Source organism: Pinus tabuliformis, chromosome X (assembly GCF_031772625.1).
Source record: "Pinus tabuliformis cultivar Carrire ecotype Pingquan chromosome X, CPIR1, whole genome shotgun sequence".
NCBI lineage: Eukaryota > Viridiplantae > Streptophyta > Pinopsida > Pinales > Pinaceae > Pinus > Pinus tabuliformis.
In genome coordinates, this window is record NC_142308.1 from 517,271,055 (window position 1) to 517,343,143 (window position 72,089).

A 72,089-nucleotide genomic window follows, 5' to 3' on the forward strand; every position below is an offset into this window, starting at 1 on the left:
ATCTTCCCCAAGTCATTTTGGCGCAGGATATGGATAGCGTTGCCAAAGTTTGTTTGCTGGCAACTGTGGTTAACCAGAAATCAGCAGATCTTTAAAGAAACGCAGTATTCCCCGCATCAGGTTGCAGCAAAAGCTAAGGCCCTTCTGTTGGAAGCGGCTCAACAGCAATACAACAAAGAAGACCCCCTTCTCAGGCCAGAAGAAAAAAGGTGGCTTGCTATAGATCCGCTGCCACGAAATTATAGAACCTCACCACTGATAGCAGACCTGGAATGGAGAAAAAGAGAGACTGATGACATCTTTCAAAGTTGGTGGAGGGCGCAAAATGTAACTACCATCTTCTTCGATGGAGCGTCCAAAGGGAACCCTGGAGCAGCAGGTGCAGGCGGTATTATCTACTTTGTGGAAGGGCTCCCCACTGTATCCTTTGCATGGGGTCTCGGAGAGAAAACAAACAACCAAGCGGAGATTCTAGGGCTGCTAAAGGCATGTCACATTGCAAGAGAGAAAGGTGCCAAAGATATTCAAGTCTTCGGAGATTCATAAATTTTAATCAAAAAACTAATCAGAGAGGAATACTTTAACAATGTAGGGCTCAACAAAATATTGGATAGACTGAAGACGGTTCTTCAGAGTTTTGACTCATGCAAATTTTATCATATACTCAGAAACTCCAACAAGGAAGTAGATTGTATGGCAAACTTGGGCAGCACTCTCAACAAAGGAATCTTAAATGTAAATGGGGAAATTCTATATCATCATTTGTGAACAGCTCCTTTCTAAAGGAAGCAAAAGCAGGATTTCAATCATGTAAGCAGGGCTGCCTAGGCAAAGTCCCTTTCTATTTCTAACATATCAATAAAATATACAACCGTTTCAGTTAAAATATATATATATATATATATATCATGCACCTTTGTAAAATATTGTGCGATGGGTACACGAGAGAAATACCTATTTTTTTTTATTCAAACAGTTATTCAGTGGCAACATGCCACACAAATTAACAAATTTATCATCGGAACACAGAAAATATTTAATTATGTATTAAGCACCCGCCGAAATTATTCCATGTTTTTAGTCCAAGTGGATATTATTTCCTTTATAAAGAATATGTATTTAGAATTGTAAAATAGAACTTCACATAAACACTTTCAATCTATTATATTTGTATTAATTTTCCCAAACCCTCGAGCATTAAAAATATAAAACCCTTGAAGTTAAAACCCTTGATTTAAATAAAGAAAGTTAAATTATTTTATTTATTTTTCAAAAAAAAATGGATTAAATTTTGTTTTTACCATTTTTTTACATAAAATTATTGATTAATTTAATTGACTATTTTTTTTCTTAATTTTACCTAGAAGTCCCATAAAGTTGAATCACGCTCTGATACTATATATAACAACCCCGAAATTAAAACATGCAACTAATTAGATCAATTATGTGATTTACAATCAACACACCTCTATTCAACTAATTAGCATAGAATTTTTTAGAAATAGGAGCAAAGGCAACTTACCTGTAGCGATGATATTCCTTACTTGTAATTTTGGAGTTGAACGCTATTTGAATCCTCTAACCACAACAAAGTTTTGGGGACGACTCTCCACCCAACCGTAGGCTCAGCTGCATATAATCTTTCTACAATTGGCCACCCCCGAGCCCTCAATCAACGTACTACTGCTAGGGAATCATTTGTCTCACAACATTTTTCTCCCAAGAGAATGGATGATGGAATGATCTCTTATCTTCCTCACCGTCTATTAAATAGAGAAAACATTGGAAGGGGAACCGCATGTACACATTCCATGTGTCAACATGGAACTTTTATTTTTTTATTTTGAGATTTACTTGAGTTAAATTTTCTCCTAATTTATTTATTTCTTATTTTATTCATTTTTACTTTTTGATAACTTTACTTATTTTTACTATTTTTTATAGTTCTTTTGGTTAACTCTTTCTTATTTTATTTTACTTCTTGTTAACTTTACTTTTTATTACTATTTTATAGTTTTACTTTATTTACTATTGTTATTATTTGTTATTATTATATTTCTTTATTATTTATTATCTATTTACTATTATTATATTTTCTTTATTGTTTATTATTTATTTGCTTAATAAATAATATTATATTATATTATATGATTTATTATTATTATATCTTTATTATTATTATTACTCAAATCCATCTCCACACAAATGCGAGCATAGGTTGTTTTACAATAATACTCAGTATTTGGACACGGATGACAAAATTTTCCAAGAATGTTCCCAATAGATGTTAACGTCTGAATGTTCCACAAATGCAATGGGAGATTCAGAAGTCTTGCCCACACTGGAGTCGTGGAGATTTAAACCATAACTAGATTGAAAGTGGGAGACCATGGTTGCATGAATAAACCAGCACTACCCCAAAACCACAAACCAAATTTGCAGATAACCTCTTTATCCTCGATGTTGTCAAAGACAACTGCGAAAAAGCCCCGAGCCATGGGGTAAATATTTAAATCATCTGATATATGGGGCTTCCAAGATTTCGATATCCATTTATGCAGATCCATCAGCAACAACCAATAGACATTGAACCGACAAACCAATCCTTTCTCTGGGGAAAAAAATTGTTGTTGAAGGCTTCCTTGTCCAGATCCATATCAAGAGAAGAAATTTCTTAAACTGTTGGGAGGGCAGAGCCTAACTTCAAAATGGAGCTATAAGAGGTAGAAGATGAACCTTCCTTTCCAGCCAACATACCAACAATAGGAGTCATCTTCATCACATAGTCACAAGTTTTGCCATTGTTCCAAATGCCACAAAAATCTGCAAAGAACCACTCGATCTAGGCATAGATCAACTGATTAGGGTGAAACTTTAGCCGCCACGAGGGTTTTTAGAACTCCTCTTCATCTTTGTATCCCCTTTAACAAACTTCGTCATATTTTAAGATTAATAAAAAATATTGATTAAATAATGTAAATATTAAAGGTAGTTATGTGGTGTGAACAATCTCTAAGATATCTAAATTTAATATTTAAATGATGTAAATATTTTTTTTTGTTTCGTTTGATCTACAGGGGATTCGAACCTTGAATCTCCTGACTTACATAATACTTCATAACATGGTGATTGAAAATTAAAATGTCCCTATAAACTTAAATGATATAAATATTTAAACTTAATATACAAATTCATAACTTTAAATTATATCCCTTTATTGTATATTGAATTAATTTATTTATTTTTAATGTAATTGTTTTATATTTAATATTTTAAAAATAAAACTAAAATATATTTTAGTTATTTTTTAATCTAAATAAATATTAAAATAATTTTAATCATATTTCATTACTATTAATTACCATTATCTAAAATTATATTAAATCTTATTTTTAATAGTTACAATCATCTAAAATTATACTAAACCTTATGTTATGTTTTTTAACTTCAAAAATATATAAGTAAAATAAAGTTTCATGTATTTTTATGGAGTTGTCTTTAGTGTGACTTTTTGGACTTTCCGATGTCAGAATCCGGTGGAAAAATTTGAGGTGAAATCTTGATTTGTGTTATTTAAACTAGTTTTTTCACTGTATATATGGATTCAGCACCCTGGAAAACCCTTAGGGCACTTCAATTGCACAAGATTACCCATCAAATTTGTGATTTCAATAAATTCCTGCCGGATTTTAGAGAAATTTGACCAGAAAAACCCACCGTAAAAACTTCCAAAAAGTCACAATAAAAACAACTCCTATCTTTATTTTAACCTTTCACTTAAACACAATTAATATATCAAAATCAAAATTTAACCATGCTATTTTAAGAAATCAATTATACAAACCCAGTTTATTAAATAGCTATTTAATATATAAAAATCAAAATTTAACAATATAATTTTCAAAAATCAATTATATAAACTATTATTTATACAGAATTTCATCTTAAAAATGAGATTTATTTAAATAAATAAATAATTTAATATTAAAATTTATATATAAATGAAAGCGATTAAATCACCAAATTAGTATTAATATTTTTTTATAACTATTTTAATATATTTTTTTTCCAAATTTACCCATAAAAATATTTTAAATTACTTAAATCAACTTCTCATAACATAAATTAAAAACATGTTAACATTGAATTCCAAATGATATAAAGATCAAGATTCCAAAAGCGCATATAGGGTCACGCACCTTTATGCAAGTCTAGCATTGGAATCACTAGAGTCATCATTACCATTGTTAGGTTTTGTGAAAAAACAATAGAGTCATCATTACCATTGTTAGGTTTTGTGAAAAAACAATAGAGTCATCATTACCATTGTTAGGTTTTGTGAAAAAACAATAGAGACTATTGTAATCATGGTTTGTTGGTTTTTAATTAGTTTAGTTTGTAATTTTATGTATTTATTATACCTGTATTTAGTTTTGCTTTGATTTGTATATTAGTTTGTTTTTGACTAAAAATTTTTGTCACTTATCCATAGTTTAATATTAGGAATTCGGTTTTTTTTTTTTATTTAAATTTATTTATTTGTAAAATGATTGGTTGAGGTATTAATATAGGTTCTTTAGTAACTTCAATTTATATTAGTTACTAATTTTCGGTTTTTAAATTTATTTCCTTTTTATTTAATTTTTTTATTTTGATTTTTTTCATTTTTCTGTTATTTCTATTTTCATGAATTACATTTTTTTCTTAAGATAGCTTATATATATAAGCATAAATACTAAAGTGTATATATGTTAATATAAACAATATTAGTTAATCATATTTCTTAACTTTTGGTGATGGCATACAACAATACAACATTTTATAAAGTATTGAGGGGTTTTCGCAGTGCATTATATTAGATATCATATTTTTGGGATTCAATTGCATTAAGTAAGTCATTCATCTATGACCATATCCATGAGATATTTTTGAATAGTCCACTTAGCACTCATTGCATTGAGTGATGCTCACAGGGGTGAAGAAGTGATTGAAACTAGTGAAAGGAATCACATAGCGTCAATCATCACTTCTGGGGCTTGCACCCAATAACCAGAACTTCCCGGGAGGTCACCTATCACGCCCCTACCCTAGCAGTGATCTTTCAACCGCACGATCGGGGGTGCGGCACTACCGACCACTTTCTTTTTAACAATACTTGCAATCGTAGACTACGCCTTACTTCTATACTTAGTTTATTTTCAGCAGCTAAGTACAATTCTTCTTTAAACACAGCGGAAACATTCACATGAATATCATTAACACATTATCATCATTATCATTCAAATGCACAGCGGATTAACTTAGGAGGGGCAACTCCCTGTAAATATGAGTCTGCTCGTATAACAATGATAATATTCAGTTTTACACATAAATCTTACAATGGAGAGAAACCCCCAGTTTCATCTCATACTTGTAAAATTTCACTTTCTTGCACTGTCGTGCAGCCTCGCCCAACCACCGGGCAGAGTCGCACAAGTTGTTGCCCAACTCGTGCACCCGTCACACTTGTCGCACAAACTTCTTCACCAGCGCCCCGGCTCGCCGTGTCGCACCACTCGCGCCCACCATTCGATTGAACAACTCGTCGAATGCTTCATCGTTCAGCGCGCCCCCTACCCACAATGTCGCTAACTCGGCGCCCGACTCATCGTTCGCACCTACCACGGCGCCCGCTCACCCAACTTGTCGTTTGGCTAAGTATCCAACCGCGCGCCCTTTCGTCGTTTCGTCGTGCCCACCAACTCGCCCATCGGCACGTTCACCCGGACGCGTTCACCACAACTGCCCATTTCACTATTCCTTCGTTTCATTCGGGCGCACCCACCGCGACCACCCAACTCACCATTCACCGGCGTCCACACCCGTTTCGTTCACCCGGCGCCCTCGTTCGGACTCGTGCGCCCGCGCCCTCTGCCCGTTCACACTCACCCATTTGCTCGTCTGATGATACGACTCGACCTTAGCCCGGCGCTCCGTGTGCGCCCACCTAACCTGCCAACCGACTCGCGCCCTCTGCCCGTTCACACTCACCCGTTTGCTCGTCCGATTATATAACCGGACCTTCGCCCGGCGCTCTGTCTGCGCCCACCCAACCTTCCAAGCAACCCGCGCCCAAACTCGACCTGCCCATGTCCTGCGCCCTACGATTTGCACGCCCTGCAGCCACCCACCAAACTGTTTGCGGCTAAGGTGTGCTTCGGCCCTTAGATCTGCCTGCAACACTTCACCAAGATTTCAAAACCCAAGTGTTAGCTCGCACTTCGCCTATGAGAAGACTCTTGCTCGCACTTTCTTAGATGCCTTCTCCACCAATCATCTCCGCCTATATATACACTTCTTCACCCAGTTTACTGCATGTCGACCCAAGCCAGGCGACCCCAACTCGTGGCTCTTCAGTTAACTTTTCATGTCAGCCATGGTGAGGGTGCCCACACCCGGGACCGTCTCTCCATATAATTCTGCCATCCAACTTTTCCACACTTAGCCATTTTCGCACAAATGACCTTCATGCTTCTTCTTCGTTTCCACTGGCTCGTCGCACCGTGCGGGTGCACCAGCTCGCCGGTTACTCCAACTCGCCACTTTGCCCGTCGTACGCCCATCAGCAATCTCGGTTCCAACTCGAGGGCGTTACATCACCCATCCCAGATCACCTCTGGCTCATTGTGCATCATGGACAATTCAAGTATAGCTCCCTTCACTCTTTTGTATTTAAGGATTGAGGGGTTTTCGCGGTGCATTATATTAGATATCATTTTTTGGATTCAACGTGTTAAGTAAGTCATTCATCTATGACCATGTCCATGAGAGTTAGTCGTAATTGACTATTTTCTCATGATTTTTGAATAGTCCACTTAGCACTCATTGCATCGGTGATGCTCACAGGGGTGAAGAAGTGGGATTGAAACTAGTGAAATGAATCACATAGCGTCAATCATCACTTTTGGTGCTTGCACCCGGTAACCAAAACTTCCCGAGTCCCAGATCGCCTCTGGCTCAAGCGCGCTTAACTGTGGAGTTTTCCCCGCAATCAAGCCCACTTAGCTTGTTACCCATTTGCAAAACCTTAGCAAGTATTGTGCCTCATGAGCAATTCAAGTAGAGCTCCCTTCACTCTTTTTTATTTAAGCATTGAGGGGTTTTCGTAGTGCATTATATTAGATATCATTTTTTGGGATTCAACTACATTAAGTAAGTCATTCATTTATGACCATATCCATAAGAGATAGTCATAACTGACTATTTTCTCATGATTTTTGAATATTCTACTTAGCACTCATTGCATCGAGTGATGCTCACAGGGGTGAGGAAGTGGGATTGAAACTAGTGAAATGAATCACATAGCGTCAATCATCACTTCTGGTGCACCTGGTAACCAGAACTTCTGGGGAGGTCACCCATCCTAGATCGCCTCTATCTCAAGCGCACTTAACTTCCTGAGAGGTCACCCATCCCAGATCGCCTCTCGCTCAAGCGTGCTTAACTTCTTCACCCTTGTGAGCATCACCCGATGCAATGAGTGCTAAGTGGACTATTCAAAAATCATGAGAAAATAGTCAGTTACGACTATCTCTCATGGATATGGTCATAGATGAATGACTTACTTAACGCATTTAAATCCCAAAAAATGATACCTAATATAATGCACTACGAAAACCCCTCAACACTTAAATACAAAAGAGTGAAACTCTACTTGAATTGTTCATGAGGCACAATACTTGCTAAGGTTTTGCAAATGAGGTAGCAAGCCAAGTGGGCTTAATTGTGGGGAGAACTCCACAATTAAGCATGCTTGAGCCAAAGGTGATCTGGGATGGGTGACCTCACATGTAGTTCTGGGTACTGGGTGCAAGCCTTGGAAGTGATGGTTGACGTTATGTGATTCATTTCACTAGTTTCAATCCCACTTCTTCACCCCTATGAGCATCACCTGATGCAATGAGTGCTAAGTGGACTATTCAAAAATCATGAGACAATAGTCAGTTACGACTATCTCTCATGGATATGGTCATAGATGAATGACTTACTTAACGCAGTTGAATCTGAAAAAATGATATCTAATATAATGCACTGTGAAAACCCCTCAATACTTAAATACAAAAGAGTGAAGGGAGCTCTACTTGAATTGTTCATGAGGCACAATACTTGCAAAGGTTTTGCAAATGGGGTAGCAAGCTAAGTGAGCTTGATTGTGGGGAAAACTCCATAGTTAAGCGTGCTTGAGCCAAAGGCGATCTAGGATGGGTGACCTCCCGGGAAGTTCGGGTTATCGGGTGCAAGCCCCGGAAGTGATGATTGACGCTATGTGATTCATTTCACTAGTTTCAATCCAAGTTCTTCACCCTTGTGAGCATCACCCGATGCAATGAGTGCTAAGTGGACTATTCAAAAATATCTCATGGATAAGGTCATAAATGAATGACTTACTTAACGCAGATGAATCCCAAAAAATGATATCTAACCTTTTATTAGTTGTTTTATTTTTTTGATGAATTCTTTCTTTTATTATCTTTTAGTTTAATTAAACTATATTTAAGCTAAGCGACAGGTACTAGCTACTATGTAGCCCTCGTTTTTTTTGTATTATTTAAAAGGTTTAGTTTTTTATATTTTATTTATTATTTTTAATATATTAAATATTTATAATATTGTTATTTAAATATTTGTTAATTAGGTTTATAGGATTTTGAATCAATGACTTTCACATAAAGAAGTTGTTGGCGACTCCAAATCAATTATTGAGTGGGTACAGGGGCGCTTTATTTTTGGTCATGTATGTTGATATTATTGGAGGCAACATTCACATAAAGAGGTTGTTGGCTACTCCAAATCAACTATTGAGTGAGTACAAGGGCACTCTATTTGTGTTCCTCTCTCTTGATATTATTGGAAGAAACAAATCAAATATCTGAAGGCATCTTTTAAGAACATCTCTTTCTCCCACATATACAGAGAATAGAATAGGGTGGTCAATCACTAGTCAAAAGGTGGGTGCTCTGTTATGCAAGGTGTTATCTATTATAAGACCTTCATCGACAGTATTTTGCACAACTCGGGTTTCTTCTTCCTATAATGGTCAATGTTTATGGTTTCTCCTTTGCTACTTCGTTTGCAAATCAACCCATTCTACTCATTTCTCGATTGCAGGGATACATCTGAGCTTTTTTCCACCGATGAGGACCCATCCCAAGGTATCTTATGAAGGAAAATGTGCATATCTCAGGATATTTATCCCTTTTTTTGGTTAGTTTATCGTTTTTAGCTAATATTGGGTCATAGCAATTATCTCAGATACTGTATGGAGACACTCTATTTGTCTCAGGATTTGTATGGGGACCCTATGTTTTGATTGCCAATTTGAGTAGATTTTAGATTGGATGGGTGCTTTTTTGTACTTCAATGTTTAGCAATACATATCTAGATTCTAGATTCAAAAGGAAAATGTGCTCCAGGCAGAATATGATACAATCAAATGATAAGAGATACAAACTTATGGAATTGTAAACTATTTTTTTCTATAAAAAATAGTTAGTTTTTCTATTTGAAAATAAAAATAAAGAGTGACTTAATATTATATTATCTTAATAATACACTTCATCATCGATTATTTTATTTTTTATGGGCTTACATTTTAAAGGACATGGGGTGGGCTTTGATTCACTTATTTATGCATAATAAAACTATTAATATAGTGCAACCACGTGTTCAACCACTAACCTCCATGGCTTCAAGGCTAGGCCATAATAATAATATTGTCTTAATAATATAATCCATATAGGTTATATATTGTCTTAATAATACACTTCATCATCGATTATTTTACTTTTTATGGGTTTACATTAAAGTACATGGGGTTGGCTCTGATTAACTTCTATATGCACACATTATAAAACTATTAATATAGACTCTCTGAGTGCAATCACACATTCAACACTACATCAAGGTACCTCCATGCCTTCAAGGCTAGGCCCTCATGGGAATGAACATTGTCCAACAATGAAAAACTCCTTACTTTCCACCATTGGATCCAACCTATTTGAGCCTCTTTTAAAGGACATGACATATGTTTTGATTTGCTTATGTCTGCACAAGTCACAAGACCAATTTTAATATATCTTTTCTAACTACACCACATATTTGATCACTGTCTAAAAAATGGTCTGGGCTAGACTCGCACGACTTTAAAGCTAAACCCTTAAGAAAACAAACTTGCATAAAAATTAATACAAATCATCAAATTAAATATTATTTTTAATTTAATACATAAATTATATTATATAATTAATATTAATATTTAAATTATAAAAGATTGTTATTCTACTCATTGAACAACATGGTGCATAGTCATGATAATGCTTTGACTCACTATTAATTCCCTTGACTTTTTTTTATATCAAATGCTTTAACTAAATTTTTTGAAAAATATATATATATTTAAAATTGTCTAAACAATTTCATTGGCTTTTCATTGGCCATACACGTTTGGGGTCTTATTGTGAGCTTCTCTCTTCCTAATGTATATTTCTCATAAGAAATTTTATATTAAGCAAAGCCTTATCTCTCATGAAATATTGCATACCATATGCATTTCTAATATTACAAGCCTCTCATGAAATATTTCATGCCATATGCCTTCTATTACAAGTCTATATTGGAACATGACTTTGATGGTAAAAGCTTCTATCTAATCCATTGGTTCAGTCAAATCATTGTTGCACCGCTTCTGTCTAATCTGCCATTTGGACACTCCACCGCTTTTGCCTACTATTCTAGGCACCGGTTCAATGTTGTGCCATGCTCAATGCATGCTCAACGTGGTCACAATTTCACCACGCTTCATCATGACTCGAAGAGCCACTTAGTTTCCCTGAGGCACCAAGTTCTGATAGTAGAAGCAAAGGGAGCAAAAAGGGAGAAAGCAGAGTAGTGAAAGAGGTATTATAGGGAGGTTTTGAAAGGAGAGAAAATCCACCCCCTCTAAGTTCAATGCCAGAGTTCCCTTTTGACTAGCTTTCTTCTATGGTTCCAGCGCCCCTTCTTGACCAACTTTCTGCTATGGTACCCCCTCTTGACATAGCTCTCTCTCTTGGCAAGTTTTCCACGTTGCAGCTTTATACATAGAACTGAGATATACCTGAGGCTAGTAAGTAAAATATACATGTTTCCAATATTGAATTTAAATTTCCAAATTTGTAAAAATAGTATTGAATTTGCAAATTTGCATTTACAATTTAACATTCATCGACATAAACACATAAGAAAATGCATGCATTAACACATAAAACAAAACAAGAAGAAAATACTTGTAATAACACATAAAACAAAACAAGAAACAAATACTTGTATTAACAAATAAAACAGAGCATAGAGGTAAGCAAGAAAAAAAGTGTGCATATGAACAAACATCTTTGGATTATGCCTATATGACATTGATAAACTCTGTAGCTTAGTGTAAAGCTTAAAGATGACACAATATTACACTATCCCATTTAACCTAAGTGGAGATGTTTTCTAAAGAACATATTGAAGAACATATCCCATCACAATAAGAGGATGGACGCAAATGCTAAACAAAACTTTAGACTTTTCAGTAAATTCCCCAAATACCTGGAAGAAAAAACATGATACGAGAAAGGGAAATATAAACTAGCCTTTCTAGGGCCTATCACAACTGAAATTAATCCATGTAAGTCCAACATACTACTTTTACCCTCTCACTTTTGTGTTGTTGGCAGTACTTTGGTAGTCATGGCCTATATCACAACGTAAATTAATCTATGTAAAGTTGACATAGTATTTATGTTGCTCTATCCTCTTGCTTTTGTGCTGTTAGCAACACTTTCGCCCATGGGGCCTATCAAAGCTAAAATTATTTCATGTAAAGCTAGCATAGTACCTACACTGCTTTACCCTCCCACTTTTGTGGTGTTGGCAACACTTGTGCGCAGCAAGTAGTTGTAAATTTAGCCACACAACATTATTTTCTTCCACAATTTACTAAGCAAGTGTTGAAACTATTAATAAAACCCCACCATATGATCTTGTGAAGTCTATATATTAACAATGTAGGGAAAATGTGTAAATATTGATGACAAAATAAGAAAAATAGAACTGAATAGACATTACAAGACTTTCCTTTCTATATTCCACTATCCACATCTCATTTACTTCACACACATCGCCTCATTATTTGCTTGTAATTCCATAACTATAAAGAGAACTTATGCAAAAGTGGTACTCTCTACTGGTATTTGATGGTCATGGAGGAGGTGATGCAGCATGATTTATTCATAATGATCTTCTAAATTTCAATGTTGAAGATTCAATTTTTCTAGATGCAATTTGAAAGGTTGTAAGGAATGCATTTGTGAAGGTTGATCATGCTTTTGCATATGCTTGTTCCCTTGGCAGCACCTCTGGAACAACAACACTGCCAGCTTTTATATTTGGAAGGCAAGTATTTGCAACTTGGTTAATGTGAACCAATTGTATAGATTATGGTCTGCATGGAAGAAATGGCCTTTTGTTTTGTGAAAAATTTTATTTCTTGGTTGATGTTTTTTGTGATTGAAAGCTTGTTTGTGATGGTTTGCAGGAAGATGATTGTTGCTAATGAAGGGGATTGCAGTGCAGTGTTGGGTAAGAGAGGGAAAGCAATTGAGATGTCCAGAGATCACAAACCAAATTGTAGCATTGAAAGGGTGCGAATTGAATATCTTGGGTATGATGGGTATTTGAATGGTCGACTATCAGTTGCAAGGGCATTGGGAGACTAGCACATGAAAGGACCAAGAGGCTTGAAATGTCCTCTCAGTGCAGAACTTGAATTGAAGGAGACTATAATCACAAAGGAAGATAAGTTTTTAATGATTGGTTGTGAGGATCCCCGGGATGTCATGACTAGTCAATGTGCAGTCACAATTGTATAGAGGGGGTTTATGTTACATAATGATATAGCGTGTTGCTCCAAGGAGTTGGATTATTATTATTATTATCCAATTTTAAGGTCGCGGCTAAGCCAGACACCAAATTGGTGTATGAGACCCCCTTGTTTGTGGGACAAGGGACCCACCTCAACGTAGCGATTTTACCATTAATTCCACGAAGGCATACATACTCTACCCCCCTCTAGTTTTGAAATTATGACCTCTTAGGAGGAAACACATGCCCTTAACCATTAGGCCCACTCAAGTTATGGGCCTAACTAAATCACCACACTCGTTACAATTTGACAGTTGTTGTTGTATGTTTTCTACCAATCCTCCTTCACACCTAGAATATCCTGTTGAAAATGCAACAAGATGATGGAGCTTAGTGAAAAGAAGTCACCTTCACTAAGTGGGCCCGCAGGCTATTTTTGGCACAAAGTCTATTTTTAGACTATGTCTATTTTTAGACATATGGATCATGGTCTATGAGTTGCAGGATGCTATTTGTGGATGATTGGTCATGTTGGTAAAAATAGATGGACTTCTATTTTTAGACATATGGGCGGAGTCTATTTTTAGACTACCAGGCTAAAAATAGAACAATCGAATATTATTAGCTCTTAATAATATTTGTACTATAAACATTATCTTATCCTCTTGGAGCACTTCAGTTCGAGCTACGGATGTGGCACATGTAGCTGCTAGAAGGAAATACACTTTTCTTATGGGTCAGTTGAGCTATTGCATGATGGAATTCAGTTAGAACTCAAGTGATTGAGTTTGGTGGAGTTGATTGAGGAGTTGATGGAGTTGTGTTCAGTTTGACTTAGTTGAACTAGTTGTATTTAGTCTAACTGTAGAATACACTAGTGATGAGTGATGTGAATTAATTATTAATTAATTCACTAATTATTAACTCATAAATCAACTAAAGAATACATCAGTTAACTCAGTGCATGGACAGTTCAGTGGAGACAAGTGTTAGAGGTGAGTGAAAGGGCAAGACAGCTGTCAGTTGTGACTATAGTTGTGCATGAGATTTGCACAATCAATGGATTGAGTATTGCCAATGAGGATTGCTTCGTTCAACCAAGGCAAGTACGAGTTTGGATCAGCCATTCTCATCTATTCTCATGCAGGATTGCGCAGTGGAGGCAGGCAAGCAGCGGAGGAGATTTGAACCTGTGATTGATTCAGATCTGAGCTAGTTTGTGTGTAACAGGTGGAGATAGTACTGAGTACTTGTGAGGAGTATTGTACTATGTATTGTTACATGTTCTCAATCAATATAATATATAGATAGTTGGGGGTTTTCAGCTGTATGCTTTCCCCGGGTTACATACTGTGTTAATGTGCGCATGTGATTGATGTTTCATTGTTTTTAATTCCGCAAAATTGATGATCAACGTAGAGGAGGTTATGTATTATGCATGCATTCCGCAATAGTGTATAATCAGGATAATCTCTATGAATAAGTGTCATATTATTCAAAATTTCTACATGGTATCAGAGCTGTTGATCATCAGATCTATTATTCAGAAAGTGTTTACATTTTATTTCTTCAGGCAGAGTCTGTAATCGGGCCAGGTAGCCTCTGGATTCATCCTTCTTTTGGAAGGTGAGATATCCGGTGAATGCCCATACAGTCAATCTTTGTACAAGAAATACTTTGTTCTCACGAATTTTAGATCAGAAGTAGTTGAGTTTTGAGCTGGTGGAATGGCGCTCAAGGATAAACTTAGAAACATCTAAGTGTGAGAATGGAGACAGTATGCCCCAGTATCTCACGAAGTTCACCCAGTGCCGGGATGAGCTGGGAAGTGTGGGGGTGACTGTCGATGATGAGGACTTGGTGAGCTTGGCTCTCCTTGGTCTTCTGAAGAGTTGGCATTCCTATCAGGACTCTGTCAATGGTTGGGAGAAATTGCCAGGATGGGAGAGACTTTGGTCGGATCCTGTGCAAGGAGGAGATCAAACGGAGCACCAGAGACAATTCTTCATGCATGCATGATGAGGAGAACTATGCCTTAGCAAGTAAGGTGAAGAAGGGGAAGGAGAAGGGTTCTCTTTCCGAATCCAGTTCTTCCAATGATGGGAAGAAGGTTGACAAGTCGAAGGTGAGATGCTTTCGTTGTCGTGAGTTGGGCCATTATGCTACTAATTGCCCAAAGAAGAAATCCAAGAAGGGATCCGGGGAAGGATATGAAGGTGAGGCACTTGCTTCACAATTTGAGTTGGATTTCACACTCTTCGCATGCATGGTTTCATCCATGGTGGGAAGTGGTTGGTTTCTTGACAGTGGAGCTTCTTTCCACATGACCGGTGACAAGACTTTGTTCAGTACTTTGGAGGAGAAAGATCTCCAGATACTCATAGCGATGGGTAATGATGAGAAGTATAGTGTCTCAGGTGTAGGCACGGTTATTTTTCAGAGGGAGCATGGAGCTCGCCTTACCTTGACCGATGTCAAGTATATACCAGGAGTGAAGAGAAAATTGGTGTCGATCGCGATGCTAGAAGACAGAGGCTGTGATGTAGTCTTCAGTAAGGGAAAGGTTTTCCTTAGACACATCATCACTAGACAGGTGAAGCAGATTGCTTCACGGTTCAAGAACCTGTATGCTCTTGAGGTTCAAGATGCATGCAAAGCCTTGAGCAGCGAGGCAACTGATGGAGACTTGGTGGTTGAGAGGGAGCGTATATTACCTCTCAACATGCAGAGCCAGAAGAAGTCTCAGACGATTGTGGAGGAGCCATGATTGGTGTAGTAGCTTCAGGAGGTTGTGAAGTAGCCACAACAAGGGAAGCTGAGAGGAGATTGAGTAGAGACATATACTCATGCAGAGACCTCCAGTAGGGGGAAACTTCGAGCCAGGTGGGCAAAGGGATCACATGCAGCCATACCTCCAGGTAGGAGGTGGGGTGATGTGGATTGATCGTCCCAAGGAGGAGGGGCAGGATCCTTGAGGTACCCAACCTCTTGGATGAGACCTTGCTACGGGAGCCTCGATGTGGAGTAGCAGGAACTGACTGATTGGGTAGAGATAGATGCGGATGGAGCAACAGAGAGAGCGGCAGTGTAGGGAATCCCAGGACAGCGCATAGCTAGCAAGCTGCAGCAATGCGAGAGGCATAAGTGTTTTGCACAGTGCTAGGTGTTACAGAGAAGTGTGCAATGGTGTGAGATGCATGGAGATGTTGCAGTAGTGCAGATGTCAGAGAGGGACTACTTGTCAGCAACAGGTAGAGCTTCAACATCAGAGTGTTCCTAGCCCAACAGAGTGGTCAATTGGGAGTGTTTTTGTTCCAAGTGTTGTTGGAGCAAGTGGACCGGGCAAATGTGTTGCATGCAGAACATTCCAGAGTTGCAGGATAGGGGTTGCAGATAATCCATATCTTGTTGAGAGGGAGTGTTTAAAATGCAACAAGATGATGGAGCTTAGTGAAAAGAAGTCGCCTTCACTAAGTGGGCTCGCAGGCTATTTTTGGCGCAAAGTCTATTTTTAGACATATGGATCATGGTCTATGAGTTGCAGGATGCTATTTGTGGATGATTGGTCATGTTGGTAAAAATAGATGGACTTCTATTTTTAGACATATGGGCGGAGTCTATTTTTAGACTGTCAGGCTAAAAATAGAACAGTCGAATATTATTAGCTCTTAATAATATTTGGACTATAAACATTATCTTATCCTCTTGGAGCACTTCAGTTCGAGCTACGGATGTGGAACATGCAACTGCTAGAAGGAAATACGCTTTTCTTATGGGTCAGTTGAGCTATTGCATGATGGACTTCAGTTAGAACTCAAGTGATTGAGTTTGGTGGAGTTGATTGAGGAGTTGATGGAGTTATGTTCAGTTTGACTTAGTTAAACTAGTTGTATTTAGTCTAACTGCAGAATACACTAGTGATGAGTGATGTGAATTAATTATTAATTAATTCACTAATTATTAACTCATAAATCAACTAAAGAATACATCAGTTAACTCAGTGCATGGACAGTTCAGTGGAGACAAGTGTTAGAGGTGAGTGAAAGGGCAAGACAGCTGTCAGTTGTGACTATAGTTGTGCATGAGATTTGCACAATCAATGGATTGAGTATTGCCAATGAGGATTGCATGGTTCAGCCAAGGGAAATACGAGTTTGGATCAGCCATTCTCATCTATTCTCATGCAGGATTGCGCAGTGGAGGCAGGCAAGCAGCGGAGGAGATTTGAACCTGTGATTGATTCAGATCTGAGCTAGTTTGTGTGTAACAGGTGGAGATAGTACTGAGTACTTGTGAGGAGTATTGTACTATGTATTGTTACATGTTCTCAATCAATATAATATACAAATAGTTGGGGGTTTTCAGCTGTATGCTTTCCCCGGGTTACATACTGTGTTAATGTGCGCATGCGATTGATGTTTCATTGTTTTTAATTCCGCAAAATTGATGATCAACGTAGAGGAGGTTATGTATTATGCATGCATTCTGCAATAGTGTATAATCGGGATAATATCTGTGAATAAGTGTCATATTATTCAAAATTACTACATATCCTAGATCAAAATTCAGGAGGAGCATTTATGCCTGTGAATCATGGGTTTGTGAACCCATCCTGGGTTCTTGCCCCATGAACTTGTTGCTGGATCAGATACTTCCCAGACAAACCCAAGCAAACCTGGTACTTCCCATAAGAACCTGGTACTCAGTATCTTTGAGCTGGATTCTTTTTCGTAAATGGGTTCGGCAAACCCCAAAAATGGGTGCGTGAACCCCGAAAACAGGTGCGTGAGGTTTTCCTGACGACGTTTTTTTGCTTTGACCATAAATCCTTTTCTTCTCACATTCCACGTAATGGCTTGTCGTTGTGTTGAATAAGTTCATGGAAGTTCAAAATTCTATTATCAAATAAAAATAGAGAAATGATTTGGGTATCGGATATCCATATGATATATCAGATGGAAGATAATCTCCTCCTGCCCAAGAGTAGATTACAAATAACTTCATAAGTTTAATGCATCCTTAATTGACCAGTTCACTATAATTACGTTTTTACAGTTGACTTTGGGTTTTTAATATTGTCAGGTTAATGCAGACAGATCGTTGTAACGTACTTTGATCTGAATATGGTAGAATCTTACTAGAAACGTTGTTATGTTATTTCAGTGCAAACCCTATTCTTAGCCTTCATAGTTGACTGGGATGTAGTTAGTAGGTCCACTAAATATATAAGCTAAAGTGTTGTTCATGAAAGGATTAGTAGAATGATGACATTATGTTATTTGAAAACATTCTCTAAGGGACTGATAATAATGAATTTCGTGGAGGTCAGCTTCGTCTATAGGTATTCTACTATTCTTTGACTAGTAGGCATTAATCATCTTTTCTAGCATGAATATGGTGTCATTGTCATTAACTTTATTATAGACCTTAACAACATTTTGTTTCAACTTAATAATGAAATGTATGTATGTTTTAAAACGATTTTACTTTGCCAACTAATGTCATAGATGAGTATCAGATTGTTAGGTTTCGACTTAAATAATTGTTAATATGCATATTGTTAGGTTTCAACTTAAACAATTGTTAACATGTAAGTTCAAAGATTTCAAAATTCATATATATTATAAGTTATAAAATATATAATATATATATAAATTGTAATATACCCCCATTAAACCCACGTACCATGTTTCAAAAAGTGATGCACCCGTCCCCACACCTATCCCCGAACCCACGTTTCCTAGCAACATAGATTTCCCCTAAAGGCCTAAATTGTCTAAAAAGTCATTCAGAATGTCCATAAAGGAACCAATAGAAGAAATTAGTTTTATTATTGAGTTGATTTGATGAATACCTACTTCACATGAAAGGAGACATGCAACAAAGTGAACATTTAACCATTTACCCCCTTGTTTATTTATTGTGAAAGTTAGTTCAATAATTTAAAAGCTTATTATTGATATGGAGGTGGAACTTGGAAGTACTTTGCAAATCTATATTATTGGACAACAAAAAAGAAGAGAGATTATTAGTAAACATCACATCGGGAGTCTATACCTTGTCCTCCTCTCTGTAAACAAAACCAAGGGATTTGAACCCTGGATCTCTCAACTTTCACATATTTCAAATTACTACAATCACCAATTAAGCTGCCCCAAAACAATTGATACCAATATATTATCTAAAAAAATTTAACCTAAAATCACAAAGTCAGAGCAACATATCTTGCTCTTGACACTAGATAGCCTCATAAATATTGGCAATCTTGCAAACATGGTTCAAAGTGGAGTGTGACATCTATCCTCCAACGCATGGGAAAGATTAGTCTAATTGCTCCAGGAAAGGTATATTGGCTACCAGTTTGGTGTGGTGGTGTATATAACAGGATTGCAAACATTATTGAAAATTTGATTGGCAACAATGCAGTAGTACAGATAGGATATTTGATAGCCACTCATCATTATCGCTTCTTCTTTTTTACCTCTTTGATATTAGATAGGTCTAATTTACCCGCCCAGTCAATTCTATTTCTCGGGGCCTGAACCAAAGCAAATTGAATTGATACCTCATGAGAGAGGACCAATAACTTAATAGATACTTTAACCAACTAAGTTACCCATCAAAGCTTTGATAGCCATTTGTTACCAATATGCATTACGATTATTTGATTTTCTAGGAGGATAACAAACCTTCTTTGTAATATCTCATTTCTTTTTTTGGGTGTTGTCCCTTGCCTTTGACCCATTCATTGTACCTTATTATAGGATATTGAACATTGTGCAACAAAGGCAATAAGAAGAAATTTGATGAGTCCAGAAATGTCTGGTGATCTGTAAATCTTTTTCTGGCATTCTTATATAATTAAAAGAAAGCTTAAATCTTTCCTACAACTTCATTTTCAATGTGTCCTGTGACAATTTATGATCATTTTTCTGGACCAATTTCAAAGTTATGTTAAGTGCTTCCCTTTTTGTCTTAATATGTTTTCTGCCTACCCTTTGTTTCTTTCGTTCTTTAAGAGTGCTTCATAAGACCATAAATATTCAATGAATTCTTCTTGTTAAACACATTAAGTTCTACATGAAAGTATTGGCTTGACTTATTACATTATATAGAACTCCAATCAATAGATGAGAACAACCCATCACTCAGTACTAAGTAAATTTGGTAGTGTGTTAAAGAGTTACTGTTCGATGAACACAATCCATAATTAGTTCTAGAATATTAAGCAGAGTTTGAATGGATTGTAGTTTAGTCCTAGTTTTTTGTTACTTAAGAGTCTTGAGTATGCCCTAAATTTAGTCTATATTCTCTAAGAGTTCTTCACAGGATCAAAAGCATTCAAGGGTTTTGAAGTTCAGAAAGCAACTTCTCATTAATGATTAATAGACCAAGTGTAGCCAGCAGTGTTCAGAGTTTTTGGAAACCTAGATAAAGTTGAAATAAAGTTTATGTGTGAGACACATTTATATTGTATATTAAACTTAAATTGTCAACGGATGCTTCATGGTTATTTATTCTACAGCCCAACCATTTGCATCGTAGCCTTGTTTTATTATGCCAAATATTTATATTCAAAATTATTTTTTAAATTGGAAAATTTTGTTTATAGACATAGTTTTTAGAATTTGAGTGAAGGAAAATTGTTATTACATTATGGCGATCTTTGTATCCAAAATTCATTTTAGAATGTAAAATTATATTTAAATAAATGGTCTTTTAAAATTATATTATTTTTTTATAATTTTAATTATAAAGTTAATATTTTTAGAAATTTTCTCAGGTCGAGTGTCTATGTTAAGCATTAATGCCTTTGTTATGTAGAGTGTGGAGGCTTAGATGTATAGTTTTCTCCTTGATCGTCCATTTGAGTAAGTTACATTGCAATTCAATGGTGATCTTGGCTAGGCTAGGGTGGTGAAAGGATAATCAAATAACAATGATGAAGGTTTTGGTTCAAGTTATGTGAAATAATGATGCTCATTGTAATGATGCCAACGACATTGGGGTGAACCCTCTCGAGCAAGTATACTATTGTTTGATGATTATGGTGGGTGGATAGAGCCCTCTTAGTATGTAGCGCTTCATTGCACTCCCTGCAAGCCCAATCCCCCTTACATTGTGTTTTGCTAAACATTGATATGGCTCGGTTTTCTCTTGAAGTTGTTGATCTTCCCCTCCATTTCTAATTCCCCTATTCATATGAGTGTGGGTTTAATACTAGTCAACCCCTCTATTATTCTTAGGCCGTAGACATTTTTATCAATATTTTTTATCCACAATAAAACTTTTAAAATTTCTTGGTTGCCACATCCTTTATACATATGTTTGAAAAACCTAGCATTACTTTGCTTTTATTTGGTCCCTAGTGTCTAATATCTCTCTTGAAAAAACATCTATACTTAGTCATTTTTCACTTAGTTAAGATGGCAAGATGGAAGCATGACTTATTATTCTACTTGCATATCTCGATCCCCACACCTCAATTACATACTTAGCCACTATTCTAAAATGCAAGATGGAGAGATGACCCAAACTATACTCAACCCTTACACCCATCTCGACTCCTGACATCCTGACTCCCATATATCCATCCATCCCAATTCATCCCGTCCCAACTCTCGATTATCTTGATTCCTATGTATCCCCGTATTTAGGTGTACTTACATCCTGACTTACATACATCTTGATACAACAAATTTCAATTTCCTAACTTTCATGCATTTTCATACTTACCAAATTTCCAATAGAGCATCATTTCCAAGGTGAATTAAAGACTTACTACTATGACTTCATCCACGCATTTGAGTTGATCTTGCCATTCAATACAAAAATTTTCTTGATAAGGTGGTCACATGGTTGTTACATTCAGAAAACAATTATCATTGGTTCACTATTATGTAATGCTATCACAATTAGTTGATGGGTTCATTAATATTCAATGTAACTTTCCTCATCAACTAAACATTAAGAGTTCATTATATCAAGTACCTAGAGGCTATTGAAAGAAAAGATGGTGAGTAGAAAGAAGGATCCTTATTGCAGAGATACTCTTGATACACTTGGAAGTGAGAACCATGACTTTGTATGGTCTTTTGCATAAAAATGGTATTCTGAATTACCAAAAGAGAAATAAGGCACCAACCAAGCTTGGGTGTGTTATCAACAATCTGCCTTAAAAATTATAAGAAGTGAATAATTACAGTCATGACTTTGAGGGGAAACCCACTTTTGCAATGAATATAATGTATAAGACAATATTTAATAATACTAAGACTAGGTACCCTAAGTGTATATATAGGTGACAAAGGGTACAATTATAATGAAATGGTACAATGAAAAGTTCTAGCTTGCATAATTGTATAATAATAGAAATGTAATAGCTCACTATCTAGGGATTAATAAGGAGTTTTAGGGTTAACATGGGGCTTATATAGGGCTTACCATGTCCCTCCCCTTCAAACAAGTGTTGTCCTTGACACTTGACTAATTGTGGGTGTTTCTCCATAAATAACTCATCTTTCCATGTCACCTCTTCCATTAGTACGTTCTTCCATTTGATCAGGTACTAACTAATTGCTTGATTTCTTAGTTGCGTAATCCTTGTTTCCAAGATTGTTTTTGGTTCTAACATGATTTTCCCTTCTTCATTAATCTATGGTAAAATAGTTTGGATTGGGATCTTGTCATCAATTACCTTCTTTAAGCAAGAAACATGGAAGACTAGATGTACACGTGAAGATGGAGGAAACTCCAATTTGTAATCTATAGTTCCACTCCATTGCAACACTTTATAGGGGACATAATATCTTGATGATTATTTGTTTTCCTTCTTTTGTTACTTGATGTACATATGTTTATATGGTTGTAGTCTCACAAATGCCCAATATCCCACTACAAATTCCCTTTCACTACAATGTTGATCTAATGTTGTTTCATCCTATTTTACGTTACAACCAAGTTGTCCTTCAATAGTTAGAGAACATATTATTGGTGTCATGTGTGGTCCTCTAGTGCTCGAGCCTTTACAATCCCTTTCAAGGGTGATACAATGGATGGATGATGATATCCATAAAGTTTCATAAATATGGATGTTTTTTATAATTATAGAGGGATGTTTTGTACCAATATTCTGCCAAGGGAAACCACTTGACCAAGTGTGTATGTTTATCAAATGCAAAGAAATGTATATATCCTGCTAAATATTTATTCACAATCTCAATTTTTCCATCGTATTGAGAATGTTAAGATGAGTTGTAAGCCAATTGAGTTCCCAAAAAGAAAATAATACAGTCCAAAAATATTTGGTGAAAATTGGATTTGTGTCACTTACAATAATCATCGTTATTCCATGTAGCTTTTGGATTGTTTCCATGAATGTTTTTTTCCATTGTACTTGATTTAAAAGGATGAGAAGGGAGAAAAAATGGGCATGCTTCATCATTCAATCTACCACTACCATAATGAAATTCTTTCCTTCAAATTTGGGTAAACCTGTAATAAAATCCATTGAAAATTATTCCCAACACTAGCTTAGTATGGCTAATGGTTGTATGATCCCGAGGGTCTAGATTATCTTTCCCTTTTTTGTTGGCATACCACTTGCTCAGCCATGAAATTTTGCACATATGCTTTAAGACCTTCCCAAAAAAATTATTTATTCATCATATGATATGTTTTTAATAACCCTAAATGTCCTCCTATAAGAGAAGTGTGTAATTACAAAAGACCTTATATTTGAATTGAGAATTCTTACATAAGTATAAGCGAACTTGATACCACAATAAATCATTCTTCCACATTTTTTTCTATTGCACCAAGGTACTCCTGTATTTGTTGAATGATCTTGCATAACTTCCCATCTTTATTCTATTATATCATTGCTTCTTCCACCCAATCAGATTGTGGAATGGAAAAAGCACATAGTAAACCCTCTGCGTGTTCCTCTTTTCTTAAGAGTGCATCTGCCACAATATTTTGTTTTCCCTTTTGGTAGATAATTTCAAAGTCATAACATAGTACCTTTGTAACCCATATTTGTTGCTCTTTTGAAGATAATCTTTCTCTCAAGAAGTACTTCAAACTATCAAGATCTATTTTTACCTTGAAGTGTCTTCTAATTAGGTATGAACACCATTTCTTAATCACATGTATTATGGCCAACATTTCTTTTTCATAGATGGGTTTTAGTGAGTTATTTCCTTTAAATTTGCTACCTTAAAAGGCAAGGGGCCTTCCTTCTTGCATCAAAGATGCACCAATGTTATGGCTTGACACATCACACTCCACAATGAAGGATTTTGTGAAGTCAAGTGTGGCTGGAGTGGGAATTGTACACATAGCCTCTTTAAGTTTTTAAAAGGCATTAGTTGCGTCTTTACTCCAAGGAAATGCTTCCTTTATTAATATTTTTGTTAGGGGTGCTGTTATTTTATCATAATTCTTGAGAAACTTGCGATAATATCCTATCAATCCTAAGAATCCTTTGAGGTTCTTCAAGGTCTTGGGGATTGGTCATTTGGTCATAGCTTTTATTTTTTAGGGTCCAATTTGATTGACGCCTTGATGGGATACAATATGACCCAAATATTCAACTTCTTGAACCCCAAAGGAACTCTTGGAAGGTTTTGCATATAGTTGTTGCTCTTCCAGTAGTGTTAAGACCCTATCAACATTTTGCACATTCTCTTCCTAAGATTTGTTGAAGATTATTATGTCAAAAAAAAAATAACAGAAATTTTCTAAGGAAGGGTTTGAAAATAGAATTCATCGAGCTTTGAAATGTTGAAGGTGCATTAGTAAGTCCTAATGGCATAATCCTAAACTCATAATAACATTGATGCGTTTTAAAGGTTGTTTTCATAATGTCTTCTTGCCTCATCCTAATTTGATGATATCCAAAACAAAGATAAAATTTAGTAAGGAGATTGTTCCATGCAATTTGTCTAATAATTCATCAATGGTAGGAATAATAAGTGTATCTTTTATTGCCTTTTTGTTGAGTTGTCTGTAATCTAGACATATACAGCATGAACCATCTTTTTTATAACCATCACCATTGGTGAAGAGAAAACACTTTGGCTAGGTTGAATGATGCTAGCACCTAACATTTCTTGGACCATACACTCAATCTGACTCTTCTATGAATACAGATATTTGTAAGGCCTAATATTTAGTGGTACACTTCCAAGGTAAAAATGAGTCATGATCTGAAGTAGGTGGAAGACCCTTAGACATATCTATGAACACAATTGTGCAATTACACCATGGCACCCCCATTTTAGCAAATTTTGCATGCTATTAGAACTTATCACTTTAGAGGGTTTCCCTTGGACCTCTAAGATCAATTTTATTTTCTTCTATGGAAAATATTGTGAAAATATCTTGAAAATTAAGCGTCGTTGTTCGTAATGATTTTAACCATTGGACCCCTTATATAACATTAACACCACCCATTTAGATTGCAATCATGGGAATACCCAATAAAAACTCTTCCATGTCCATCTTAATACTATGGCGTTTCCTTGGGCAATTTATGGTACCTCCATATGCAAACATTACTTGAAATTCTAGTTTTGGATATACAAAGTAGTTAACAAGTTTTTCCAATTTGTAATTGATGTAGTTATTAGTAATAATTGAATCAACAAACATTGTTACCTTTTTCTTTTTAATATATCCTTCTCTTGAGGGTTTGTGGAGTATCGATGCTTGCAAATACATGACAAGATATTGTTGGAATAGTGCCTTCTAGCTATGGATCTTGTGATGATGTCAATGCTTGATCTTCTTCATCTTCATAATCTACAGTAGAATAATTGATTCTCGCTGCATTTACGCCCTTGTTCTACCCACTTTCATAGTCAAAACATAGTCCATTTTGATTCAAATTGAATCATTATATTGTTTTTCATCTACCTTAATGATTTCAAGGTGAAAAAATAAGATAAATCAACTTATAAGAGCAGTTTTAGTGACGGGGCCAAGTTGGAGAAATGGGATCAAAAACTTTCCAGTGCCAGTTTGAAGCCTTAAATGACAATATTTTGGGGTAATTTTCCTTCCAAGCATTGCACCTTATGATATTATCCTAAACTCTAAGACCTATTCAACAGTGCAAGAATTGTGCCATTTGGAGTTCAAATGGAAAAGTTATGCCCCCAGAAGTTGATCTATCATGATTGACCACCATAATTTGAGAGGATGCCACATTAGTTCTCATTACTCATGGAAAATGAGCTAGCCATGTGAGAAATATGAAGAATAATCTAGAAGGGTTGACTTTTAACTCATGTTGAGGGTTGAATGGATTAAATTTAGTGCCTAATTAAATATCAAGTTGTGTTATAATTGAAAATATCCTAGCAACCAATGTAACATTAATGGTCACACAGAGGAGAAGTGTTGGAAATTACATCCATAACTCAACTCCATAGCCATAGATTTGAAAAATCAAGTGGAAAGAAGCTCATACCTATATGAGAAGATTGTCTACACATCAATGTAGAAGGAGGTGAATTTAGGGAGCCTTCAACAATAAGAAAAGAAGGAGGTGACCAAACTCTTCCACATAAACATGAAAGTCAAGAAAATAAAAATTGGTGGTTTGATTGACTCAAGATCGTAGGTGAATCTCAATGCAACATAGTTGGTCAACAAAATAGGATTGGAGTTTCTAGATCATCCTAACCCATATCCATTGGGATGGGTAATAAGAATGTATAAATCAAGGTAACAAAACAATGTAAAATTGAAATTTGTTATCAATGTTGATTTTATTGATGAAGTAGAAATGGATGTGGTTACACATGATGTATGTGGGGTTGTGTTTGCGAGTCCCTATATGTACACATTGGATGTAATATTCACGTGGAGAGACAACTAGTATGACCTCATCAAGGATGGAAAATTCTTCAACATCAATGTGCACAAGGACAATTCTAAAATTTCATCGAAAACTACCAACCAAGCTAAGAAACTAAATAGTTCTAGTAAGAACACTACTTTACTATTTTTAAAAGGAACATGATCTATAGAAAGTGGAAGAGTTTCTAGAGGCATACAAGGGAGTTTTTTAGGAGCCTAAAGGGCTACCACCTAAGAGGGAAGTGGAGCATGAGATTTAACTATTGTTGGACTCTCCATTGGAAAAAAGTTGGGTTGTAGAGGAAAATCCATTATAGAAGAAAATGAGGTGAATAATAAATTTCTACAATTGCCAGAGTGAAGTGTCTGCTCAAGGATAGGTATCCCATGTCTAGGATTGATGACCTATTATACAAATTGCAGCAAGAAAAATATTTCACCAAATTGGATTTAAAATCAGGGTATCGCTAAGTTTAAGTCAAAGAACAAGATACTTAGAATACCACCTTCAAAAGCAAACAAGATTTGTATGAGTGATTGGTTGTGCCATTTGGTCTATGTAATGCACTAGATATAGTCATGAGATTAAAGAATGATATATTGTGCCGATATTCATATTCATTTGATATTATTTATTTTAGATGATATACTAGCATACAATTTTACCTAGGAAGAGCACATCTCACATTAGATGCAAGTGCTAGAGACATTGAAGAAGCACTAGTTGCTAATAAATCTCAAGAAGTGTGAGTTTGCACAACAATATTTGGTGTACTTAGCCTATGTCATTAGTGGAGGGGAGCTCAAGATAGACCTCGCCAAGATGGAGGCGATCATGAAGTGGTTGACGCCTGCCAATGTTTTTGAGTTCAAATATTTTGTTGGGGAAACACAACACCTGAGGAAATTCATATTCTCATTTTCAATAGTAGCTCTACCACTCCCATAACTATAAGTGGCAAGAGTTTCCATTAGGGGAAGGGTTAGTAGAAGTCCTTTGAGAAGTTGAAGAAGAAAATTAGTTGGGTATTGGTTCTTTCATTTCCAAACTTACAACAACCCTTTGAAGTGGAGACAAATGCAAGTGGGTATGTTGTGGGAGAAGTCTTGACATATGAAGGAAGGCTTGTATGCTATCATTTTGAATTGTTTCATGGGGGATTCTTAACTACCCTACCTATGATAAGAAGGTCTATGCCCTGATACAAGTTGTCAAGAAGTGGAAACACTATTTGATGGGAAAGAAAATATTCATCCACACATATCACCAACTGCTATAATACTTGTGGGCCAATAATAAGTTACAAAAAACTAAACATTACAAGTGGTTTGCATTTTTTTAGCAGTTTCATTTAGTGATCAAGTACTAGAAGGAACATACAAACAAGTTTGCCAACATGCTTTAAAGGCTGCCCACATTGAAATTCACAACTTTGGGAACTCTACAAGCTAGATAGGATACGCATTCCTAAAGGTGAGAAACTATAACTAATCAGATAGGCTTACACCTCTAAGTTTGCAGGGCATTTTGGTGTAGGGATGACAATTTCCAATTTGCAAAGTTATGTGTATTAACCCAATATGTAGGAAGATGCATCTAGGTTCATAAGAGGATGTATGATTTGTTGTACCAATAAGCCTTGTAAAAGAAAACAAGGTATATAACATCCTTACCTGTAACCATTCATGTTTTGGAAAACATTTCCTTGGAATTTGTGGGAGGTTTACCACCAACAAGGAAGGGGCGTGACTACATGTTCATGGTACCTGACAGGTGCAACAACACGTGCATTCTCATGCCATATAAATAAACCATTACCGAGTAGAAAACAACAAACTTGTTCTTTAGACAGGTCTGGTGCACTTTGGGATACCAAGGAACATCATTTTAGACAATGACACTAGATTTTGCAATGCATTTTGGACAACATTGTGGGAGAAGATGGGCATAAATTTGAAGAGGTCTACAACATTGCATCCACATACATATGGGAAAATCGAAGCAGTTATGAATACTTTTCCAAAAATTATGAGGGGTTACAATCGGAAGCATCCAATACTTGGGATTATAACACTCTTATAACAGATCAATGCGCACTTCTACTAGTAAGTCCCCATTTGAAACTTGGTTTTTATATTTCCCACCTTCACCTTTGGATATTGTATATGGATAGCAAGGAGTGAGGGAGGATATCACAAGGGATGCTTTAAGGGTAGAGAAATTTATTGAAAAGATCGGGTTGATCCATATACAAGTCTAGGAGACAATGAAGAAGTCACAAGAAAAATACAAGGCTAGGTATAATCAACACCAAAAAGAGAAGTTATTTAGAGTGGGGAGTTGAACAAGGAGAGGAAACAAGGTCTGAGTAATAAAATCAAGGCTCTAGGATATGTTCCTTTCAAGATACAAGAAAATGAGAGAGATTATTCCTAAACACTCATTCAACCCCCACACATGCACATTTACTCAATGGTGAATGTGGAAAATCTCAAACTCTATGATCCTTCCATGTTGGATCAGGAAGAGTAGAATGTCATACCTTCCATAGAGGATTTAGCAGCGAGTTTGTAGATAGATTTGACAAAGGATACAATTTTTCATAAGAGGTTTAGAACTCCAATACAGGGGCAATATGACCTTTGGTAGATTGTGTTGAAAGGACAACTTCTAGGCAAGGATGAATGGTACTCAAGGGAGAAGGTAGAGAAAAAATTCCTCACCTCATTTAGTAAAATATTTTGGGGACGAAAAACCTCCAAAATGGGGAGGTATGATCCAAATTGGATCATTATTTTATTTTTCATCCATCTCAATGCATTCAAGGTGGGAAAATCAGTGAAATAAGCTTATAGGAGTAGTTCTAATGATGAGACCCAATTTGGAGAATTATGGTCATAAACCCTATGGGGCCAATTTGAGGTCTTAAATGACATTTTTTGGGGGGTAAAAATTTACTACCCAAGTGCCACACTTTGTGACTAATTTACACTCAATGACATTTCCAACAGTCTAAGAATCACACCAATTGGAGTTTAGATGCAAAAGTTATGCCTCTTGGAAGTTGATCTATCCTGATTACCCATCGTAATTGTAAAGGACCCCACATTAATCCCTATTACTCATGGAAAAGGGGACAACCTCGTGGCGACTATAAAGGAGACTCCATAAGTTTCAAGTAACTTTGACATTTTTTTCCTTCATCCTTTCTTCCATATGTGACAAATAATGTTCTGACTTGGATACTTAGTACTAAACATATTTTATTTCTTCATGAGTCATGGATGAGCTTTTTGGAGGTTTAAAAGGTGAAGTAACTTTTGAAGCACCCTTGGGAGCCATGTGAGTAAATAACAATGCTCCTCTTTTTCCTCTTTATCACAAATTTTGGATCACTAGAAACATATCTTGTAATCAAAATTTATGCCAATTTTAAGTTAGCTACCTTTCAAAACCCTAATTTGTATGTTATCTGGATGACTGAAATTTTTCCTTAAATATCTTTGAAATTTGATTCCTTATAAATATGAAGTTTCGTCCAACAATTCCTTAATATGACTTCTCTGTAATTCTACTGTCTTGACCAAAATTTGACATGCCAAGGTAAAGCTATAGTAATGTTCATGAAACTTATTGATTTTTTGCCTCTTCCCAAGAGAAAAAAATATATATAACATGCCACATGTCCAATTCTTCAAATCTAGTTATGAAATTCTTACATAAGGTGCTTAAGTATGTATCTCAAATCTCTAAAACTTTCACAATATGAAGTGTCCTAGACAAAATTTATAGCACAAATCCCATGATCACTCATTTGAATATGATTTCAGAACCATTCACAAACCCTAACTTCCACATGGTACATCTATGAAATTATAGTGAGCTAGAATATAAAAAATTTACTAGATGTACCATGAGATGTTTTTATAATATGCTCAAAGTTTTATGGTATGAATCTTCCTAGAAAAAAAGAATTAAAGAAAAAATTTGAAGATTGCTTGTTTGAAACTGATTTTAGGACCATTCACAAACCCTAAATTTCATGGTGTATATCTTGCAAAATACAGTGAACTAGAATCTAAAAATTTTATCGAACATACATTTGATATGTCTTCTCATTCTACTCAAAATTTTGTGGTCTTAAATGTCCCAAAAAAAAGTTATAGTGAAAACGTTGAGATGGCTCGTTTGAAGTAGCAAAACCTCAAGATCATAACTCTGATACCAAAAGTTATGAACCATGTTAAAAATGTTAAATAGCCAATAATTATATCCAATTCTATATGGAAACCTCGCAATGAATACAATGTATAAAACAATACTTGATGATCTTATGAATAGGTTTCCTTAGTGCGTGTGTGCGTGTGTAGAGGAGACAAATGATACAATTATAATGAAATTGTACCATGAAATGTTCTAGCCAACATAACAATATAAATGTAATAACTCAATATTTAGGGCATAATAAGGGGATTTAGAGTTAACATGGGGCTTATATAGAGCTTAACAAAGTGACTAGAGTAGTAAAATTAAGTTGCATGCTTAAATTCTTTGACTTCGCAGATGTTCTTTCATGGTGCACACCAAAGTTTGACAGGAAGAAAATCATGGTTAACCTTAAAGAAGCTAGTAGAAATCATATACAATTAATGTCGAATAGTTTTAGAAGAATTTTTCAACTACCCACTCCACACAAATTTTTCAGAGTTGGTGAATAAAATAAGTTCATCAAGAGTCAAGGAGGATGTAGTGATATTATAAAAGGTTTCCTAGAGAAGCCTTCTCCTAATTCAATGGACACTACTCAAATTCAGGTAGATACAAAGGTCGACCCTCACAAATATTTTGCATTGCTTATGGTAAGAATGATTGGTCGAGAATCCGTTAAACATGTACCAATTTTCTTTATATTCTCCACTATTTAGTCAATGAGGGAGTTATATTTAATTATGGTAGTATTATGTCCAAAGAGATTTCCTATCAAATTACAAAAGTACAAAGAGGTTTTTTATGGCTTCTTGTTTGATTTGCACCATCGTTTATGTAAATATATTTAAAGACCTACCTGCTACTCAAAATGTGAATATAGATGAAGAGCTTGATCAATGTTAGTATCCAATATTGTGGAAGCACAAGGCTCCCTTTCACTTCTACCAAAGTCAAAACTATTTTGTCACACAATTTAAGAAGGTGGTTCTTGGTCCTGGTACAAGTAGACTTTATGATCAAGCTCAAGCTTTTGTTTCAAGAAAGGGCATTTTTTAATGCCAATAAAAGTTTTCTTACATTAGGCTCTTTGGTTTTGAAAGAAATCTTATGCACCTTCCTTATTATGTTTATAATATTCATTGGTGAAGTATGTCGACAATAGAAATTTTGAGCACATTTTATCAATCAAAAGAGGAAAAATTAGTTCATCCCTACTCCTTCCAAAATTGGGGATTTCAAAATTGAAATCTATTGTTCATTTAGATGAAATTACTTCATATTTGACACCTTAAAGATGAGGCAAGTTCACCCTTGTAGAGTATTTGACCCATATGGAATCTTCTCTGCACATATGACTGGTACTATGTGTTCTTCAAGTTTTCGTAAGCATTTAGAAGAAGCAGCTAGAGACAATTAGAGTTTAGAAGAAGAGCATGAAGATACTCGTCTACATGATTATATTAATACTTTAATTAGTACAAATTAAAAACAAAATCCCCGGGGTCAACCTACGGTTAGTACTGACTACAATTCCCAAAATAATTCTTGTAAAACCTCTTCAATTTCTAAAATTAAAGGATAAGCAAACACATCTCAAAAAGAGGACTATTGTAGAAAGTGCTAGTGGCAGTGGAGGTGGAGACCCTCCAAGGAGATTGACTAAAATATCTCTTTCAATTGCTATGGGTATAAGGAGAAATAGAAAATAAAAAGGGGAAAGCTAAAAAATAATCCCAAGAGGAACACAATGACTCCCAAAATATGGAGATTGTTGGTATCGTTGAAGTCCCTAGTTAGGATACCAGTAGATTCTGGGAAAGAAAATGCTTCTTGAAGCACTTGTTACTTTGGACCCTATTATTTTTTAAGAGGAATCATTGACACCAAACGAAACCAAATTTGATGAAATAAGTTACAAATTGGGAGGCCTAATGTAAAAAAAAATGGCACAACAATGGAATTCTAACATTGATTGAAAAAATCAAATCTTTTGAAGTTCTGAAGTTTCACCAAACAATAGGGGATGCTCTTCAGTATTGCATTGATGAATAAGAGAGGGAAATTATTACCTTAAAGAAAAGAATTAATGAATTTGAAATTGTTCTATGTGTAGGGGCATTATTTGCTAAACCATTAAGTACATTAATACCCAATAAATAATTATCTAAACCAAATGGAAAAATGAAGGGAGCATCAAGTCTACTAGCATAAATTAGAGATTGTGCTGTTGAAAATATTAACAAGATACTTCCTATAATCTTGTAGTCATGGGAGACCTAAAAGGTAGCTCACCTGGCAGAGCATGTAAATATGTTATGTAAAATATTATGAGATCCTTGGTTCAATCCCCCAATTAAATTATGTGCACATTAGGGGCAGGCATGGTGCACCTAGTGGTCATATAGGTAGTGGATGGAATTGACCTTATGTCATGCAAGTACGAGACCCCCCAATTGTCGACTCCCCTACTCACAAAAAAAAAAAAAAAAAATCTTGTAGTCATGGGAACTAGCACTAGGTTCAGTTACTATTGCTTCTAAAATTACCTCATTTGAAGAAATTTTACAAAAATATCAGGAAATTGATGGGTATTTTTTTTTAATTCTAGAAGTGTTCTCATTGCTAGAGCCTTAAATATGAATGATATGTAAAGGAAAGAAAAAAGCGTACCTTTAAAGGCATGTCTCAAACACTTGAAAGCTTGATAGTATGAGAGAATTCATTCACTCAAATAATGTATTATTGGTTGTGAAAATGTTGCTATAGAAAGGGAAAATGTATTCTTTTAGACTTGTTGACATAGTAAAGGAATTAGATGGCCCACACATGGTAGTGGAAACCATACTAACCAAAGAAAGAATTAAAGAAAAATTAGATGAAATGCACATATCTTAGGCCCAAACCTTTGAAACAACTAATTTTTTTTAAACGAAGATATTAAAAAATCAGTTTATGTCAACCAGAATGATGACCAAAAAAATATGATACTTAGTTATCTTCATAATTAAATGAAGTTGAAGATAATTTTACTAATCTTTGAGTCAAGCATGAAGCAACTGTAGCACTATTGAATAGTGGTTAAAAGGTGGCCTACAAAAAATAGCAGCGAAGGATCACTGATTTCAGTAGTATAAAGACAATTGAAGTAGTTAGGTTTTCTTCTAGAGGTGCAACATTAAATAGATACTTCATCGAGTGGAGAAGGAGAGAGGTTTTGTTTTCTAGCATTGTAAGTAATAGTTCCCTATATTGAGTTTTCCAAACTTTCTTCTCAGTCAACATTCATTTGCCTTTTTGTTTTAAAGTCATTCTAAACCTAAAGGTTAATATTTCATTTGTTAAGAAATTTACAGCAGAGAGATAAATTATTACTAAGATTTACCGAGATTTACAGAGAGGAATAATAAAACAACCAGCAACAATACACATAAATATTATACACATATTATTTATCCAGGAAAACCCCAAATTTGGGGAAAAGCCCAACCCAATTAGATCTTATTATCATTGGCCAAAACCCTAGCCAATCCGGCCAAGTGATTCTTCACCACTCACCTCTAGGCCTTTATTACAATGAAGTATTCCCAGCCTTTTATAGGCTCCATTACATGCAATACCACAGACCATAATACCATGGGTACACTATACCATGTGCCCAAAACCACTACTATTTAACCAGGTCAACCTTGACTCAAACCCCAAGTCAATTTTACCTAACAATTCCCCCCTTAAACTTGACTTGGGGTTCCTTAACTAAATCCAGCCAAAACCTGCTAAGTGAGACAATATGCCCTTATCCCCTTCAAAGTTTTTACCTGGGATTTGTTAACTCGACATCCCCCTATTACTTAGGTCTAACCCATACTTTACCGGTAATTACCCAGGGGTACGCATGCCTTACTAGGTCTTACAGCAGTATGCCCATTTACATGCAAATTAAAAATTTCACTCCATTATAATAAAAAAAAAAAAGTGTTTACCCTTGTTGTTATCTTTGTACATATGACATCAATGTCCATATAAAAAGAACCCATCTATTGAATTACATGGGTCACTAGCCGCTGTAACTGTTAATTATCTAGGCGTTATTTTCAGGTACATGGTTCATCAATTAATTAATCCACGTGCACATATCCTCCTCATCCACTAAATCTCTCATGACCCAATAGTGTGCAGCTTTGCTTCACAATCTATGGCTTTTGATCCAGATCTGCAAGAAAAACTTAATTATCTCTCTATCTATCAGGCCAATACAAACCCTTGGCAACAAAAAACGTCCTTCTAAAGCCAACTTAGCTCTGATACCAGTTGTTAAGAAATTTATGATAGAGAGATAAATTATTACTAAGATTTACCGAGATTTACAGAGAGGAATAATAAAATAACCAGCAACAATACACAAAAATATTATACACATAATATTTATCCAGGAAAACCCCAAGTCTGGGGACAAACCCAACCCAATGAGATCTCATTAGCATTGGCCAAAACCCTGGCCAATCTGGCCAAGTGAGTCTTCACCACTCACCTCCAAGCCTTATTATAGTGAAGTATTCCCAGCCTTTTATAGGCTCCATTACATGCAATACCACGGACCATAATACCATGGGCACACTATACCATGTGCCCAAAACCACTACTATTTAACTAGGTCAACCTTGACTCAAACCCTGAGTCAATTTTACCTAACATTATTGTCTTCTCCTTTCTTTCCAAGTATTTTCATTTACATGGTCGATGGGAGCCCCATTCTAGTCCATTTAGACAAACACATTTTCATTTCCTGAACATCTATAAAGCTATTTTTTTTAATATATCGCAGGTTCCATAGAGGACTCCTAGGAATTCATATCTATTGCAATCTTAAGACTTCAATTTAAAGAAAAAGGTTTCTAATGTGATTCCTTTTTATCCCATTGATATCAATGAAAATATCATGTTGAGTTCTCTATGAATGTGTTATGTTTTCTTTCATCTTTCTCAATGTTATGGTGTGTTCTATTTGTTACTATGCTTAAAACAAACATCTTGATTTCACTTCACTTATTTCTTTACTGCAATATTTTGTAAATATCATTGTGAATATCACCTCTTCTTGTATACAATATTTTGCTTCATGTATCATTTTGAGTTTTTATTCTCTTTGATAACAGGAGTACCGCCTCTATAAAAATGAGAAGGAAAGTCTTTCCCTTAAATGTTATCTTTGTGACTTTGGATAATCTCTATGATCAATACTCTTAATGGTGATTATGTTTCGGGGTGACAGAATCATAGGCTCTCATTATTGGGATCGAAAACATTGGTTGGGCTTGAAACTACCTAATCCCACCAATCATCCTTCTTGGCCCTTCTAGTATCATGTGCAAACCATCTTTCATTAGCTCTCAACCACAATGGAAATCTAGTGGTACTTGTTTGCATGATTTGTTGGTGGCAACTCTAGCATTGGGTTTGGTGTCGACAAGTGTAGGGATGCTCCTAGTATGCTAGAATATTGCATCTAGACTTCGTAGTGGTTACATAGAGATTATGCAATATTGGATAAAGGAAATTATGAGGCTCTTGAGCTAAGTCACATGTTTGCAACAACGAAGGGGAAGGTTAAGGCCCACACATAACAACAAGACACACATAGGTCTCGAAGTAAAAGAGTAGAGGAAGTAGCTATGCAAGTACAACAACACTTCAATCAACATGATACCTAGTACACTAAGAAAATAATGAATGGACTAGTGGATTTGATGAAGGAGAAGTGTCGATATACATCCAAACATTAAATTAGGGAAGAATTACAAAATTGAATCATAAACACAATTATTTTCTAGGTCAAGGGACACTAAAATGTTCAACGTCATGGAGTTTCACTAGTTTGCCAAAACTTTGGTGGCCACCACCCTAGAAAACCAGGTGTACAAGGAACCTAAAATGGTGGATAGACGAAGAATATTGAAAGCCAAATTCACAATCTTATGCAAAGTGATATTTGGCTTGAGCTTTAAGGTCACTAAGTTGGAACTCAACAAAGAGGAGGGCATTGTGGTGGTTATTGGAACCTCTAACTCACATGGAACTGATGACAATCTAATTTTTATTGAGGATGATTACTGCTAAAAGTTATCTGGAAGAGCTCATGGAGAGGAGACATCCTCACAACCAAGCCCCTCTAACCCATTTCTCTACAGTGTTACCTGTTGATAGTCTTGTTATTTCTCTTGTTATTTATTTGTCATACTTATTGTTTGTTTACTGCATTTTAGGCACTACTTTGTTGCATCTTGAACAAAAACTTTAAGTATAGTGTGGACTACCCAAGAAAGCCTCTATAATGTTGGTGGTTGTTTAGTTTTCATTTCGACAAACCCCAACCAACCATGAATATATTGTTTTATGTATGATATTAATATAAATATAGTATAGCTTACCAAAAGAAACATTTTTTATTAATACAAATATTTTATATAAATAAAAAGTAGTATTTGTGGATTTAATTAAAAATATGAAAACAAATATTATTATTTTTTACAAACATTCTTAAATATTTATATTAAATAAAGGTTGTGGTTGAAGCACACAAGTATTACAAAAAAATCTCCTTTTGAGTTCATGAGAAGGTGTTGATCTCTTTTCCTATAATGGAAAATGTCAAGCTCCTAAGGTATGTTTCCAAATTACCTCTACGTTTTTATGGAGGTGAGACTCCTTTATTGATCACACTTTGATGTGCATATAACTTGAATATTAAAGATTAAGCATTCAATACATCTACTTGTGAGTGGACTAGGTGTTTTTCAAAGTAAAAAAGTAAAATAATAACAAAATAAATTATGTTCTAGTGTTCTTGCAGGTTTTCATTGGAGAGTGTTTGGATCCCTGCATGGTAAAAAAATTTATATCGACGTTTTGGGCTAAGTATCACAGCCCATCATGAGACATTGTTCCCACAAATACATTCCACATTATCATCATGGAACATATATCAAGGAACATATTTGAAGTAAATTTAGATAGATGGAAATAGAAAATATTGGTCCATACACTCAAAGAACTATAAGATCATATCAAACATTTAAAATCATAGGAGCATAGGAAGACATTCACAAGACTCTTAAGAATCACAAATTAAATGACTTCCTAAAATAAGCTCTATGCTAGAGTTAAAAATTAATTTACAAACTTAAAGTTTAAAAATAAAATCAAGTGCCTATAGCACAGTGACAAAATATTCTTATTTAAATGTAAAATAAAATGCATTCATCCAAAAAAGACTAGCATTAGGCTCCCATGGTGCAAATAGTAATGATAATGGTACTTGGAAGAAAGAGAGAAAATATAGTTAGGCATTGGCTTTAGAAAACATGCAATAGTTCAATAAACTCATTAATCGAAGACTCGGAAGAGAGTAGGGAATTTCTTCAATGAAAAATAAGCATTCACAAAATTGTAAAAGGATCACAAGTGTAATGAATCCTCCCTCTAGTGAAGTTGTTGTAGAAGAAGTTTTATAGAATTCACTCCTTGATTATTTGTTATCCTAACTGCTCAAGCAATTATTTTGGATTAATGAATACATTTAGGAACTTCTCGAACTATTCTTCAATGTAATCTTTCATGGGCAAAACAGTTATATCTTGCTTCACTCTCAAAGTAAATATTTCATCTTTTATTTCTTTAGCATCTTATTATAGTTGTGAAATATTATCCATTCTATCATTATTATCATTGATGAACGTGACCAACCACTTCTTGATTTGAGCTTTAGGAAACATGGCTACATTTTCAAAGTCAACCCCCAATGATACTTTGATAGCGTCCCCCCCCAATGATAATGGAATCCAAAATCTTTCAGGATCCTTTAAGATATTCAGCAATTTTAATGGCTTTTAAGAAGTTATTGCTTCCATGGTCATCAATGCTCAAGCATCCAACAAAGGCATCTTCAAGCATTTTAATCCTAGAAAACCATCTTGCTTTGATTTGTTTAATTCTTTTGGGGTAGGAAAACCTTGTCAATGTCTCTGAATTTTGCTAAGAGATTTTATTTTATTCACAAATGTATTTAATCATTTTCAACAAATTGTTGATCATGCTCTAGGTCCCTTCGCAAATATTCAAAAAAAGTTTAATTCTTTGAGATAAATTTCTCAACAGTAGAGAAATTTCCCATGCTTCCTCTATGATTTCAAGTTGCTTATTAATATTCATAACAACGTATGCCCTAATTATTGTCAACAATTGTGCCTTTTTTTATCTTGTAAGGTTTGCTAGGTATTATTTCAGGTGCCTAAATAGATAATGGAGTCATAAACAAGGGTGTTGGGTTAAGAGATTATTCAATATCATGTATTCTTTTCTTCAAGTGCAAATTTTCAACTTCCTACTCTATCAAAATAAAAGCAATAGCATCCCTTATAGCCTAACGCAGTTTCAAGGGTCTAAAAGGTCTGACTCGTGAAACATTTATTTCACTTTTTACTCGATTCTCTTCTTTCTTCATTTTTATTTACACCTTTTCAAATTTCTTTAATAGACTTGTCATAATGGGTGTTGTTAGCCTCGCTGACAAAAGGCCCAAAATTGGATCCATATATGTTCTAAAAGTCTCCAAATTTGCTTAAGAATCATCCCAAGGGATCCAAATATGCTCCAAAGCACTCCCTAAGTCTTCAAAAGTGCTTAAGATCATCCATCGATCGAAACAAACGAGGGAGGAGAGCCCTTGGAAGGGCAGAAATGCACTATCGGAGGTTAAAAAAGGCATTTAAACAGTCAAAAACCCTTATCACAGGCTTAAAACTCAAGAACGCACAGCTGCTGTTAAATCTGGCCGATCAACGGCCCAAATCGAAGCAGCTAAATCGCAAATTGGCGGTCGCGGGCAATGGCAATCGGCACTGGACACCGTCAATCAGCGATCGCCAATGATCGGATCGGCGGCTCACGATCGGCGGCGGTGAGTCGCCATTATCGGCACAGACCAGGGGGAAGTTACGACTGCGATCGGTGATTAAACGTGGACTATTGACCCCACGCACAGATCGACGGCCCACGTTACATCGTCGGATCGCTATCGGCGAAAACCAAGGGGCAGGGCCTTTACATGTATATGTGTGCGACCCGATTTTGCAGACCCGACGGTATTATAAACAATGTTTCATAAAATTTCAGGTCCGCGCCAAGGCCCATTTTCAATGCATTTTGTGTATTTTCGTTGTTTAAATGAAATACAAAAGAAACCTTGGGGCATTGCGATAGCGATGGAGCCCGGACCCGATGGGTTTCCAGAATCAAAATGTATCATATTTGAAATCCGCGGAAAGCCATCTTTCAATGTTTTTCGCAGTTTTTATGTATTTTCGTTGTTTAACGAAATACAAAGGGAGCAGGCCGAATGCGACTTGCGATAACCCCAAGGGCAGACCCGATAAAGGAATTAATCATTTTTTAGGACTGTTGAAGTCCGAAAAGGACAGAGAGGGGTGGGAATTCTCAGCGTTGCTGTGTTTTCTGTTTAAAGCAGAAATATTCATTATTTTCAACAGAGGTCCAAAATAGGGCAGCGTTGTTCTGTTTTAACAGAAAGCATGCATTGTTAAACCATTGAAAGGGCCACAGCACGCGCAGCTCCTCCCCAAACCGACATAGAGGCCGAGAATAGACAGCGCAACACAGCCACAGCAACAACTGATCATGGAGCATCAACAGCCCTGCCAGCGCAGCCAAAATATCTGAATGCAGTTACTCTGCTGTCAGAAGAATAATCCTCCAAGCCCATGCTTGCCTAGTCAGGGCATCAAACGGTTAAAGGGACAAAAAGGATAGATTAAGACTTCGAGCCTCAGTAGGCTCAGAATCATTGTAAAGGGCCTATAAAAGGCTGAAAGCTAAATGTAATAGGGGTTCAACTTCTGGAGATTATTCCTCCTCTGTTCCTTCAAGCTTCTCATCTTCATTCTAGCAATATAAGCTTCTTTTGCCATTATATGTTCAATGTCCATTCTCTTTTTTGTTCTATGCTTGCACTTGAATAGTTTGTTCATGTTTTCTTTTGTGTCTAAGGCCAGATAACTGTCATCTTATCTCTGCTTTGATGAATTATATTTGCAAGCTTCTTTACTGCCTGTAGCTAGCCATTCATATGTGGTCATATATGCATCTGTCGGTACAGTCAGTATTCTCTTTTGCTGCCTGTAGCTAGCCATTCATTTATGTTTATGTATGCAATCTGCTGGTACAGTCAGTATTCTCCATCTATCCATTGAATTTATAAATTATTGAGTATTAGTGGTCTAAAGCCTTGTATTGGTGAGAGTGTTCATGCATGCCTTGAGTGAGAATAGAGCTGAAATGGTTATCTAACTTGATCCAAACCATCATTTATTACAATAGTTCATAGAACAATATTGAAGATTATATGTTACCAAGCATCTTTGAGCTACAACCTAGGAGAGTTTCTTGGAGTGAACATAATTGGTGCCGTTGCCGGGGAGAGGAAACTGAAGCTCAGCTTCCTTGGGAAATGACATAGATCTAGCTTTGATGATAGACAAAGTCTGGGCACATTTTTGGTTGTAATCATCTATTTGGCGACTCTACTGGAGGCTGAACCTCTTGGCGACTCCACTTCATAGTTATGGCTCAGTTTGTGAGGCATACTCGGAGAAATCCTCAAAAGCTGCACGCTAACCTAGTGCCTGACCCTGAAAAAATCATCAAAGAGAGAAAGGTATTGCAGAAAGGAGCATCAGGTTCAGGTAAACCTAAACAATCTTCTATATCTCTTCAAGAAAGGCTTGTAATAGAACAAATACATGTTGAGAGTATAGCATCTAATACTAGCAGTGAAGAAAAACTCTCAGAGATTCATAAAGCTCCTTATTCTTTAGGTTCTCCTTTTGCTTTAAGCCCAAAGGAAACCTCACCTCCTATCCATCATACTCCTTTAGTCCTGTCAGTCACTCCTCAGCCCTCTATCATTCAGACTGCCAATACTCTTTTAGCCACCACAGCTATGGCAGGTCCACAAGCACCTACCAAAATGGAAAGAATCATAGTTGCTAGGTATGGACCTCTAATACTGCCCACTCCTTTGAATGTTATGCCTACTAGAGAGTATCAGAAGTATATGCCTAAGTTCACTGGGACTGAAGGTGTTTCAGCTGAAGAACATCTTGAGTCATTCTATAGCTATGTTGATAACCTAGACATTAGTGAAGATGATGTCTGGATGAGAGTCTTTGTCCAAAGCCTAGATGGGAAGACTAGAAAATGGTTCAGGGAATTGACCCCAGCATCTATAGCAGATATTGAGGCCTTAGATGATGCATTCCTAAAGCATTGGGGGGATAAAAAGGATCTCCTTTACTACCACACTGAGTTTGGGAACTTACAGAGGGAAAATGATGAGTTGTTGTCTGATTTTAATAAGAGATTTAACCACATGTACAACAACATACCAGCTGAAGTAAAACCCACCACTACCTCTGCTAGACTCATCTATGCCAGTGCCTTTGATTCTGAATTCTGTTTACTGTTGAGGGAGAGGCGATGTGCTTCTTTGGCTAATATGCAAGATGCAACCCTGGAAGTAGAATCAAACATCATGGCTGTAGAAAAGCTCAAAGGTAACGCTGATAGAAGGAGACAGAGGGGCGAGCCTTCATCATCTTCAAATCCCAAGATCGATAAAATGGCCAAGATGATAGAGTCATTAGCCTCTGAAGTTTCCAAATTAAAGGTTGAGCAGCATTCTGGGAAAGGAAGGGTTCCTAATACCTTTGCTCCTCCAAATCCAAATCCATATAGAAGACCTAATGAGCAGTTGCAGATTTTGCAAAGAAGCAAAGAGGCCAATGAAGACCAAAGGGTGAAGGTCCCTTTTCAGAATGCAGTCATGGAAGAAGAGAAGTTTGAAGAGGATGATGAGATCCATTGTATGGAAGACAAAGGCAGTGCCACCTTTTTAACCAAAGCTGCCTATGAGAAGTCATTATTCAATGACCAGATCAGCCAAGAATGGGATGGTGAAGTTGTTCTACAAACTGTAGATCAGCACCAATATAATCTGAGGTCTATGATGAATAATGTCAAAGAAACTCCTGTTCATAAAGCTGTTGTCCCTGCAGAATAGCAAGCTAATAAGCAGAAGCAACCAACAATTGATCCTATCATCCTCAAAGCTCCAGCCATAGAGGTAAGAGGCCTTGACAAGTCCCCTTCTTCTTTCAGTTTTCAATCAGAAATCCAGAAGCCAAGAATACCTATGCCTCTAATTGAACCAATGAAGAATGAGTCCTTCAAGAAATCTATCCTTGAGGCTCTTGAGCCTAAAACCATCCAAGCCTCCACTGACTATGTAAATCTGCAAGATGACCAACCAGCTGTTATTCTCAGCCCAATGATTGTAAATTGTGAAGACAGCTCCCCATCATTCTATGTTTCTCTATCTATTCATGATGAAATCCTTCACAATTTCCCTCTAGACACTGGAGCCAGCCATAATTCAATGCCCAAGGCTATCATGGATAAGCTCGGTCTTGACATTACCAAGCCTTATTAGTTGGCCTCTACGCAGCTTAAAAAACCAGTTTGCCAGATCATAGAGGAAGAAGACCCCCAGATTTGGGACATGTTCTTTGATGGGGCTTGCTCTAAGGAAGCTACAGGAACAGGTGAAGTCCTTGTGTCCCCCACAGAGGAATACATTGATTCATCTTTTATATTAACTTTTCAGGTCACAAATGACACAGCAGAGTATAAAGAAGACCTTATTATTCAGCAGGTGTACAAAACCTTCCAAGCAAAACATCCAAGGTTGAAAGCATGCAGAGATGAGGTGAAATATAGACCATCTCTGCCTGATAATGTCAAATGCTGGAAATTTTTTGAAGTAGAGGATCAAATCAATAGGCTTTTGCAAGTCTTTGATGAATTTGCTGATATGCACATTGACCAAGACAGAGAAACCTTTGATAGAAAGGTAAAAAGGGTCAATTTTCAGTTTGGTGACTGTTTTCTCAAAAGGGATGCATCAAAGGAAGGAGGAGATGTTTTTGATGGCCCAGTCAATGGGTTGTTCTTCAAACTTTATTTCAGTTAAGGCTTTCAAGCCTTGGTATTGTAAATATGTTGTTTTCAAAGTTTTTATTTCATGCTAAATAGACTCCATGCCCAATGCAACACTAGGAGGAAGATTTGATCTTGTTGTTTACAGGAAAGGCATTGATCTGTAGTTCTTGAAACCTCACAGGGAGGATTTCATCCCCAGAAGGAGCCAATGTTAGCCTCGCTGACAAAAGGCCCAAAATTGGATCCATATATGTTCTAAAAGTCTCCAAATTTGCTTAAGAATCATCCCAAGGGATCCAAATATGCTCCAAAGCACTCCCTAAGTCTTCAAAAGTGCTTAAGATCATCCATCAATCGAAACAAACGAGGGAGGAGAGCCCTTGGAAGGGAAGAAATGCACTATCGAGAGGCAAAAAACGCATTTAAACAGTCAAAAACCCTTATCGCAGGCTTAAAACTCAAGAACACACAGCTGTCGTTAGATCTGGCCGATCAACGACCCAGATCTAAACGGCTAAATCGTAAATCGGCGTTCGCAGGCAGTGGCAATCGGCGCTGGACGCCACCAATCAGTGATCGCTGATGAACGGATCGGCAGGTCGCAATCGCCGGAGGCGAGTCAGCGTTATCGACACAGACCAAGGTGAAGTTGCGATTGCGATCGGCGATTAAACGTGGACCGTTGATCGAGCACTCAGATCAACGGCCCATGTTACATTATCGGATCGCTATTGGCTGAAACCAAGGGGCGGGGCCTTTACATGTATATGTGTGCAACCCGATTTTGCGAACCCGACGGTATTATAAACAATGTTTCATAAAATTTTAGGTCTGCGCCAAGGCCCATTTTCAATGCATTTTGTGTATTTTCGTTATTTAAACGAAATACAAAAGAACCCTTGGGGCATTGCGATAGCGATGGAGCCCGAACCCGATGGGTTTCCGGAATCAAAATGTATCATATTTGAAATCCGCAGAAAGCCGTCTTTCAATGTTTTTTCGCAATTTTTATGTATATTCGTTGTTTTACGAAATACAAAGGGAGCGGGCCGAATGCAACTTGCAATAACCCCAAGGGCGAACCCGATAAAGGAATTAATCATTTTTTGGGACTGTTGAAGTCCGAAAAGGACAGAGAGGGGTGGGAATTCTCAGCATTGTTGTGTTTTCTGTTTAAAGCAGAAATATTCATTATTTTCAACAGAGGTCCAAAATAGGGCAGCGCTGTCCTGTTTTAACAAAAAGCATGCATTGATTAAACCATTGAAAGGACCACAGCACGCGCAGCTCCTCCCCAAACCGACATAGAGGCTGAGAATAGATAGCGCAACACAGACATAACAACAACTGATCATGGGGCATCAACAGCCCTGCCAGCGCAGCAAAAATATCTGAATGCAGTTACTCTGCTGTTAGAAGAATAATCCTCCAAGCCCATGCTTGCCTAGTCAGGCAATCAAACAGTTAAAGGGACAGAAAGGATAGATTAAGACTTCGAGCCTCAGTAGGCTCAAAATCATTGTAAAGGGCCTATAAAAGGTTGAAAGCTAAATGTAATAGGGGTTCAACTTCTGGAGATTATTCCTCCTCTGTTCCTTCAAGCTTCTCATCTTCATTCTAGCAATATAAGCTTCTTTTGCCATTATATGTTCAATGTCCATTCTCTTTGTTGTTTTATGCTTGCACTTGAACAGTTTGTTCATGTTTTCTTTTGTGTCTAAGGCCAGATAACTGTCATCTTATCTCTACTTTGATGAATTAGATTTGCAAGCTTCTTTACTACCTGTAGCTAGCCATTCATATGTGGTCATATATGCATCTGTCGGTACAGTCAGTATTCTCTTTTTCTGCCTGTAGCTAGCCATTCATTTATGTTTATGTATGCAATCTGCTGGTACAGTCAGTATTCTCCATCTATCCATTGAATTTATAAATTATTGAGCATTAGTGGTCTAAAGCCTTGTATTGGTGAGAGTGTTCATGCATTCCTTGAGTGAGAATAGAGCTGAAATGGTTATCTAACTTGATCCAAACCATCATTTATTCCAATAGTTCAGAGAACAATATTGAAGCTTATATGTTACCAGGCATCTTCGAGCTACAACCCAGGAGAGTTTCTTGGAGTGATAACAGGTGTCATGCATGGTCAAAGATTTCCCTTCAAAAGAGGTAGTAGCCAATTCTTCAACAATTTTTTGAGCTTCAACCATTCAGGTCATCACCCAGTCTAGAACTATAGTGTTGTATACTTCCATATCCATGGGTTCTTCTATATTCTACAACTGTTTTTTACTTAAACTTTTTATTTTAGATGATGAGACTACATGTGATTTTTCAAAAGAAACATGAGGGGGTGGCTTCTCTACGTCATTGTCATCAAAGTGTTTGAAATTGTTATATCCTCTTATAACAATTGTTTCCTTTTTCTTTTGTATAGAAGAGGAACTATGAGTAGTTTTAGGTGCCTAAGATGAGTGTTTGCGATCCTTTTCCCTCATTGCTTTGTTTTTCCTTCAGTATTAGTACTTGCTTCATGGGTAACATGGTAGGCTAGGGTAAGTGTTCTAGAGACTTGATTCTCTCTACTTTCTTCTGAAATCCTTGTAAATAAATGAACATATCTCATAAATTCCAAGTGATTAGAAAATAGACCATCAGTTATGAATCTTCTAATCGATTCAACTTCAATTAAATTAAAAGGTTTCAATAATTCAACAAATTCTACAAAGTGGGTAGAATTTCTTACACTAGCCTCTCCCACGGTAGAAGGGAATGTAATGAATTTCCTTTTCCTTTTCCTCTCAAATAAAATTAGCCATGGGTGGTACTACTTGCATACTTTAGGAACAACGTATCTATCAAGAATCAACTTAGGGAGCAGTAATGGTTTTCCTTGATATTTGTATATTTGGTGAGAGTATTATCCTCTCACTCTCATATCTCCCTTTTCCTATCAGAAACTCTTTGGCTTCATCATCAATTATTTTGGCCTCTTTTTTCAGCATATGGTTAAATTTAAGAACAAAATGGGCTTGGACTTGACAAAAATGGAACAAGGCTTTGTGCTTCCACAAGATGAGATATCAGAACTAGTTGGTTCAATTTTTGGGTTCTTATTATTTTTACAAGGTAATCATTGGAAGATATTGCATGAAACTATCACCATCACCAAATGGGCTATCATATAGAATTTTCAGATCTTTGGGAAATTACCAACTTAAATGAAATCTCGTTAGAAATAACACCCCCCCCCCCCCCCCCCCATCAAACAAGGTGTCTCTTTTAAAAGAAAAATAAAAAATACACAATATTAACGTGGGGAATATTGAAGATGATTCACGCACCATAATTCAAGCAAACAACCAGGAAAAATAGCTATGTGGCTCAGTGAAAAAAAAATATCTATAAAAAAAGAGTAGATGGGATGGCTACAAAAAGCAACATGAATTCTTGTAGAGTATCCATTCATCATCTTGTGAGTGTAGGAGAGGGTCAACTTCGGTGACCTTGAGCTTCCTATTGGGCTTGGGAAGCTTCAAAATTATTCTAAAATCCTTGGGAGTAAGAAGCATTGGATTCTTCTCCAGATTGAGCCTAATGGTTCTCATCTTTGTATCAAACTATTTTGCACACCAATGCACTATTTCCTTGAAGTTCGATATTTTTGGGACACATGCAACATTCTCCAACCCTATGTTCCAAATTTTATTTCTATGTCTCTCTTTTGGGGCCAAAATTAAGTACACTTGATACGTAGTAGGCTAGTGGAAACCCTTGCCTTGTCTAACTAAGAGTTGGTTGTCTTTCCACAAATTGATTCCTTGTTTCCTTTAATTTCCATATTGCTCATTGGCTTGATGTATTGTGGAGATAAGTGGTATATCAATGATGCGTTAATGGAAGTCTTAGTTGTTAAACACTTGAGTTACAGTAGTCTTCAATGGAATATCATCTTTTCACATACCACCTTCATCGGTCCATGTGAGAATGATAGTGGAAGTTAATAGCTTATGACTAGTCTTAAAGATATGCCATATGAAGTAATTCATGTAATACAATGTCAAGGTAGTGAGTCAAGTAATCCATGTAATGCAAGTGTAAGATTTTATACATATATAATTCACATAAATTGATACGAAGTGGAGGTGAATTTATGTATTATAATGTGAAGAACCTTTTCCACCTAGAGGATGAGACTTCCTTAAATGAGCATCTAGTTAGCCTCGAAAGGAGAAAAAGTTGATTTTCACTAAGTGTGGAACAAAAGCGGAAAATTAATTTATGGTGTTCAACACCTAATCCGTTAAGGGTTGCTGTTGTGGAATATGAAGAGTCAAAGGGATTCTAAGATACCTTGGAATATGAAACCAATGGTCATAACAATGTATTATAAATATATATATATATATATATATATATATATATATATATTATGAATAGTAAATGCAACTCGTGATTTATCTTTTATATGTTGCCTATTCATGTGTGTGTTTAACATGGTATCAGAGCGGGTATGTCCCTAACCTACTAAATCTTGTTTGAGTTGTTGTTTTTTTTGTGGCCTCCCAATGAATGTGTGTCTTGCACCTATGGCTATTATTCCAAAATAGAAAAAAGAATATGGGTTTTCTCCCTCATCCTCATATTTGTCACCTATCTCTGCACCTCATTATAGCCTGTCAATGACCAAAGTGACCATTGTTTCTCAGACTCTGAATTGCACCACCAGAACTCTCCGCTGGAATTTACTAGTGACCTTACTCCTCACATGACCAAAACTTGTGTATTCCCTTGATGTGCTCAATAAATGAATTTTCATATTCTCCAGAGTTAGCCATTAACGAATCTGTCAGGGTTTTGGCCTAAAACAAACATTTGGTGTCGATGGCCTTTTGACATACAATGGCATTTGAACTGATTCAATAAAGAGAATTGTCATTGTTGGAGACCATTATGTGGTTGTTGTACACTAGTGTCCAAGATGAGATTAAGAGTTTCCAAAGTGCACTCGGTGTAGACCTTCAAATTTGGGAGAAGTTCTCAAATGACATCCACTGTGTTGGCCCTCATGGATCCCCCATAGTGTCTCTCAGTTAAACAACCCCCATAGTGTCTCTCAGTTAAACAAAGCACGAAGAGGACCTTTATGATGAGATTTTGATAATCTCATAGTTCACATTTCAACATCCCATAATTGCTTGTGTGTCAACCTATCAATACCTCTTCGTTAGCCATTTTGTTCACATTGGTAGTCAAATCTCACCAATGGGTTACTCACCTTGAGCCTTTAGTTCTCCATCATCTCACACAACAGGATTGGTGTCTATTATAATAGCCTCAGTGCCTATGCCACTTACATGCGGCAGTAGATCACTCCCTCCTGCTCATTTTCCTCTTTCTACCAAGGCGACAACAATTTCGATGTGTTGTCCAGACACTCTCTCATCCTTTGACGACATATATTGGAAAATATCCTCTTCTTGCAATCACTGGTTTCCTCCATATTGAGGAACTGGGAGTTTGGTCGAGAGCGAGGAAACTAAATTTCACAACCTTGATGTGTGAACAAAGGTTGGTCGTAGTGTTGAATATGCATTGAATTAGCCTCTCACAATCCTCCTTCTAATCGCTGACTCACAAAAAAATTTGGTCCTTGTCAACATTACAATGCGTTGGTATTTGTTCTTAGTATGATAGAGTGGACTGGAGTGTTGCCTAGTGGAATGCAATGTTGAACAATTTGACTGCAGATGTGTTGGATTGGTCTTCGTTTGCTAGTCCATACCAATTTGTGCTCTCTATACGCTTTGTAATGTTGTTTATATATTATATACATTAGGTTCATATACAATGTCGAATGGAACATGAGTTAATTGTTGTGTTGTTTACATGTGTTGAATGTTGAATTTTAAACATTGTAGTGTGAGTTTGGAGTAGTTTATGTTGGTTCTTATGAATCATATGGTCCATATGAGTTGTTATATGGTTCGTATGAGACATTATATTATTATCTATGCATTTGCCTCATGTTGGAGCATATGGTGCAGATGGTACCTGTGATGAAAGTGGTTCCCTTGCATGATTCTCTGCAATTGAAGGTCTTCATTCAAGTTTGCATTAAGTAATGTGTGTTAGTTTTGGTGAAAATTAATCCCATGCATTGAAACTTTGGTATGTATGATGAAGACGCATTCACTCATCGTATAGTTGCAGTTATTTATCATTTTATGTGTACATTTGTCAACACCATTTTTTTGCTTCATTTGTTGTGAAATGGCTCTAATTGGAGATATATTAGAGTTTCTCAAAGCTCTGATACAATCTATTGTTGAATACATAGTTAAAACCAGCAACGATACCCTATTTGATATTAGAACTTATTTACAAAATGCGCAAGAGAAAATAGAGTTTTTGTAGGTCGAATCAAAGCTACAATGAGAAGAGTGTATGCATCATTCTAAACTTGTTTTTTTTCTAAACAATACTCTCTTTGAGATTGAGACAGACTCCCATCAGCTACCAGAAACTAATCAAGTCATTGAAAGAGAATATTTGCATACAGATGCAGAAGTTTAGTCTACACTTCCCAATCCAATCATCAGACATTGGGAAGAAATTGTTAGCAACAAGCACAAAGTTGGTCTTAGATATGACAAGGAGGTGTCTGGATTATTCAAAACCCATAAAATTTCAAAGTGTTGGATTTCTTTAGGATGGTTCTTCACCTATTTTTGCTCCTCTTTCACATTTACAACAGATTTTCAAATGCCAACATTATGACAAGGTTGGCCATGTGAAAGATAATTGTTTTGATCTTCAACCCTATGCGCATTGTCATAAGCATACTCATCACTCAAACAGATGCTTCAGAAACAAGCCTCATGCAAGAACAAAGATTCACCTTGGATGGATCACTTCTTGGAAATGGGTTTCAGCAACCAAGAAGATATTCTGCTCATATCACAGAATTTGTTCTAGAGTATTGAAAAGCCTTGCAATTGAATTCTCTTCATCTTCTCACCTTATATCGGATGGGGGGGAATCAATGGTTATATACAAGCTTTAAATATAAATCAAGCGAGCCTGAGCCACAACCTGAACTTGTCGCCTGATTCTACAACTAGAGATAACCATACTCAAATTTTGAGTTGTAGCCAGAGACAAAGAAGCCCCTAACCATGACTATGGTTGGTGTCTTTCCTTAAACCATCATAGGTTGAAGACCTCCCTTTTCCAGTTTGATGGTCTACGTCTTCAAAGCATTAAGGAGCACTTCCTCTAGCAGAAGGCTTCAACTTCTTGCCGAATTTGGAAGAGTTCTAGGAATCATGCTAAGTGTTCTAGGTTGAGACCCAAAGGTCTCCCTTTTCACAAAAATTTGGAGCACTTCCTCTAGCAAAAGACTTTATCTTCTTGCCAAATCTGGAAGAGTTTCAAGAACTTCACTAAGTGTTCTATTATTGGTGGTCGTCATTAAACCATCACTGTTCGAGACCTCGATTTCTCCCACCTTATGCCATCTTTTCAGAGCACATTCATCCATTGGTTGTGACCATTGTATTACAACTCTCTTCTTGGACTCATATATACCCCTTCAAATTAAGGGGGAATGTTGGACACCTAATCTGCTAAGGGTTCGTGTTGTGGAATATGAAGCGTCAAAGAGAGTCCAAGAGACCTTGGAATACAAAACCAAGGGATATAAGAATGTATTATAAATGTGTATCTTATGAATATTAAATGCAATTCATGATTTATCTTTTATATCTTGCCTATTCATGTGTGTGTTTAACATATGGCATGTCATGCAGAAATATGGTTGTGCAGAAGGATTATTTTTTGGAGGACGAAGTGTGTGGAATAGTACGTGTGCAGAAGGATAGATGTGTCAAAGAATAGTTGATGAATCGTTCCACGCACAAAGGAAAATGATTGATTGTTGCAAATATAGAAACCTTTGTGCATAGTGCAAAGTGAAAAGTATTTCTACACATTTGTCTTAAAAAATGACTAAGTCAAGAAAAATTTGGGGATATGAAAAATACAATAGGAGTGCAAAAATACATCAACATTGGACTTTTATTATGGGATAGTAACCCCATGTGGGTTGCTAAGAAAACTAGAACTCGACTAGTTTCCTTTTCCATTGGGCTATGGTGTCAAAATATAATAAAACTAATTGGCCTCTTGAAAAAGTTACAGGAGCTCACTTGTTGAATTCTCGGTTACAACTTCATGCCTTCTTTAAATCTTTCTAAAACCTTATTCTCTTTGTTCTTCTAGTTGAATTAGTTGATGAAGTCTAACTTAGATAAGTGTGATTATGTCTTCATCTTGTATCTGTTAGGCTATAGTCGTTGCATTTATTTCCATATGTACAAGTAATCTCACATCCTTCCCAGATGAAATGATGTTTGGCCAATGTATCCTTTTAGAGTAACTCTGCAAACCCATAGAGAATTCAATAGCTTTTATGCCAATTTTTTTATTCTCTACCACTATTTTCTTTAAGACATTAATCAAAGTCTTGTTTGTTTATTCAACCAAACCATTACCTTGTGGATAATAATTGGAAGACTGTCCTATAAGTATTCCATATTTTCCACAAAATTGTGTAAATTTGGACCCAATAAATATAGATCCATTGTTTGTGATAAACTTCTATGGAACACCAAATCTTGCAAGCTTGCTTTCTTCTAGGAATTGTATAAGATGCTTTGCCTTTGCTTGCTTTAAGGTAACTATTTCTAGACATTTAGTAAAGTAATATGTTGTTGTTATAATATATGCATGACCAACACCTGATTTAGGATTAATTTGACGAATAACATCCAATCCCCATTGAGTAAAAGGAGCACATACATAGATAGTATTTAGACACAGAAATCTTATTTTCCTTTCCTGAGAATTTTTGACATGGAAGACAATTCCTTATGTAGGCATGAGTGTCTCTAAAAAGTGTGGGCCAATAGAATCCATCTATAATAATTTTATGAGTCATTAAAACGAGAGAAAAATTCCCTCCACATTTGCCTTCATGCATTTCTCTGATAACTTACAATGTTTTTACCCAAGGAAGGCATCTTAATAATACCCCATCGTGATTTGTTCTAGATAAAATTCTGGAACACATAAGAGTTAGATTTCATTTTAAGAGCTCTTCCTTCTTTTCCTATCATTCCATTTTGAAATTTTCCTAAGCTCAAATAAAATACAACATCCTTGTGTCAGTGAAATGTTTGTAGCAAATCACCTTGACCACCTTCATTACAAGACAATATTGATTACTTCAGCCCCTCCAATTATTTTACATAATCCTTGTCCCTTAACACCTTTCAGGGGTTTGATTTCAATGTCATATTCTTGTATTTTTTCCAACCAACTATCCCATATCCCTTCTCGCAAGTGTTGTGTCAACATCATCTTAATATGTGGACAAGGTACATATGCTATTGCATGTAATGTTAAAATATAACTTTTGAAGTATGCAATAGCTTTAAATAGAACATAATCTCGTTTTTACATGAAAGAATAACCCAATTCATGTTCTTGTAATGACTTAGTCATGAAAGAAATGGGATGTTCTTCTTTGACTTCCATTCATTGCGTCAAGACTGTAGCAATGTTTTCATCATATGCAAAAGTGTACAAGATGAAATCCTTTGTAAATTCGAGACCAATTAAGGCAGGTTATGAGGATGTTGCTGAATTAATATCTTCAAATTCTTTATGAGTTTCTTCTATCAATTCAAACTTAATATCCTTCCTCAACAATTTATTGAGAAGCATGAAAGTGCCTTTAAAAATTGTTGTTTCCAAAAAATGATTGGATTATTTTTCTTGTAGTTGGAAGCTTTAATTGACATATTTCTTTAACTCTCTTTGGCTCTATATACATTCTCTATTGGCTCACTATATGGTTAATAAACCTTACCTCTCATACTACAAATAACCATTTCTCAGGATTAAGGGGCACTCCATAGTATATGCATCTTTCAAAAATTTGTTGTAAGTGAGCCCAATAGGATGTCATGAGTTTGGAATATATAGTTAGATCATCTTGATAATCAACGATGAGTTTGCATATCATCTCTTTAAATGTGTAATCCATGGCTCTCTAAAACATTGCCCCAACATTTATCAATGTAAATGGAATTTGAGCATAAGCATAGGTTCCCCATGGTGTAGTAAAAACAGTCTTATGTTTATCCTCTTATGCCACCAATATTTAAGTATATCTAGAAAATCCATCTAGAATTGATATTATTATTGCTCTGGTGACTTGTTGTAATATCCTTTCCATATTTAGAAGGGGGTAATTATCTTTGAGTGAAACTTTGTTAAGATCATGAAAATCAATACATAGTCTTATTTCTCCATTTTCTTTCTAACAACAACTAGATTTGCAATCCATCCAAATTCCTAATTGGAAAAATGATTCCAACCTTTTGCATCTTCCTAGGAAATATTTAATTCAGGATTAATTATCCATGTCTTTTGTCTTATTGGATTTTCCCCTTCTTTCAAAGGAATGACATAATGGATTATATTTTTATCGTGCTCCTTCAAATCCTAATATGTCCCTCCAAAATGTTATGAAATATCTTAAACAATGTGATATATTGATCAACTCCATGTCGAGTACAAGTTGTCTTGATATTCAACCATTTTAGTGCTTCAGGAATTCCAGTATTTATCTTTTTTACTTCTTCAATTTTCTTGCTCGATAGTTCTTCGTTTAGGTAAAATATTTGAATATGATCATTATGATTGAACATCTCCTCAAGAGATATTGGTATTTTTTCTTTTTCTGAGAGTTTTCCATTCTCCTCATCTTCCTACATGGAACTTGATGAGATGTTCTTCATTGTCAAAAAGTTGCAAATTTTCTTGATTATCATGGATAGATGGGAAAAACAAAATATTAGCCTTATATGAATAATAGGGTGAATTAGAATTAAATAGAGAAGTTGTTACCACTAAAGAATCAACCATTTGATTTTGGTCCCTTGAAATAAAAAATATTTCAAAGGAATTAGAACTTTGTAGTAACTTCCAAATTCTTTATGCAGAGGCTTTTAATTTATTATTCTTAATTTGATTGACAATTAGTTATGAATATCCAAAAAACAATAATGTTTATTATCCCTTTTTGTTGAGAAAGAAACAAACCTTGAATTAATGCCTTATATTCAACTTTATTATTTGTAAATGTAAACTGCAAATGAAAAGCATATGGAAACCACTCTTCATCCAAGCTTTCAAATACTATACCGACTCCTAGTACCATGTTTTAAAGAAAAACCATCGAAGAAAATTTCCAATTTACTCTGAGATAAATTTACACTACTATTATCTACAATATTTACATCATCTTATATGGCAGATGTTCCATGGCCATTATTAATATCACTGATTGTTCCATCAATCTCTTTTTTTTTTCAAAAAAGACGGGATTCCTAAATTCTCCTGGTATACTTATCACGCAACCATCTTTATTTGGAAGCATCATGCAACTTCCATCATTCATCATGTATCCTCTTAGAGGAAAACTCCATTCTCTCCTAAGACAAGTCCATATGCAACAGGTAGGTCCACCACTATTATAGTGAATACAGTTGTAATATTTGATGCTAAACTTATAAAGGCGTGGAAATATTTGATCTCACCATAAGGTTATACCCTTATTAAATCAATTTGTCAAATACTTTCTTCAATATCATAATACATTTTGCAATCTAAGCCCATTTCTTCGATTATATAGAGTGGCATGATATTATTGGTTGCACCACTATCTACCAAACAATTATGCAATATAAATTTTGGAGTTTCTAATGATATATAAAAAGGAGGCACTTTACCTTGAGTCTTGGTAGGAAGGGTGGGATTATTTTGTTGATGAGATATAACAACCACCTCTACTCGTGCATTGGATGTATCTTAATTTGTGAGAGATTTGAGAATAGTGTCTCTTTGTTAAGGAATGTTTATCACATCTAAAAATGGTAATGTGATTTGGAGGTTGAGTAAGTCATCCATAATATCATAAGACATTTTAGTTGGATTGACTGGATTATTACTCTTGATTTGGACTGGTCCAAACTTCTCTTGTTTTGCATTTATTTATGTTGATGTTTATCCTTGATTCCTTGTATTTGTGTTGAATTGGACCCTTCGCATTTTCTTTATTCAACTAAGCTCTTGTTTGTATAATTTTTTCTTGCTCCATAAACTCTTGACTTTCTTATATGAGCTCTTTGTCTAGCAAAAATATTAGATATATCCCATTTCAGTAGACTCTAAGGTGGTCAAATTTTATTCTATAATAATTTGAGGTGAATTTGTGTCTTCTTCTTCTCACATTTCTTCTTCTTCCATTACCAAAGCGCTCAAATACAAAAATCTTAGAGGCATATGTCCCCTTGGAGGTACATTGTTAATATCTTGACCTCAACCAAGTCTTTCTTTAAAACCATATGTTGGTCCTCCCACATTTTTTTGAGGTCAAGGCCTCTGCTCATCTCCCCATCTTAATCTTATTATTTCATTTTACATTTTCTTTACTATTCTACTCAACTCAGCAATTTCAGAATCAATCTTTGAAGGATTTTGCACATTAAGAGTAATTCCATGGAAAATTCATGTTCCAATTATTATATCTCGATTACTTTAAATCGGTGTTGGCTTCTTTGTTTTTGATATTTTCAAGGAGGACATTTCTCTTTGTACTTTTCTAAGAATAATCTTTAGATCAACATTGCTTTCCAACATATCTTCCTCCATCTCTTGTACTTTCCTCATGGCATCCTGCAATGTATTGATATGTGCAGACTTAATAGCATACTTAACATTTGTTGTCACTGCATTTTTGTAACAACCAAATATGACTCGTTCATTAAGGTGATTATATTGAGGTATTTTTTACATGGTCTTAAAAAATAGGAGATTAAAATCTCTAATCTTCTCATTATTTTCAAGATGGATTTGGGTAAATTTAGTAAGCAAGGTATGATATGAAACAAGCTAGGCATACCTTCCTATAAAGGCATTTTCAATATCATTAAAAGAGGTAATTGAATCAACAAGCAAGAAAAGATATTAGGCATATGTAGGGCTTATTAGAGTTTGTCTCACCATGACATATTCATTTACAATCCCTTGTATATTACAAATGGTTATAAATTGATCCATATGTTTGTTTGGATTCATAACACCATCCCTGTTCAATACAAATAAGATTTCAAGGGGTATAGTAGGAATGGGATGCTTCTTCACCTTATAAGGCAAGAGGACCTACCCTTATTCATCTCTAATTCCTTGAATTGTCACTCTCTTGCCTTTCTTCCCATATTTCTTCTAGGTCTGCCATCTCTTCTTTTTTGTGGCAAAAGAAAAGATAGTCTTCTTCTTTCTCAAAAGTGATACCCTTTTCAACAAGATTCTTTTTAAGGCTTCTTGTTAAGGGCCTCATTGGATTTTTTGACTTGTTCATATTTAAATTTATCCCTTAGTGAAGTCACCTTTCTGGATTCTGGAGTATAGGTAACTCCTGCTAAGCTAAAAATTTCCAAGATCTTTCAAATTCTTCTCAAGTTCTTGCAGTCTCTAAGATCAAATTATACAATATATGCAATACGCTTCTATGGTCTTCAAATGCAATGGGAAGATGAGGTTGGACTGGGTCATGATGGGTCATCTATTGGGCATAGAATATTAGATTTTTAAATCCCCAATATGGTCACCAAAAACACAGATCAATTTTCCTGTCATGGACAAAACTCAATCTCCTGGGGTTTGTTTCCTGATCCCCCCTATGTTTTTATAGACATGGTACTCCTATATTGATCACATTCTTATATGCACATAACTTGAATATTAATGATTAAGCATTTGACACACTCACCTGCGAGTGGACTAAGTATTTTCTAAAGTGAAAAAATAAAATAATAACAAAATAAATTATGTTCTCACAAAACCATTCCACATTTTCATCCATGAATATATATGAGAAACATATTTGAAGCAAATTCTGATAGAAAAATATAAAATATTGGTCCATACACTCAGATAACTATTAAATGATATCACACATTTAAAATCATAAGAGAATAGGAAAACATTCAGGAGACCCTTATTTCTTGTTTGGAAATAAAATTTTAATAATCACAAATGAAATGCCTTCGCGAAATAAGTTGTATGTGATAGCCAAAAAATGATTTATGGATTTAAAGTTTTAGAATAAAGTCAAGTGCCTAAAACACAATCACAAAATCTTGTTACTTAAATGCAAAATAAAATGCATTCATACCTAAGGGATTGTGATTGTGCTTCTGTGGACAAAATAGTAATGATAAAGGTACATGGAAGAAAGAGAGAAATACAGTAAAGGATTGGACTTTGAAAGCATGCAACGGTTCAATAAAGTCATATTATTCAAAGACTCATATTGAGTAGGGAATTGATTCAAGGTAAAACAAACACAAACAAAAGTATAGAAGGATCACAAGTGGAATGAACCCTTTCTTTTGTGAAGTTGTTGTAGAAGAAGCTATATAGAATTGGCTCCTCGGTTATTTGACATCCTAACTGTTGAGGCAATTATTTTGGATTCACAACTTCATTCAATAACTTTTTAAGTCATTCATCAATGTAATCTTTCATGGGAAAGATGATTATATCTTACTTCACTCTCAAAGTAAATATTCAATATTCTATTTCTTTAGCAACTGACTACAGTTGCAAAATATTAGCCATTCAATCGTTATTATCGTTGGCGAACATGACTAGCCACTTCTTGATTTGAGCTCAGAAAACTCGACTAGATTATCAAAGTCAACCCCCAATGATACTTTAATAGCATCCATTTCTTCTTTTAAAACATCTTTAGGGATCACCATGGAGTCCATAATCATTCATGGGCCTTTAGGACCTTCAAAAATTTTAATAACTTTAAATAAGCTATTGTTTCTCCAATAATTGATGCTTGAACATTCAGCAAGGGCATCTTTGAACATTTTAATCATGGCAGACCATCCTACTTTGATTTGTTTAATTCTCTCTGCGGTATGCAAACCTTGTTGATGTCTCTAAATTTCATCAAGAGAGTTGATTTTATCCGCAAATGTATTTAAAACATTTTCAACAAATTGTTGATCATTTTCTAGGTCCCTCATAGATATTTAGAAAAAAGATTTAATTCTTTGAGATAAATTTCTCGACTATAGATAAATTTATCATGCGTCCTCTATGATTTCAAGTCATTTATTAATATTCATAGCGATGTATGTCCTAATTCTTGTCAACAATTGTATCGATTTTCTAATCCTATACGGTGTGTTGGGTGTTACAGTTACTTTAGGTGCCTAAATAGATAATGCAGTCATAAACAAGGGTATTGGATGAAGGGCTTCTTCAAGCTCGTGTATTATTTTCTTTAACTTTAAATTTTCAACTTCTTGCTCTGTTATAAAATGGGTAAGAGCATTCCCTATAGTCTTATGCAATTTCAAGAGTAAAAACGGTATCACTTCTAAAACATCTATTTCACTTTTCACTTGACTCACTACTTTCTTCTTTTTTATTTTCACCTTTTCAAATTGCAACATTTTAGTAGACTTGTCATAATAGGCATCCTACTTGGTCAAATATTGCTCTTCAAATGAGGTATGATTTTTAGTACCTAGTTCTTCAAAAAAAAAAATTAGCTTCAACCATTTAGTTCATCACCCATTATGGAACTATAGTGTTGTCAACTTCCATATCCATGGGTCAGTCTACATTTTGCGACCCCTTTTACCTGAATTTTTTATTTTAGATAATGAGACTACATGTGATTTTTCAAGAGAAACATGAGCGGGTGGCTTATCTCCATCATCATCATCATATTGGTGGCCATTTTTGTCTCCTCTTATGATAATTGTTTCATTTTTCTTATGTGTAGAAGAGGTACTTCAACAACTTTGGGTGGTTGAGTAGGATGAGAGCTCGTGGGAATTTTCCCTCTTTACTCTATTTTTCCTTCAATCTTAGCACTTGCTTTAGTGTTAACATGGTAGAATGAGGTAGATGTTCTGGAGACTTAATTCTCTTTTTTTTTCTCTTTAAATCGTTGTAAACAAATTGGCATATCTCACATATGGCAAGTGACTAGAAAAAATGTCAAAGGATCTTCGCTCCAGTGGTTTAGTGAACAATTCATTTCCCTAGCTGTGTGGGTTCAAGTTTCTGGATAAATGTTGTAACTGGCTTGTTTGTGCCATTTATGAATAGTTGTATCTGGTGTAGTTGTCACAGTTAATCTTTTGAAGTTATCAATTCTCCGGAAATTCTTGTTCTAGTTAAAAAATAATGACTAGAAAAATATTTCTAAATTCCGTGGTCTACTCCTACACTCTTTGTCCTTACTTTTGCCTAAATAAATGCCATTAAATCCATTGGTCCTCTACATACCCAATAGGTTAAAATTGTGAGGGTTTTGAAATTCTCCCACTTAGTCATTGGAGGATCTCCCTTCACCTCAAGGTATCCATGTGTATTTCCCACCAGGTTACGGCATGGCCCTCTAATTTCAACCGATCAAATGAAACATTTTATTCTTTCTCTATATGATGAACACTAAAAAAAACTTTTAATTGTTCCAACTAGTGGTTTAGCTTTAGAGCATCAATCTCACCCTAGTACGACTTAATGTCGACCTTCACTTCCATTTTGAAAAGGGACCATGAATAGTCATGACACTCAAATTGGGTTGATCTTCTTCGAGTTCTCTCTTTGGCTTCGTCTCAGTTTCTTCCTGATCTCCTAATCTCCCCACTGATTGGACCTTTGCGTTAAAACCCCCATCTTCTTTGAATAACCAAATCTTATTGGTCAAGGTTGCCATGAGAAGGCTCCCATTACAGTTTATATCTACAACTTGTGCTTCCAGCCACAAAAACCTCTCCTCTATAGGATCATGATGATTATTCACATATTCGTTGGCCATGATTAGGGTTTTGTGAATTTTGGCATAACCAATATGGATCCCCTGAGAATCCTCACATTCCTAAATAAACCTTCTATGATACCAACATGATCTGTAAAATACTATCGATATTCCATTAGATAGTTCGTCACAACATATTTGATAAAATTATGCTTAAAATTTGAAATCTACAGTATGAGGGTTTATTTCTCCTTAGGTTTTTGGATTGGTACATTATTGTTTATTATGTATGCATTCAATTTATAATTAAGTAGAAAATAGAGAACAATGAAACAAAACTCACAAAAACCAAATTTAAGACAAGGTATAACCTGGGAAACCCTCTAAGGAGAAATCCCACCTGGAAGGTGAGGTCTCTTTGTTCTCTTTCTATGAATAGAAAATGGATGCAAGTACAAAGAAGTGAGGTTCATGGCCCATGGGATGTTACAATGCACAAATACTCTATGCTTTCTCCCTACTTATCCATTCTCGACTACTCTACTCATTTATGTATCAAAATGAACTCAAATAGAATGAAACCCCTTTTCCTCCTAATGGCATGGCTATAACACGGCCTGATAGCCTACTAGTGGTTAAGTTTGATTCCCTCAACTCTTAAATAGAGTTACAATATGGACTCTTCTAAAGTCTTCTTCATCATGATCATGTGGCTAGCCTCTTTTCCATGAATAATGGGTGCTGATTTGGCATCCTCCTGAATTATGGTGGTAAAAATAGAAAGACCTAACTTCCGAATGGCATAACTTGCGCATGTAGAATTCGATTGAGACAATTTTTACATTGTTTGAAAGGTCTCTATGTGTAAAATAACACAAAATTATGCCACACTGAAGTGACAAAGTTTCACACCACAAAATTGTCATTTGATGCCTCAAACTACTCCCAGAAGGTTTCATACCTCAATTTGCCAAACTAGGTCTCGTCGGTAAAGATGGTCCTATGAGTTGATTCCTCCACTTTTTCCACTCTAAAAGCATTAATATGAATGACAAACAATATAACGATCCAATGTGGACAATACATACTTTTTAAAATATAATTTGTTACTGATAAATGTTGAATTCCTAATTCCAAGGCCTTGAACCAATGCTTCATATTCAATCAAATTTTAAGCATGGAGAAATTCTCATTAGAAGTGAAGATATAACTTTCCCCTTAAGTTCAAAGTGAAGAATTTCAATAATAGAACCTTTCTTGGACTTTGCGCCATCAAAGTCCATACTTTAAATATTTTCCTATTGTTTTTGAAGAATACCCTTCTTATTATTAAAAAACCACATAATGAGTGTTGTATGAAGTTTGCAAGGAAGGTGGAATGAATCTCCTATGTGATTAATTGGATTTATAGTCTCTATTGCCTATTTTGTTTTAACCTACAATTATCCCCTTCCTCTATTTGATCAAACCTTGATGCTCTAGCTATTTATTTAATTTTCAAATATATCTAAGTGGTTTTTTTTCGAAGAAAAAAAATTGTACATTTTATTAAAGAAAAAGAAAAATTACATTATGTAGACACACCATGTGTGTTTCTGAGCAGATACATGTCTGATACAAAATATAAGTAACAGGGCACATAGGCCCCCAAATAACCCCAAAAAAGGGCACCAAAAAACCCAACAACAAGCAACCAAAATAAACAATACATGACAACATACCCTAGCAATATGGCACAAAGCCTGCATATGGAACCATATGGGTCGCAAAAAATTCAGAATGAAACCCCAAGAGTAGCATAGGAGAAAACGCCACAGGCTCCAAAGAAATAAAGCGACAACCTCAAAGCATTGGACGACGAACCCCATCACCAACACCATAGAATGGAGAAGTTGTTGAGAAAAATGAAAAATAGGGTCATAGAGCCCAAAAATTGGCCCGTGACAACCAGCACACCAATGGCGAGCCACAAGGCACTAAGGAACAACCACCGAGACTATGAACCCTGACCACGAACTCAGATCAATGGCAAGCAAACCCCCGGTAGCAAAAGAAAGGGCCCCGAGACCCAAGACGAGGAGTCAACATCCACTTCAGAAGACTAGGCGAATGAGGCTATAGTGCAGGACAAACACAACGACGAGAAAGTGAACGACAATGAGCTAAACCCCATGTAAACATGACTACTAGTAAACCACCATGAAAGAACCATGCTGAGAGAGAGCCTATAATAAAACTACGCCCTCTAGAGAAAATGAAGAAAAACGCCATCTCCATAAAATAATGAAGCACAAACCAAGGGCAAGGATAGCTAGGATTCCAATCGCCTCGCCCTTTGCTCCATGCATTAAAAACACTTGCAAGAGAGAAACACGAAAATATTGATGCTAAAGGAATATGATTCTCCACTGGAAAATCTAGAAGGAAGACTCTCTGCTCTACAACCACAACCGCTAGGTTTTCGTTCCTTTGAAATACCCATCCTAAAGAAACATTGTGATTGCTCTTTCAAGGATTTCTCCCACTTGATAAAGTTTGAAAATGTATGTTGAGTAACATGAGTAAGCACTCTTTCCATATATCTAAGTTAGTTGTCCACACACTCACAACATTAAGCTAGCACAAATCCATCTTCAACCTAGATATGTCAAGCACCGAGAGGTATCAAATTTCTTAAGGTGTAATAATTTTATCATTTAGTACGAAAGAATTAATACATGACATGAAATTAAATGATAAAAAAAATTAAGTCTCAAAAAAATTGATTGCTCTCGATTGTTGGTAGATTTGAGTTTAAAATGGAATTACACTTGTTTGTTTTAGATATAGGTTTAAGATGGATCTATGTTGATTTGTGTGTTTACATGTTATCATGTACATAAGTACATACATAATTATTGTGTTGATAGGCGCTCTACAACCTAACATGAAGGAGATGTTTTCACGTAATGCTAGATAAAAAAATAAAAAATAAATTAATGTAAGCAAAATTTAAAAATAAAAATACAAAGTCTAAAGTAAATTATTTTGTTGGCTTAAAAAGAAAGATTGTTAATTTTACCTTACAATTGATGTAAGCTAAATAGAAAAAATAAAAATACAAAGTTGAAAGTAAATTTAAGTTATTTTGTTACCCGGATGCGGGTGTTAATGCGATGCATTTATGAAGGCCCTCTCATTGCAGGCAGCTGTCCCTGCACCTGGCTCGCGGACGAGGACTGCATACCTCAATGGCATGCGAATTTAATTGGATACAGGACGGAATGATGGTCGCACAGACCGTCTTTAATGCGCGCTTGGTTCGAGAGTTTACGCTCAAGGTTTTATTCATGGCCTGGTGTTTGGTTCACTCCATTGCTCTGGCTTCTTTTCACCTCCGCCCGATTTTCTTCCCGCACCCCTGTCTCATTCAAGTAGTCTGGAAGCACGCCTGGGTTTTCTGTATCGCCTGGTTCCTCTGTGTTCAGTCCCTCCCCTGTCAGCTCTACCATTTTCCCTTTCTTGGTTGTTCAGACAATTCGAGGATGCCTCGCCGTCGAGGAGTTTCTCGCCGAGGTGGCAATACTGGAAATAGAGGCAGAGCCTCTCATTCTGCTCCTCAGAGCGTAATCCCCATTGCTTCGGCCTCCCCGTCCTCTCTGCCCTCTGGCCATGCTGGGCCTCTCCCGCATAATTCCTTTCAAACAACCCGCTTCACCTTCCATAGTAGGCTCAACAGGCCAATATTGTTTCCCAGTATCACTGTTATTCTTGCTGAGGAGGAGGATAATCCCAACAGCTCAGCTCACACCACCACCTCTCAATCTCAGGATGACAGTGTCCTTCAGGGGAGAGGGCTGGGGTCGTGTTTAATGAAGACAACATGCAGGAAGATAGCACTGTTCCTGAGGCGCCTACGCATCCGGCAGATTCGACTCAGCACGAGGTCCTTGCTTGTGGACCGGTCTATCATGCAGGTAGCATCCTCAACCTGGTAATTCCTCCAGAAGGTGGTATCGAAGGGAATGAAGACAATGGATTCGTCACTTGGATTTCCTCATCCAGCTAGGTGGACAAGGATGCACCCGACTCTTCGCAACATGCCGAATGATGCTGGTTCATTGCCGACGGGTGGCACTCTTGCCTTTGCTCTGTTTTATTTTATGCTATGTGTCTATGTTTTGGGTCTCTGGTTATGGGTCTGGTCTCAATTCTCGTTTGGTATCGGTGCGAGCCAACCTGTTCTTGATCTGCAGCAACAACTCTTGGTTTGGCGAGTTTTGTCTTGCCTCTTTTTGTCCATGGCGGGTATGACAGAATGTTCATCAGTAAAGCCATTGCAGGCGATATTAATGTTGTGTTAGACTCATAACAGAATTATTTTTTTTGTGTGTCAGGGTCTAACAAACCATGTTTTGGAGTCTGTTAATCCTGAAAGGGCAGATAGCAGGATATGTATGTCTCAGAATCTCTGGCTAAGGGTTGGCCTCTGCCCCCTCTGAGGTTTCGACCGCCATGTACATATTTTTCTCTTTTTTAATAGAATTAGTATTTACGCAGAAAAAAAAAAAAAAAAAAAAAAAAAAAGAAGTTATTTTGTTGGCTTATAATTGAAAATAATAAAAAAATGTTAATTTTACATTTTTTTTATACTCTTTATATATACATTCCTCGAGGTATTATCTAGACTGAACAACAAGGCTCAAAACCATTACAACAAATCTTATTATGTCAATTGCAAGGATTGAACATATGTAGGGAGGATACCAATCATTTCTTCGAACCACCCAAGATAAACCCAATAGACATTCTTAATTTTATCTTATCTCATTAATAATAATAATGATTTACTTTTGATTATGGACTAACCACTAAAATATTAAACAAAGTCTACTTAATTAATTTATAACAAGATAGGTAATGAATACTACTTCTTATTCTTTTTACATAGTGGGAAAACCTATCATAACTTAGTGGGGACAACCATCACTCTTTATTATCCACGAATGCAGGCTAACTCACCACTGTTATTCAAAGAAAACCACACCACCTAGAATTATTCGTTGGTGGTTTCTAAGAGGGCAGACTTTCACTCTTGTTAGATGCCTATGGGTCTTGGGTTGTTAACCTATTTTCTTATGTTTGAGGAAGACGAGCTCTTTGCCAAGCAAAAACATTTTAGAGCACACTCCAAGCCCTAAAAAATACTCATTTATGTTTAAGAATTATTAATAAAATTATAAATATAACTATTTTTTATTAATGGACAATGAATAAATTTTTTTACTAACATTGTTAATTGCACCTAGAGGCACTCTACAACCCAATATATGAGATATATGTTATCACGTAATGTTACATTAAAAAAAAATTAAAATATATGTCGGCTAATTAATGAAAAATAAAGAATAATATTGAATATGTGTACCCAAATAAACTTTTTAATGAGAAGCACATATATACAACAATATTATCAATCACAAAAGAAAATTAAGTGTGGACAAAATTCAAGAAAATAAAAGGGTATAAGGTTCATTTAGCTAAGAGTGTCCATGCAAAAAATTCCAGTTAAGGTATGTTTGTTCAAAATTAAACTATATAATTTATAACCTATAGTGATGAAATAAGATGGTGGTGATCGGGTGCTTTGTTAAGGCATTCTTTAATGTGAATTTAAAGGTTCAATTTCTTGCCCAATCGGGATGATATATTGGACATGATGAAGATGTAGTCCTCCTTAATGTGAAGTTAAGGGTTCAATTTTTTGCCCAATCGGGATGATATATTGGACATGATGAAGATGTAGTCCTCCCAAGTTTACAAAAAAAAATTATTTTAGTTATGTTTTTTTTTGCTTTTTAATTAAATTGATTAAAAAAGGGTCATATAAGTGTAGTATAAAGTGATTTATGGTCTTTTGGGTATGTGGTATTGATAAGCCATGATATTGACTCGTGATATTGTAACATGGCATGTTTATATATTAAAAAGCTCCATGGTAAAGTGGAGTTAAATCTCCATAGTTAACAATCTTGCTCCATATATTTTTAAATTGCATATGTGTATAAATTATATATTAATAATAATGATGATGATGATAGTTTTTATGATTTGTTTTTAATTTTAGCAACATAAATTATATATAAAATAAGTGTTTTGATGCTTATTAGTCTCTCCCAAGGCAAAACTCTATTGATAGATCATTTTGACCTTTACTATATCTAAGGTTTCATTTTAAAATTAGATATGCTTATTTTTCAATTTGATAAAAAAATATTTTTTTTAAATATGATTAGTCTATAAAATGAATTTTTGAGTTCCTACCATAGCATATAGACTCTACAAAGGTTTTATCGACAATTACTTATAGATTATTGTTGATTTGTTTCTAAGATGCTTAGCTAAGCTTAGTGGTCTCCAAGTGTGTAACCACTATCTAAAATCACACAACTTCACCATCATCTTGATTTTATTAATCACATATACTTTTAAGAATCTACAAAATATTGACAATAGTGCCTGGTCGATTTTCTATGTAAATAAAATAAAATCAAGGTCATGGAACATGTATTCCAAGTTGAATGGTGGGCAAACATTATATTGGGACTCACTTGTGGTTTAATAATGTCTATGGAAATTGACAAATACAAAGCGACAATAAATGACAATTTAATATAAGAAATAAAGGAAAATAGCAGAAAAGGAAGGTAGAAAGACACAAATATGCATGCAAGGTAAATTAGAGAGAAAATAAAGGAAAATGAAAGAAAAAGGAAAGAGGAAAGGAAGGGACTAGACATCAATGATAAAAAGGCACCTGAGAAATAATTGACTTTTTTGCACAGATTTTGGTCATTACAGCTTTTGTCAGTTTAGATTATGTCTCTCTTACATTCTTGCACGCTTAAAGCATTCTTGGGAAGCAAAGGAAAGCAAGGGAGCACAAAAAGAAGGTTGGATCAACTACTACAGCATAAGTACATTGCAGGTAACAAGTTGCATGTGTGATTTCTTTGTTGATTTTTGGATGCATGGTAATGCATGTTGATGATGATGATGGTTAACGTCCGCTGAGACCAAATAATGATCTATCGGACCTAAAAAGACAAATTATTTATTTTGATTTAAGATTTTATTCCTATGCTCAAAAAGCTTGGAGAGAAGCCTTCCGAGTTCACTATAATTTTGATTATTTGGTTATTTGTTGTCATTGACATGGAGGTTTGTCTGGATTGATAGCAGTTTCAGCCTTGTGCCATTTTCAGGATATTCATGGTGCAGTGGATTCCCTAGAGGTTGTGGTTTGAGATGGTAGATATTTGAAGCCCTGTAACAACTTTAGTTCCCTTGAGGTGTGGGTTGAGTTAATAGTCCCTGGAGCCCTGGACAACTTGGGAAGAGACTGATTTGGTTGATGTTAGTGATTTTTGGAGTGTATAGGTGAGATCATTGTGGTTAAGGGTTGAGGTGGTTTGGCCTCTAGAAGCTCTGGTTGATTCTACTTTGGTTTAACCCATATGATCCCACATTCATGTTTGGAATATGGCGTAGGGGTGATTGCTGAAAGAGAGATTTTGGTTTGGCGAATCTATGGTTGGGTAGTAAGTGGAAGTCCCTCACTTTGTTGGCATTTTTATATGTTAATATGAGTTATTTTTCTATTGTGATCTATGAGCACTAGTACGATTAATGTGTTGATTTTATGGCTAATTTGTCATGGATTCTATTCTGGTTATATGTTGATTATATGCATAGTTATATGATGTGCTCTTACTATGGATCTCTTTCATGATTTGATGAGTTATTGAATGATTGATGAATGCATGGGCTAACAAGTGTTGTTGCACTAGCTTGAGAAGGCATTGAGCCTTCTTAATGATTTTCAGATGAAGTTAATATGATCATGATCATATATGCATTCATGACCATATATGCATTCATGACCTGTAACTACTATGTATAGCATTTGGTTGACGAAATGTCTATTATGTCCTAACATGTTTTGAGCAAGGCGTATCTTGATTATTGATTGCACAAACTTCTCATCACTTTAGCTTACATTCTAAAGAGTTATTAGCATTTTTGGGCAATGGCCTGAAGGCTAGCCCTGAAAAAGTGGGACAAATCTCGCAATCGTTGGCACATAACATAGAGATTTCGGTCATAACTACATGCATGAAGGCTTGTGGGTGCAATTATAAACTTTCTACTACATGCACAATGTGTAATGGGTGTGGTTGGGGTGTCAATCTTGTGAAAATGAGTTCCAACTCAAGGATTGATCACCAGGATTGGTTGTCAGGCTACTAAGTGATCTAGTGTCCCTAATAAGTGGTAGTATGAGTTCCGGTTTGTAGGCCCCACTTCCATAATTTGAACTTGGAGGTTGTAGTAGCACTCAGCTCATGTTTACCCTGGACAGCTTGTAAAAGTGGGTAAATGTGGGAGGAGAGGTTATAGAGTGGTATCAGAGCAAGGTTGTAGCATTAGACCTTGGGGTAGATGTGATTATTATGCATGCATGTCAGTTGTATGTGTCTACTATGCATGCATTCTTGTGGTTATGGTTATCATGTAGGCAACAAGTACTGTAGTTTTCTATTAACATGCATGATGTTAATATGTTGCTGTCATTGTATATATATCATGTTAATCATAATTGATTTGTGCAAATGTGATAGCCTACCCTGAGATACACTGAAACATGATTTTGATTATGTCTTTTATTGGTTTATCTAACATGGTATGTTTGCAGGAAATAGAAGATCAGAGATGAAGAGAAAAATGGTGGATTACCGTTCACATGACTCCCCTTACAGGCCTGATGTGAATTCTATGGAATGGGAAAGGTTAATTGGTAAACAAGGAGAAGAGTATTCTTTTGATCTAGCATATACAGTGAGGAGTCTGGGGGCAGAGATTCGAATTTGCAAGGCATATAATAACAGGTTGATTGAGGCACATGAAAGACTTGGAAGGACTCAGGAAAATCAAGCAAGGATCAATGCATTGATTCATCGAAGCCTTTCAGATTTGCAGAGGTAGGGACAGGTGGGGATCAGTCATGCAAACAAGCAAGAGGAGAAGACAAATGGGGCATATGGTGATAGGTCTTAGAGAAGACACATGGTGCACAAAGATGATACAGTCAAAGGTGGTAGACCTTTGGATACACCTGAGAGGAGGGTTAGTACTTATGGATTCTATTCTGGCTCCGGTTCTAGAAGACATCATCACCATTACCGCTAGCATTCTTATAGGAGGAGTGAGAAGCAATATTTGCCATCAAAGTTCAAGAAAGCCAAGCCTCCTATGTTTGATGGAGAAATGACGAAACCAGAAGATGCAGAAGCATGGTTGCTTGGGATGTAGAAGTTTTTTAGATTGCACGATTACTCAGAGAACATGAAAGCCGAGATAACTAGCTTCAGTCTCAAAGGAAAAGCATATATCTGGTGGGAAGATGTGAAGAATGTTAGAGGCATTAGAGAAGAGGAGTTGATTTTGTTGAAAATGCAACAAGAAAATCCTAATCTAATTTATCCTTGAATTAAATTGTAATTCCAATTCTCATAACAACTTGTAATAGTTAACTAAGTTAATTTGACTTAGTTGGCTTAGTTAATTCGAGTTGGGAGTCTAAATAGAGTCATGTAGAAAGTTTCCTACTTTTTAGGAGCTCTAGGTGAGTTTATTTTGAGTTGTAATTTTTAAAATCAGTTAAACTAGTTCCAACTAATGTGGGAATTAGTGGGAGATCTAGTAGTGGGGTGTAACCAACACTAATCAACCAGTAAACTGAAGATTCACTCATAAGTAACTCATGCATGTCAGATCAGAGAAAGACCCAGTTGGGATTGGAGTTCAGGGACAATTTATTATTAGTTGTATAATCATTTAAATTGTACATGTGGTGCATGCAATCAGAGGAAGGCCTATGAGGATTGTGTAATTCATATTTGTGGAATTTCCCAATTAAATATGGACTAATTCCCAAGGAAATTGTGCACGGAAATAGGAGCTTCGCAGGCAACATAATTGGCTAAGTATTGGCTTGAGCTTGTCTGTGAAGAAGTGAGATAAATTGAGATAGTGTAGAGGTTGCTCGAGCTTGAGCAAAGCATTGTAATCTTCTCATATTTCCTGATTAATGCAATATACAAATAGCAGGGGTTTTTAGCTATGGCTTTCCCCATAAACTTATTATGTTATGTGTGATTGAATTCTTTCTCTTTTATGCTTCGTGATTTCATCGATCGTTTGTTATCTCCGTTGATGAGTAGATTAGATTCAAGACAATTGTTTTAGCATATTACAATCTGGAGATTGAATCTACAAGGAATTTCTACATGGTATCAGACTTGAAATCACTATAGAAGAAGAGAATACGAGTTTGTCTTTTGCAGGAGAAATTGAATTTGCAGTATCATACTTCAAAGCTAGTAGGATATCGTTCTATGAATTGAGACTCGAATATGCCCTTAAGGATAGTTCAAACTATATTTCTTGGAAGAACAGGATGGAGGCAGTGTTGGAAGAGAACAGGCTTAAGGAACTCATGGACAAAGATATTCCTAAGCCAGTTGATGCTCAAGATCTGACAAAGTGGAGAAAGTGTGTGGAAAAGGCGAGAAGGATTGTCCTAGAAGGAGTTCGAAATCATATTGTCTTGAACCTCCACGATAAAGAATCTTTTGCAATGTGGAAGGCCTTGACAGACCTGTTTCAAAAAAATAGTGATCATAGGAAGCTAGCACTGAAGGACAAGCTCAAAAAGATCAAGATAGAGAAGGGTGACACAATCTTGAAGTACTTGACTAAGTTCACCCAATGTCGGGATGAGCTTGGAAATGTCGGTGTCATGAGCCTAGCACTTCTAGGTCTTCCCAAGAGTTGGCACAACTACCAGAACTCAGTTAATGGGAGGGAGAAGCTACCAGAGTGGAAGCGATTGTGGTCCAACTTGGTACAAGAAGAGATTCAGCAGAACAAGAGGGATGGATCCTCATCCAAGCATGATGATGAGGAGAATTGTGCCTTAGCTAGAAAGGTGAAGGGAAGGGGAATTCATCCCATTCCAAATCAGATTCCAATCAGGGCGGCAAGAAGAAGGACATGTTG

The 72,089-nt window shown here is 35.9% G+C and overlaps 1 pseudogene; it reads left to right on the top strand.

Annotated features, from left to right (window-relative positions):
• Positions 1 to 12,223: 12,223 nt before the first annotated feature.
• Positions 12,224 to 44,712, top strand: LOC149140957 (putative protein phosphatase 2C 27; annotated as a pseudogene).
• The last annotated feature ends 27,377 nt before the right edge of the window (positions 44,713 to 72,089 follow it).